General features: G+C 50.3%; 1 protein-coding gene, 1 long non-coding RNA gene and 1 pseudogene across 3 annotated transcripts; 2 read left to right on the forward strand and 1 right to left on the reverse strand.

Moving 5' to 3' along the window:
- The first annotated feature begins 31,775 nt into the window (after positions 1-31,775).
- Positions 31,776-38,108, forward strand: LOC146892800 (uncharacterized). The gene is made up of 4 exons (XR_015004302.2): positions 31,776-31,978; positions 32,358-32,475; positions 34,989-35,114; positions 37,072-38,108. It is a non-coding gene; the product is annotated as an uncharacterized LOC146892800 (long non-coding RNA).
- Slc52a3 (solute carrier family 52 member 3) lies at positions 33,058-44,276 on the reverse strand. 2 transcript variants are annotated; one of them, XM_048445611.3, is made up of 5 exons: positions 43,508-44,276; positions 38,203-38,840; positions 36,510-36,997; positions 34,446-34,569; positions 33,058-34,087 (listed from the first exon to the last, which is right to left on the reverse strand). In XM_048445611.3, the coding sequence occupies exons 2-5, from the start codon at positions 38,767-38,769 to the stop codon at positions 33,875-33,877; spliced, it is 1,392 nt and encodes a 463-aa protein (XP_048301568.1). In that variant the 5' UTR covers positions 38,770-38,840; positions 43,508-44,276; the 3' UTR covers positions 33,058-33,874. The 2 variants fall into 2 exon arrangements, with proteins under 2 accessions (XP_048301568.1, XP_048301569.1); XM_048445612.3 differs by lacking the exon at positions 43,508-44,276 and adding an exon at positions 43,115-43,392.
- Positions 44,277-56,967: 12,691 nt separating this feature from the next.
- LOC125407737 (large ribosomal subunit protein eL36 pseudogene) lies at positions 56,968-57,270 on the forward strand (annotated as a pseudogene).
- Positions 57,271-65,545: the final 8,275 nt, after the last annotated feature.

The following is a 65,545-nucleotide window of genomic DNA, read 5'->3' on the forward strand; positions in this document are numbered from 1 at the left end:
AAAGATCCTTCTTCAGTTTGTCTCCTTCAGCTCACAGCCAGGGAAACAGAGGCACAGAGAAGTCAAGGAATGGACCACGGTGAGTGCGCTGGTACAACCTAGGAGCCTGCTTTCCTCAGTGCAATTCAGAGGCAGAACTGGGAGAAAATCTAAGACCAGAAGCCTCCGCTTAAGGAACTGGGTGCATTGTGGCATCAAGTCATCAGCATGCAAATGAGATGCAAATCGATGCGAAACAGCATGTTTTATGCTAATTTGCAGAGTCAAGAGCGACGACATTTTTGGTAATAGGGCAGCAGTCCTGGTCCCTGGGCATTGCCGAACACGCGTCCTTTTTTCTTTTTTCTTTTCATTACTACGATCAGGCTCATAAATCTTGGTTTGGCTGTAACCCACCCCTTCTCGCCTGAAAGGCTGGCTCCTGTCACCTTCAAGGCCTCCCGGACTAGTCTCTCCTACTCTTGCCTTGGTTCAGGGTCAGACCTTGGGCATCTAGTCAGAGAACCAGGACTCAGGAGCCGCTAATCTGAGTCGAGGATGAGCTGACCAGTCTGGCCTGGGAGCTGCTTCTGAAGGGAGGTTACTGAGGCTTCCCTGCCATTGTCCGATGACCCTGCCAGGCATTGGAAGGAAGCTTGTGCTTTGGCTGGGCCTCAGGTTCTGGATGTGTCTGCACCTGGGGAGCCACAATATCCCTGGTGGCCAGCCCATGGTCTGAGAACCTCTGACTCGGAACCAAAGCAGGGCTCCGCTCCTTTCAGAGAAAACAGTAGAGTCAAAACTAACACGAGTCCAGCCCCTCACTGACAGGTGGGGTTGCTCCCAGGGCCCCTGCTGTGTGGAGGAGGGTGAAATGGTTTGTGCAGGCAGTTTCTTCTCTGGGGCAGAAGCTGTTGTTGTAGGACCGCAGTGCTCTCCCTGGGCACATGGGACAGCTTCCAGGCTTGCCGAACTCATAGGACAGTGATGGATAAACCCGTGCTCTAACACGTACCTTACCCTCTCCCCCCTCTTAACTAGCTGTGCCCTCCTCTCTGATTCCTATCAAGATGATCCCCTACACCCTTGCTTGCCTGCAAACTTTTCTCTCTTCCGTGAACCTTCGAAGGAGGCCAGACAAAGACAGTGCCACTACCCGTTCTTTGTCCTGTGGCCAATTCGCTGGGATTAAAACTGTGTGAGACTCCTGAAACGATTTAGACAAAAAGACAAACATCTCCCCTCCAGCTGACTGTTGGGGACCACCTTCCTTGTTTATAAGGCAAGCCCATATCTGAATCTCCACCTGTAAGGGTGCCTTCTTCAGTCAGGGCTTAAAGCAAATCGCCCTGTCAACGAGATCCGACCCGGGAACCTGCGGTGTTCCCCTCCCCTCTCAATAGCTTGAATACTATCGGCGTCCTGACTGTGGTGTGGATTTCCTCCTTGCCAGCTGCCACTTAAGGCTCTGAACCAGATAAGAGCTTGGTGAACTTGGACCTTCTCCAAGCATCTGACTGTCTTCGGTCCTCTGGTCCTCTACGAAGCGCATGCTCTAGGCTCTACCTCCTCACTTTGTCAAGGAAAGGGACCAAGCCAGGGAAATGCTGGACTACTTGGAGCAGGGATCTGGGGGCCAAGTGCACACACCAGAACGCCACCTTTGTGTGTTGGGGAGATGTGAGCGTGTGCTCAGCAAGGGTAAGGGCCAGAGGGCTGCCTGGGGACTCACTGCAGGCAGCAGCCGCCGCGGAGGGTAGGAGCGCAGGTTTGCAGACCTCGACCTTATCGCCGCGGGGAATCCCGGGTCCCCACAGCCCGCCTCGGGATGGCACCCTGGGCACCCTCCTTGCTGCCCCCTCCCGACGCCCGCCTTTGATTGCGGCGAGCTGCGCGTCGCGGAGCAAATTAACTTTTTGCACACTTCATTATGCGCCCGCCCGCATCCCCCAGGGCCGCCGGCCCGCCCCCGCCCACGCCGACAACTTGATTGGGCAATTAATCTTCGTGGCCCACGGGCCCCCGCCGGCCCCCACCGGCCTGGGCCTTTGTGCGGTGTGCGCGGGCCGCGGGCCCGGCCAGCCGCCCGGTCTGCTCGCACTGATAAGGGCACCCGCGCCGCCGCCTTTGTCATGCGGGGAGCCCGGCCGCGCTGTCTCGCACCCCGTCAGCGCGCCCCCGCCCCTTGGGCTCGGTCCATCTGTCGGAGCCGCGCGACGCCCCCCCCTGCCCCGCCGCCGGGCTGGGGGAGGGGTCCCGTGGGCGGGCATGGAGCCAGCACCCCCTCCACCCGGCGCCCCATGTGTCAGAAGCGTTCCCCCCTCCCAGAGACATCGGCGCACACGCGCGCGCACACACGCGGGGGCCGCCCAATTAAACAGCGTGGTAATGACGAAGGGGGGAGAAAGCCGCCGTTTGCGCTGCTGGGGAGGGGGAGAATCCCAGCAGGGGCCAAGAGTGGAGAATCGCTGCCCCCCCCCCCACGCCTCTTTGCACCCCAGGTGTGGCGCTTGGTTAGTGGCCCCAGTGGTTGGGGCTGAGGAGAGGGAGAGAGAAAGGGAGGTTCTCTGGGAATTTGCCCGACACTTCCGTCTGTTTGTGAGTTTTTTGGGGCTCGGCCAGAAGTTGACACCCCTCCATCACCCTCAGCCCCAACCCCAAGAAAGGCTACGGTGTGATTGATCAAAGAAGCAGGACAAATTCCAAACTATTTCAGGAACTAATAACAAGGCCTCTCTGTGCAGTGGCAGTGATGGGATCAGACACGTTGGCACAGTGCTAGGGAGACTGCAAATGTTCATGTGTTGGTTCCTGGAATCATCTATGGTTTTCCGTGAACCATGAAGGTGGAACTCCTTGAGTTTTCCAGGCACTTGTGCTGGTAGGGTGCAGGGAGATATTTGGCTCAAAGCCGCTGGTCAGTTTGGTGTGAGCTGCCCAGCCCAGCTCCTGAGTAACTGAGATGTGGGAGAACTCCAGTTTCCGCTAATTTGCGAATGTTGTGACTTCACGCGTGACCCTTCATGTTACAAAGCTAGGAAAAAAAAACACTCAGAGCAAAATAGGTTGGACAGCATTTTGCCATGAAGCATATATTACTGCCCCTAGGTGATGGGGACAGCTATAGGCAAAGTGGGTGCCATGGGCTTCCCTTGGAGTCAAGGGACACAAAGTAAAATCAGCTTGTGAGATGCAAGATACACAGTCCTGGGTGGTGCAAACTGTAGACAAAGAGGAGGGATGGCTGGAGTCCACCCTCGTGCCACTAGTGAGACCAAAGACCACTCTGACCTGGAGCATCTTCTTCACGCCTATCCCTAGGCCTGAGCTGCTAGCCAGCCAGTTCTGTAGCCAGAGGGCTGGGTCCTGGGATGCTGAGCCGGCCTCTCCCTGGGTCCCTGAGGAGGTGGTAGAGAGAATGGTTCCCTGTGATAATGACAGCCTCCAGCCTTGCATGACCACGATGTCTCATAAGCCTATAGTCCAGAAGGGGCCCAGTGAACAGGAGCTGAATTAAAATGGAAAAATACAGCCTCCTTCCCCCTCCTCCCCTCCTCCACCACAGCCCTCATTCTTCGCTTCTGGAGCCCTGTAGAGTCTCAGCCCTTCAGTCTTGCTCAGCTGAGTCTGAGTAAAGTTAGGGACACACTAGCTGGGCACGGGGGTGCACACCTTTAATCCCAGTACTTGAGGGGCAGAGATGCATGGATCTCTGTGAGTTCAAGGTCAGCCTGGTCTACACACTGAGTTCCAGAACAACCAGAGCTACGTAGTGAGACCCTGACTTGAAAAAACAAACGATCAGAAGAGCTCCCAAATTAGGGATGCCTAGGATGAGCAGATGGGGTACAAAAAACTACCATTTGGCTCTTTCTCCCCAGTCCTACTTAGCACACACCAGGCTTGGAGTCCTTATCAGCTCTTGTCCCCAGCTCTGATGTTCTACCGTCTCTAAACGATCCATAATCCTAACATTACAGGCTTCTAGTTTTCTAGAATCTTAATATCCTATGTATCTTCCACAGACATTCTAGAGCACAGTGATTTTGTCCTGTGTGTTCTAGCATTTGGAGGCTATAATGTGAGTGTAGCTGGGACTCCCTATTCAAATAGCATGGGAAAAGACAGGATCATGTGACATCGGTTTGAATAACAGTAACTGATATTATTTCAACCGTGTTTCCACTCAGTGAATGCTTTTGTTTTTTGCAAGTACACAGTTTTAAAAAAGTTTTTATTTTAAGTTATGTGTATGTGCGTGTGGTTGTGTGCATGTGAACAAAGTGCCTTGGAGGCCAGAAGAGGGCGTCAGATCCTCTGGAGCTGGAGTCACAGGGGGCTGTGAGCAGCCCTACGTGGGTGCTGGGAACTAACTCTGGTCTTTTCCCAGAGCATCAAGTGCTCTTAACCACTAAGCCACCCCTCCGGTCCCAAGAACTCCCTACCCCAGTGTTTTGTTTGTTTGATTTCCAGGTGTTGGTGGCAGTTACCTTTAACCCCAGCACCCTCCAGAAGCAGAGACAGGCAGGACAGCCTCATTGATACAGTAAAACGAGATTTCAACCAGTCAGAACGGCATATCGAGACCATGTCTTAAAAAGAAAAAAAATGTTTTTATTTATGGAGTTGGAGACATGGCTTAGTACTTGTTGCTCTTATAGAGTATGGATGTTTGCCTTTGTTTAGAATGTTGGTTATAAGTTGTTATGGATAATGGTCAGTAGAAAAGCTAAACAAAGGAGATTTGATTCAGAGTTCTTGTTTTTAAAAAGGCGGGGGGAGTGTTATGGGACAATAGTATGTACCCTGTCACTTGTATTTTAATTAAATGCTGATTGGCCAGTAGCCAGGCAGGAAGTAGAGACAGGGCAATGAGAATGCTGGGAAGAGGGAAGCGCAGACTGAAGTTGTGGCCCAGAAGCAGTGGAAGCAAAATGTGAGTGCATTGCAGAAAAAGGTACCAAATCACGTGGCTAACACAGACAAGAATTATGGGCTAATAGAAGTTATAAGAGTTAATAAGAAGCCTGAGACACTAGGCCAATCAGTTTATAATTAATGTAGACCTCTGTGTGTTTATTTGGCACCAAACAGCTGTGGTACCTGGTGGGACAGAAAACCTCTGTCAACAATAGAGGACCCAGTTTGAGTCCCAGGACCCACATAGTGGTTCACAATTGTTTCTAACTCCAGTGCCAGGTGATCTAATACCCTCTTCTGGTCTCCTCAGTTACCAGGCACTCTGTGTGGTGCAGGCAAAACATTTATACACATAAAAGGAAAATATTTATACACATAAAAGGAAAATAAATACATTTGCAAAAAAGGTCGTATTTTCATTTCTGTGTGTGTGTGTGTGTGTGTGTGTGAGCGCGCGCATGCGCACGTGTGTGTGCCATTGTGTGTGGATGCCCACAGAAGTCAGAGAGAATGTTGGAACCCCGGGAGCCAGAGTTACAGCTGGTTGTGAGAGGTCTAGCATGGGTACCAGGAACTGAATTCACATCTCTGGAAAAGCAGAAAGTACTCTTGACTGCTGAGTCATCTTTCCAACCCTGCAAGAGCACTTTTTAAATTTCTTTAGTTTTTCAAGACAGTCCTGTCTGTGCTGGAACTCACTCTGTAGACCAGGCTGGCCTCGATCTCTGCCTCTGGGCTGTTACAAGCATTCTACCACTCAGCTCCGTCACTGCCCCCTCTCCCCTTGACTGGGTTCCTCTGTGTAACAGCCCTGGCTGTCCTGGAACATACTCTGTAGACCAGGCTTGAACTCAGAGATACGCCTACCTCTGATTTCCAGAGTTCTGGGATTAAAGGCATGAGCCGCCCTCGCCTGTCTTCTAGCCCTTAATACTGTTTTCTTTGTCATAGGTTTTTGAGCAGTTTTATCATGATGGCTCACCCCCTCCCCCCACCCCAGTTTCCCATGCTTGAAGTTTGTTAAGCTTTCTTACTTTGTGAGTTTATACTTTACATCAGATTTGGATTTTTTTTTTTAGTATTTTTTTGCAAATCCTTTTTCTTCTTTGGGGACGTGGGTCACATGGTAGCAGGCTTCTTGAGCTATCCCTCAGTTCCTCATGTGCTTGTCTTTCAGATAAGTTTTCTCATGGTGATGAGTTTTGGACAATCTGTTCCGACTCGCTGTCTTCTCTTTTTCTGTATACTCGGCATATTTTAATTTCATTTTTCATGTATCTCTGTGCATCATATGCCTGCCTGGTGCCCTCAGGGGCCAGAGGAAGGCATCAGGTACCCTGGGAGGTACAGCCGGGTGCTGGGAACTGAACCCAGGTTCTCTGCAGAGAAGCAGGTGCTGAGTCATCACTCCAGCCCCTGCGTCTTAAAATAAACGTTTGTGTTGATGTGTGCTTTTGTTTGTATGACGACACACACAGCACACGTGTGGCAGTCCGAGGACAACCTGTAGGAGTCTCCACTCTCCTACAATGAGGGTTCCAGAGATCAAAGTCAAGGTGTCAAGCTTGGTGGCAAGTACATTTGCCCGCTGAGCCATCTCACTGTTCCCCTTCCTGTTTTTTAAATCTCTTTAGAAGCCTCTCCCCAGCCTGGATCAGTCTCATCAGCAAAAACCCTTCACAACCCTTCGCTCTTGGATGCCCGCATCCTGGAAACCATCTTCTCAAATATGCTGCCTGCCTTTGTGTGTCTGTCTCTAGCAGGAGGATAACTCCTGTCTGCTACTCCATTGTGGGTGGAAGCAGATGTCTGAAGATGACATTTGATCACCAAGCCGGAAGGAGGTGACAACATGGCCCACAGTATAGGAGCATCAGAATCCCAGGGGACATATACTGCAGTGACCTTGTGTGTGAGCAAAAAGAAAGCAGGATGGCTGGAGCAAAGAATTCTGGGGGAAAGTGGGGAGAGAGGCAAGGATATGACAGCTCTCAGATAAGGGAGGTGTGAGGGTCTGGTAAGAAAAGGGGCATCTTGTGACACATAGGACCAGGGTTTCTTGACTGAATGGAGTGGATGGGGCAAGAGGGGAAGTAGAGACCCTGCAGATCCACAGTGGTACCTAAATGTAGATCTTGTCCAGGGGTCCATAGCGGGGACGCAGCCAGATAGACTCATGGGAATTGTCAGCATTCTGTGTCTTGATCTGGGTGGGTAAACAGCTCCACCCACTCCAGGAAGACCCACTGGGCTATGTGTTCAATGCCAGAATTGTATTCTTGTCTACATGTGTGCAATTCTTTGGTCAAAGAATAGAAGGTAGGGAAATGGCTGAGTGCTTGTACATGTGCGAAGACCTGAGTTAGTCTCCAGCACCCAAGAAAAAAGCTGGCCAAGGTCTCAGGAGGGCCTGTAACCTCTGCCCTGGGAGCTAGAGGACAGACAGGTCCCTAGAATTCGATGGCCAGTCAGTCTACCTGAAACTTCAGGTTCAGAGAGAGACCCAGGCTTAATGATAGAGGAAGAAAACTGGCATCCTTCTCTGACCTCTGCACGGTGTGTATTGATGCACACACTTACATTCATATACCACATGTGTGCCCTACACACACATATAAACCCAAAATAAAATAAAACAGAGGGCTGGAGTGTAGCTCAATGGTAGGGTGTTTGCCTAGAATGTACAAGGCCCTGATTTTCACTCCACAATACTACAAAACAAAAACAGTAAAGTGGAGACACGGTGATGACTCGGAGCAGGCCATTTTATGATGTAATATGTATTTGGTCCAACTTCAAAGATCCCCATAATCTTAACAGTCTCAACACTGTCCCAAATCTTAAGTCTCTTCTGAGACTCAAGGCAATCTCTTAACTGTGAGCCTCTGTAAAATAAAAAGAAAACAAATTATATATTTCTAATATATAATGACACACAGTAAATAATCACATTCAAAAAGGGAGGACATACCAAGGGGCAAGACTGACACCTGGTAGGGTAAACACCAAACCTGCAGCTCTATATCCAGTGTCTGGGGCTTGTGATGAACTCACCTGGTCTCCAGCTGCCTTGGATGGCATTGCCTCTCCAGCTCTGCCACCTACAGTGCATGTGGCCTCTCTCTTGGCCTGCCTGCACTCAGGGCCTCCATCTTTCTTTGGTTGATAGCCCACTATTCTGGCATCTCCAATACTCCGAAGTCTCCACTGCAAACTGAGGTCTACTTTCCCAGCTCCATGCAATGCTCTTTCAGGATCTCCTTGCGGGGATTCCAACCTTATCACACATTGCTTCACCTCAGAGGCTCTTTGGAAGCTTGCTGTAAACCTCTATGACCCCCTCACTTTCATATCTTTTATGCCTGCAAAATATCATGTGGGTGACCCCCTAAATTCTGCTGCCAGCTCTTGGGCCATAGTCACAGCAGCCCTTCTGTGTTGTCAGAGCCGTCCTGAAGAAGGAGCTCTCTGAGTATCTATTTTGTGTCAGAGAATCCCTGTGGTGGCATTCTGAGTTTAGGTTCTCTCCTTTTGAATGAATTTATTTTTTCACAAGTTAGCATTTTTGATGGGTAGAGTCTCATCCTCAGTGGAACTTTTCCTTATTGTTCCATGGCGAAACCCAAGATTTCTCTTTCAGGGTGGGAATTTCTCAGACAATTAGAGTTGCCTTCACATCTGCCGTATCTGCAACTTCAGATTCACACGTATCCCTCTCCTTGCCAATCTGCATATTTTAAAATTATCCTCTATCTCTGCATCTTGCTCTCTCTTAGCGCATATCTGGATAAGAGCAGTGAGCAGTAACAATGGTATAAACCTGAATGTTATCCTGCTTTGAAATTTCCTCTGCCAAGCAAATTAGTCTTTGAATTTAGTGCCACTTAAGTTCTCAGGACATGGGCAAAATACAGGAGATTCTTTAAGAGGGTGCAGCATGCATAGCCTCTAGCTCATTTCCCAATGGACTCCCCTGTATTTCTCTGAAGATTTGTGAGTCAAACCTCCACTGTCCACATTTTACCCAGCACTCTGGTCTTTCAAACCCCCACCAGAATTGCCCACTAATCTCTTCTTATAGCACTCCAGGGTTTCTCTACCTCGCTTCAAACTTTTGCTTATTCCTTCCACAAATGAACACCAAAGGCCTAAGAACATGGAGAGGTTTGGCAAAGCCACGACCCCACTCCTGGTACCGTTTTTCTGAACCGGTTGTGTTTTTTATGTTGCTGTGGTTGACTACTTGGCAGTCAGCAGCCTGAGGAGGGAAGAACTTAATCTGACTTACAGTTTGAGGTAAGGGCAGCACGACATCAGGTGGCTCACGGTGGCAGAACTGCATAGCTGGGACTCCTTAGTTCCTTTACCCTTAGCGTAACAAACAGGACAGAGAACAAACAGGAATTAGGACTGGGCTATAAAAGTCTCAAGGCCTGCCTCCAGTGATTCACATTTTGCAATGAGGTACCATCTCCTAAAGGTTCCACTATCTTCCAAAACAGCACCCCCAGCCACCATGTCTCCAAGCACATGAGCCTATGAGGGACATTTCGTATTCAAGTCACACATGAAGTATTGGCCCAAAGGCTCGTGTGTTGAAGGGTTGCTCCCCATTTCTCAATAATTGGATTGTGAGGACTCTGACTTAGTCAGTGGGTTGCTTCACCAATGGGTTCATAATCTGATGACATTATTATAAAGTAGTGGAAACTAAGAGGCTGATCTCGATTAGAAGTAGGAATTGGGAATGTGCCCTGGAAGAGGTACATTAAACCCAGGGCATTATTCTGTTTTTTCTTTGCTTCCTGGCTTCTCTGAGGGGGCAGCCCTCTTATATAATACCCCCCTGCCAACTTAACTCAGGTCCACAGCAACGGAACCAGTGGAACTGGGACCAAATCCGAAAATGTCACCCAAAACAAACCCCTATTTCTTTAAGTCGTGTATGCCAGGTGTTTGGTTACAGAACTGAAGGCTAACATAGCTCCTGTATATCTGAGGAATCTAAAGTGTGCAGAGCGAGGGGGAGCCTCTGGGATTTGAACTCTGCTCCAATTCCTTTCCTATTTTCAAGGTGCTGTCCCTTGAACATTTCCAGGAGCACGTGACTGCTGAGATGTGGGGCTGGAAGAGGCCTCCAAGTACTTCAGGGTAGCGGACAATGAGGCCCAGGGAGGTACTCAGGCATGTCTCAGCGTTTCTCTGTGCTTGGAAGGGGATCCTGTGTGTGAAGGGAAAATGTTCGTCACTGATTCATTTGACATTAACCTGGGCACCTACTGTGAGTCCGCCCCCTAGTCAGGACTCTGTGGTACACACACAGGCAGAGCAGGGTCTGATTTGTGTAGCCACGGGGATACAGTCCGGGAGTGAAGTGCAGTGAGTCCATGCAGGGCACCTGGAGAGGTTTCCAGAGGAGGCGGCCAGAGAGCAGAGCTGAGGAGGCTGTTCCAGGGTGAGTGGAGAAGGGGAACACAGACATGGTTCCCCCTGCTTCAAAGATGCCAGTCAGGAACACTGAGATGGTGTCGGGGAGGTGTGGTCAGAAACAGCAAAGAGCATGGTAGATCATGTTCCAGACTCTTCTGTTCATGGCAGAGCTACGCTTTGCAGGAGACATGGTCTGAAGAGCTTTGAAGGAACGCTCCAGATTTTCCTACCAACATTCTAATGTCCGTGACCCCCATACCCTCGATAGGCCCCATTGCCCCTGGATGACTCCTAGTGCCTTTCTCAGAGGGCCCCTAGTGCCCTTGGATAACTCCCAGGGTCCTCAGATAATTCCCTGTGTCTCAGGTAGCTATTCTGTGCCCTTTGGTAGCCTTCAGTGTCCACAGATAACCTCAGTAACTTCAGATGCCGCCCCCACTGCTCTCAAATAATCTCAGACAACCCACGATGCCCCTCTGCAGTCCCCAGAGCCCTAAATAACGCACAGTTCTCTCATCTGCCCATCTCCTTCCCATACCCACGTCCTTTTCGAGTTCCAATAAAACTGGGAGTTTTAGTGGCTTTAACCAGTGGGGTTTTGTGGGGACAAGAGAGTTTGGCTTCTAAGGCATTGTGGCTTCTACCTCAGTCTCTGGGTTTGGTGGCTCTGGGATGGCTCTGCTATGAAGTCACTCAGGACCTGAGACCCCACTGTCAGACAGTACAGACCTGCAAGTCATATAAATGAGTCACCTTGCAAGCGGCTCCTCCAATCTGTGTATACCAGAACCGCATGGCCATGGCTATTTGGATTCTTCCCAGAGACATTGGGAGATATACTCAATTATGCTTGTTGGTGTAACTCACTACATTTGGGGTGACTTGTGATGCTGTGTCAGGTCTCAGTGGCCTCTCCATGCCCTTCATTGGCCTCTTCTGCTGTGCCTTTTCAATTCAACGAGTCTGCTACAAACCACAGGCCTACCTACGAAGCTCAGAAACACAAGGAAGCAAGTTAGGGTGTGGTTTCAAAGAAATCCCAGGCCGTTGAAGCTGAGCCCCCAGGTTCCAGATCCCACAAGGTCCCCATGGACACTGACTAAACTTCACTGAGGAGTGGCAGCTGCTTCTGCAGACAGCATACAGTAGAAGCTTCTGTAGGTCTTTAACTTGGCCAGGGCTGGTGGCACATGGCCTTGACCCCTTTCTCTTCTTTTCTGCACCCTTGCCAGGCTGTCCCGCAGAGAAAGCTAGCAGGTGGTTAGGCTGTAGCTGATGTGTGCTGTGCTGTGTGTGTGTGTGTGTGTGTGTGTGTGTTACTTTAAGAGGAATAGCATGAAAGCTCCAGTTTGTTTTGTTTATGGTTTTGGGTGGTTTTTTTTGTTTGTTTGTTTTGGTTTGTTTTTTGTTTTTCAAGACAGTGTTTCTCTGTGTAGTTTTGGATCCTGTCCTGGAACTTGCTTTGTAGACCAGGCTGGCCTCAAACTCACAGAGATCCACTTGTGTCCGACTCCAGAGTGCTGGGATTAAAGGCGTACACTACCACCGCCCAACAGAAGCTCCAGTTTGGATGAGCACAGGAGACTCACCCAATCAGGCTGCCCTTATGGCTATAGCTGATTTTTTTTTTGACCATTGCCTCCTTTTCTAGGAGGACGGTGTGTCAGCAATAGTTAAAGAGGCAGTCTCCAGCGCAAACTTTGGGCTCAAGTTCTACATCCAAGGCTCACCGAGGACTGACTTCATTCTCTGACTTGGGCTCCAGTTTGGAGCCCGTTATTCCCCTGTAAGGTGGAGGCATGGCTGCAAATAGGCCTCCAGGAGGTCAACACAAGCCCTGACGCAATGCCCCCTGGCCCCATACTGTGGGCCCTCCTCCTGCTGACCGGGACCACTGGTAGACCAGCAGACCCACCTGTGGAATCCCGTGTTTCCTTGATCCTCCCATGTGATGCTCAACCCTGCGGCCAGTGGCCAGCAGAGAAGCATGCGGATGGTGGGGCAGAGGGTAGTCCCACCCATTCATCACGGATGGGCATCCCCCTGGCCGGCACCTTCCCTTCTCCCTCCTCCTTCTCTGCTGCTGCCCTCTGCACCGCCTCTCTTTTCCCACCATCCTCTTGGGTTCTTTGGTTTCCTTCCTTTTCTTGCCCCTTCCCGTGTCCTTCTTGCCTCTTTTCTTCTTCCTGTGCCCTCCCTTTTCTGTCACTGTTAGGAGGATCCTTGACTCAAATGTTCGAGCTACAGTTCCAATCTCAGCTCTGTCACACTCAGACTTTGGGACTCTTGACAAGACTAACTTTACTGCCGATACTGCCAGGATGTCTTGTGACCCCCTAGTGGCCCTGCCTCAGGCTCTGCTCACAGTTTTTCTTTTTCTCCAGGCTTCCACTCCTGCCTCTCGAAGAGCTTCCCTGGGCCTGGGTTTTGCTTTCTGGCTGCTCTACACTCTCACATACCTACAAGGATAGAGCCAGGTGCCTGGAGCACCTCCTTGGCAGCACTCATGAGCCATGAGCTGCTCTATGCTCTCAGGGACAGTCTCTCTAGGTTTCTTCTTTGGCAGAAGCTGATTTTTTTTTTTCTTATCCATCCATGGAACCTGACCTGAAGGGTGTTTCCTGGATCCTGACTGAACCTTCAGCCACCCAGTTCCCCACAACACCCACATGGGAAGAGTTCAATCAAGGGCTGGGCAGGAACAGGCCTGAGAATCCTTGTAGTGTCCCGCACGCAGATTCTACCTATCACAGTGGTTCTGTGCCCCAGGGGACCCTATTGTATTTCATGGCAGAGACCAGCACACAGAGCCATGCAACCGTGAGGGCAATTGCCTAAGGTGGGATGAACATAGTATGTGATAGCTTAGCTCATGGCTCAGGCCCGTCCACATTCTGGAAGAGCATTGCTCCAGTTTCAGATGAGGAGCCTGAGGTCGGAAGAAGATAAACAGTATAGCCAGAGTCACCCGGACCGCAGTTGTTTCTCCAGAGTCCTGCTTCCATTCTTCCTCCACCTCAGCCGTGCATGGCAGGGAAAGGCCTGGAGGTGGGTACAGAAGGACACTAGGGCCTGAATCAACCCCTCCATCTGCTTCTGCTGTCAAGCCTAGATCAGGCACCCTAGGGGCTGGTCTCTTCTTGTCCTGAAAGGCCTTCTTGTCTTGGCAAGGAAAGATTTGCTATAAAGCCACATGCTACACACAATGAAGTGTGCAGCCCACACGCATCTCTGGCTTGTTTTCCCGTTGGTGCACCCTGTTGGCCATCACGCTGATGGAGTCACCTATCAGCACACACTATTCTGACTTTTATCTGTGTCTTAGTTAAGACTATGATGGCAGTGATGAAACACCAGAGTCAAAAGCAACTCGGAAGGAAAGGGTTCATTTGGCTTATATATCCCCAGTCACAATCCACTGAGGGAAGCCAAGGAAGGGACTCAGATAGAGCAGGAACCTGGAGACAGGAGCTGATGCAGAGGCCATGGAGGAGTGCTCCTTACTAGCTTACTCAGCCTGTTTTCTTATAGAACCCAGGACCACCTGGCCAGGGATGGCCCCACCCACGATGAGCTGGCTCCTCCTCTATCAATCACTAATTGAGAAAATGCCATACAGGCCTGCCTACAGCCTGGTCTTATTATGGAGGCTCTTTTGTTTTTTCAACTGAGGTTCTCTCCTCTCAGACGAGTCCAGCTTCTGTTAAGCTGGCATAAAACGAGCCAGCACAGTCAACATACGTAGAACTCATCCTTGAAGTTCCCAGAAGTCAGTTCTACTTCCTGAGCCCTCTTGACACACGAGACAAGAATAGACCAGAGAGGGAGGCTAGTGTGCTGGCAGCTCAGAACCCAGCACTGGTAGGTGCAGGAAAGGGGTGAGGCAGGGATTTGCCTCTTTCTCAGCCATTTCACGGAAGCCACGGAGGTTGCTTGTTGGAGGTCTACCATCTGGTGACCCAGCTAGCTAGAGTGTGAATTTCATGCACATGTCTATACCATGTACCAAAGTGGGGGGCTTGTTTTGGTGTTGGGAGTAGAACCCAGGGCCTCATGGCTTCTAAGCAAAGCTCTGCTACTGAGCCACATTCCCAGCTATCAGTTTCTCTGAGCTCCTTATAAAGGGGATTGACAGACAGACAGACAACTGTCAGAGGAGATTATGGCAGCCGTGAGTAAGATCAGAAGCAACAAGGACCGTACAGGTAAGAGAATCCTAAACTGCATTGTTCTTCCAGGAACAATGTCAAAAGTCAAAAGCATCACTCACAAGTTGGTGGTGGACATCCCCAGAGGCTCTGCAGATACAGTGCCATATCATGGTCCTATAAGTACACGCCGGCGCCATGTCGTTTTAAAACTTCCTGGCTATCACTATCCCGCTTCTCTCTGAGGAAAGACTACAGCTCATGAACCTCACAGGTCCTCTGTCTGCTCAACCAAGGCAACATGTGACCACAGACAAGGCAGGGTAGCAGGTACCCAGGATGGACGATCACGGGGCAGGGCTATAGGCCCCGGGCAGACAATTGGACCGCCAGCAGAGGTGACCTAGCTTGTTTGGCTCACCCAGCCATGAGGTATTCCCCGTGTACTTGTCATCTGAGGACAGAGCGCTGGATTCCTGTTCGGTGAGCACTCGCGGACACTTTCTCTGAGGCCGGCAGCGCGGACCGAGAAGAAAGCATTCTATGAAAACTCAGGCCTGTCGGCTGATCTCGGCGATTTTCAGTGCCACCATTAACCTGAAGTTTTGCAGACTTGGAGCGGTCCGCCTCCCTGTTGCCCGCAGCTGACGGGCGCGGCAGATGGGCCGGCGCGGGTCCCGGGTCCCATCCAGGTGGCTCGGGCGACTCTGGGCCAGCTGCGGGGACGGGGCGGGTGGGGACCGCGCTTTCCATGACAAAGCCGCCGCAGTGCCTACAAAGGCGCCGCCATCAACGTTTTATTGGTTCCAGTTAATTATCCGAGGCGGGAGGGGCGCGCGGTTCCAGGGCGTGTGGCTGTGGGAGGGACTGGCCCAGTCCTGCACAACTAGACTCCGCCTCGTCCTCGCCCCACCCCAGGCCCCGCCCACCCAGCTCGGCTGCGGAGCTCTAGCGCCCTCTAGCGGGCGCCTCCTCCACTCATTCCGTCTTGCAACCACCTGCGGGGCTGACTTAAAAGCGTTGGGGGGCTGGGTTCCGGGAGGGCGGATAATAAGCTGAGAACCCACAAATGGACCACATTTGACCCACCTGGCTGGATACCTGTTGGCTCCCATCTGCACTACGAAAAGCTCTGAGCCCAGAGCACCAAAAGACTTACAAATCGACACTCTGCAGTCAGGTGGATGCCAGAGAAAGCTAGCAGTGGGACCCGGGTGCCTAGAACAGGCTCTCAGTAAGGAAGGCACGGTGAAGAGCTCCCAAGAGGAGGCCCTGTCTGAGAGAAGACCAGGTCGGGGAGCAAAGGGAATGAAGGCATGCAGGAAGGAGTCTCAGCAGGAGAGCAAGACGCCCTCTGGAGAGTCCAGCTTGTTGGGAGGGGTTGGTATTCACTTCGTAAAGAGGTAGAGAGGATCCATGAAGTGGGTGCGTCTATCTGAAAATGTGTGCTGGTAGTGCGGTAAGAAGGGAAGGCCGGCCAAGTCGGGTTTAAACACAGATGAGACATCCGTCTTTCATGGCGCGGTAAGGTTGGCACATGTGCCACAGTTTAGGGGACTGGACTCCCGTCTTCTCCACTGCCCTCAGCGCATGGCCACAAATGACTCTGTGAAAACCCGCTGTCACACCTGCATCCTTAGATAGAACCAGTTATCAGGAAAGATAAAGGAACCAAGCTTGGTGACCCAGACCTGTAACCCTAGCTGCTTGAAGGAGGATCAAGGCCTCCTTAGTGAAATAGTGTCAAAAAACAAAACAAAACAAAACAAAACAAACCACCACAAAGCCAAAACCAGGCAGTAGTGATACATGCCTTTAAGCCAACAATCAGAGGCAGGTGGATCTCTGAGTTTGAGACCAGCCTGGTCTACAGAGTAAGTTCCAGGATAGCCATGGCTACACAGAGAAACTCTGGTTTTGTCTGTTTGGTTTTGGTTTTTCGAGACAGGTTTCTCTGTGAAACAGCCCTGGCTGTCCTAGAACTCACTCTGTAGACCAGGCTGGTCTTGAACTCACAGAGGTCTGCCCGGCTCTGCCTTCTGAGTGCTGGGATTAAAGATGGATTAAAACTACACCGGGTTACTATTTAAGAAAAAAAAATTATTTATTTATGATGTATGCAGTGTTCTGCTTGCATGCATGCCTGCAGTCCAGAAGAGGGCACCAGATCGCATTACAGATAATTGTGAACCACCATGTGGTTGCTGGGAATTGAACTAAGGACATCTGGAAGAACAGCCAGTGCTCTTACTGCTGAGCCATCTCCTGCTTCCAGGGTGGACAGTGTCTCCAGTCTCCTGGAACTCTAAAGCAGCACTCAGAGAAGGCTGGTCACAGGACAGTGGCATGTTGTTGCTGTGGGCATACCCACTTGCCATTGCCAGACTTTTCCTTGGCCACTGGCAGAGGAAACATGGCTCATCAAGGTCATGATGGCCCTGTAAGCAGGGCCAGCACTGACTCTGCCACCCAGGGACAGACCCCCAGGAGACGGGGGATGTAACCAAGTTAGTAGAATATGCCTAGCGTTCACGAAAACCCGCATTTGATTTCCCCCAGCTGCATAAAAATTTCCACAGGAGCTAGGGAAGTGGCTCAGTGGCTAAAGTATTTATCACATAGACACGAGGATGCATTCCAAGAACCAGTATAAATGCTGGGGAGGCAAAGTGGCACTCCTTCAGTTCCAGGGGATCCCAGGAACAAGCAGGCTAGCTGGACCATGCAGACCCGTGAACTCTGGGTTCCACTCAGAGTCCTGGCTTCAAAGAATAAGGAGAAGAGTGATGGAGGAAGCCATCAAATCTCGTCACACCTCATGCCTTTACACACCTGCACACACACTGAACTCACACGCATGCATAGACTCACATGTACTCTCCACACACACCACACATAAACACATACAACAAAACCACCACCTCACACCTGCAAACTGAAGCAAGCCAGAAGCCGGGATGAGGCAAAGGTAGACAGAGCAGGTGGCGGGGAGTGATGTGGTCAAGGAGGCCTCTAGGTGGAGGTGGCATGTCATGGGATGAACTTGAAAGCTCTCGGATGGAATTCTGATGACAGATGTCACACGACTGGAGTCTCGGGGCAGTCCCCAGGGACAAGTCTATAGTGTGGCTGTTGCAGGCAGTTGCTCGGTTGAAGCCGGCTGGCAGCCGACGACAGAGACGGCCCAGCAGCTGATATACTACTGCTCTGTGATTGTGATTAACTACTCCGTCCCCTCCCTGCTCCACTGAGGCCGCAGTGTGACAGCTGCAAGGTGGGGTGGAGAGGCCAGGAAGGGGTTAATGGGTTAGGCTTCCATCTGAGCCCTGTAGATGATGGGGGAAGGGCGGGCCTCTGTTGAGAGGTGTGCATCAGCTGGGCCCAGTGAAGAGAGGGGACAGCGGCCTTGTCCCTGGGGGCAGAAGAGCCCACACCCTGCTATCATTTTCCTCTACAGCATCGTCCTTTCCCCTCCCCCTCCAGGCTAGTGCATCCCAGATGTCCTGTGTCCAAGGTGGGCAGTGTTGCAGGCCTCTTGGTACTCTGGCAGGACTCAGGAGAGGCTAGCCACAAGATGGTGGCATGTCACTGCTGTGGGCCAACCCATTCACTGTTGTCAGACTTTCCCTTGGTCATTAGCAGAGGGAAGCCGTGGCCACCAAGGGCTTGCCGGTAATACTAGAAGCAGGGCCAGCCCTGGCTCTGCCGCTTCCCCATGGGAACCCTGGGAACAGGCCCACAGCATGACAAGGGTACAGTCTAGCCACAGTTCACACATGGAGTATGCCCATCACCCAGGAAAGTGCCCAGAGCCACCACACTCAGTGTCTCTTTGATTGTCTACTACAGGAGGGTGGATACTGGGCATCCAAAGAAGTCCAAAGTCCTGATGCCTGCATTCTGTTTCCTACTTGGGAAAGGGATCTTTGCAGATATAACTAAGTTAGGGATCACACACAAGGACTGTCTAAGGGGACCTTCGCTGCCATCACAAGTGCCCTGATAGAAGAGAGGCAAACACCCAGAGGGGGCAGTGCAACCACAAAGGCGATGTTGAAAGAAGCAAGGATGTGATTTCAAGCCAGGGAAAGCCAAGCGCCACCCCAAACTGTTGATGATCTCCTTTAGCATCTTGGGGCCACACTCTGGCATCCCTGCATCATGTGGTGAGATCTCCAGCAAGCAAAGAGCCAAAGACTCAAACTGGCCAGAGAATAACGCCCACCAAGATCCCCTGTGATGACAGAATGGTAGACACAGGAGAAAGCTGCTCACCCTGGATAAAGTAAGCACCTGCTCTGTGACCAGGTCACATGAGAAAAGTGAGTGAGGGTGGAGAACACTCAAAACTCCATGCTGGTCAGCGAGTGCATCCAGGGTTCCATGAGCATCCCAGGCCCACACTGGAGGCTTCCGAGAGGGATGAGAAAGGATGGGTTCCTGACTTGCTGTGTGACTCCCAGGAGATGCTCAGAATAAGACTGTGTAAGAGCAGAAGAATGCATTCAAACCCATGTGGAGGAGAGATGCCACAGCAACAAAGAAGGACACGCACACACCATGGGATATTATTTGGTCTGAAATGGGAGGGAATTCAAACACGCACTACATGTGGACAAACCCTGTAGATAAGCAAGCAAAAGACGCTAATGGCAGAAAGACGAACACTGCATAATTCTCTTGTGGGAGGTACCAACAGTGCAGTTCAACAGAGCAAGTAGAGTGGTGGCTGCCAGGGGCTGGCTGAGGTCCACTGTGGACTTAGTGCCTGGAGCTTTGGTTTAGAAAGACAGGAAAGTTTGGGAGATGGATGGTGACAGATGCAGAACAAGGTCAGTTTACTTAACTACACCGAAGGGGACTCTTAGAAACGGCTAAAGTGATACACTTTGTGTGGTACATTTTTTTTTTTACAATAGCAATAATAAATTGGAGCTAGGAAGATAACAATACTTGGAGATCAGAGGTAAAGAACATGCATTGCTCTTGCAGAAGACCCAAGTTTGGTTCCCAGCACCCTTGTTGGGCACCTTACAACTGCCTGTAGCAGCCTCAGGGACTCTGATGCCCTCTTCTGGCTTGCAAGGGCACTGCACTTACGTACATAAACCCACACATAATTTTTTAAAAATCTCAAGAAGGGGGCTGGAGTGATGACTCAGAGGTTAAGAGCACTAGCTGCTCTTCCAGAGGTCCTGAGTTCAATTCCCAGCAGCCACAAGGTGGCTCACAGCCATCTGTAATGAGATCTTGTGTCCTCTTCTGGCCTGCAGGCATACATGTAGGCAGAACACTGGATACATAATACATAAAATTTAAAAAAAAAAATCTCAAGAAGGAAGAAGAGGAGAAGGAGAAAACATTTTTTTTCTCCAAGGCAGTTAGTTTCATGGTGGCTCTCAAAATCCACACAAACTGGTTCAGGCCTGGAACTGTCTCCAAGAGCTAGGGCCACTTCTGAAATGGATGCGTTCACTTCTGAAGCCAATGAACAGTCATGGTCCTCTCTGTCAACTTCCGCTCTGGGGAAGCTGGCACCATGTTGCGGACACACCTAGAGCTGGTTTGGAGTAACTAGATGGCAAGAGGACCACATTCCTGAATGATGCAGAAAAGATCCTCCATCCTCCTCAAGACTTGGGGCAACAGCAGAAGCCTCATGAAAACCCCGAAGCCGCAAACACTGATCACAAGACATGGTTTCAGACATGAATGCTTGCCACTGTCTTAAATTGCTAGAGTTTAACATTTGACAATGGATGATGTGGGGTATCAGCACATTTGATTACATACATGACAACCTCTCACATCGCCACATGTCAGATTCCTGCAATCCTGTTATCTCCTTTACTGTGTAGTCACAGCCCACATCCCTCCCCTGTTCCTGAAAAGCCACCACCATGCTCCTTTGGTCCTTGCCTTGGCCTATTTTTTCTAAAAATTAGTTTCATTCATTACATTTTGTGTGTGAGTGTTTTTGCCTGCATGTGTACTGCATGCATGTTTGGTGCTCACAGAGATCAGAAGAGGGCATCAAACCTTCTGGGACTCGAGTTACAAACCAATATGAGGGTTCTAGGAGTGGAACCTGGCTCCTCTGCAAGAACAAGTATGGGGGGGCTGGAAAGATGGCTCAGTGGTTAAGAGCACAGACTGTTCTTCCAGAAGTCTTGAGTTCGATTCCCAGCAATCACATGGTGGTTCAAACCATCTGTAATGAGATCTGGTACCATCTTCTGGCCTGCAGGCACACATGCAGGCAGAACATGGTATACATAATAAATAAATACATCTTAAAAAGATTATTTATTAAAAAAAGAACAACAAGTGCCCTTAGCAGCTAAACCATCTCTCCAGCCCCTTATCTTAGCCTTGTGATGGTTTCACTCTTGCCTTCCATCACTCCAGCTTGTCCTGTTTCTGCCCCTGCCCTGGGTAGCTCTGTGGAAGTGTAGGGGAAGGGATTACTCATGGACCCTCCGGCTGCAAGGACAAGCAAGGTACCCGTGGGAAACCAAAGACCTTAGCAGGGTCCTTATAGGAGAGGCCTCCCCTGACCATCACCAGAGCTATGACTGCTGGGGTGGCCAGGGCAATAGTGATACAGGAGGAATCACTACTTCTGTTCCCATAGAAATGCCCAAGGGATCCTATAGTTTAGAGGGTGGCCCTCGGTGAGTGTGCGTGTGTTTCTGTGGGGGGTGTGCTGATGGGCTTTCCTTCATGCCTGCTCCAAGCAGCTGAGCATACCATAATCAGGGCAAGATTGCAGTTAAGCCGGGCGGTGGTGCACGCCTCCCAGCACTTGGGAGGCAGGCGGATCTCTGTGAGTTCGAGGCCAGCCTGGTCTACAAGAGCTAGTTCCAGGACAGGCTCCAAAGCTACAGAGAAATCACAACACTTGGCTTTGGCTGTGCGGCTTTAGGCAAGCAGATTAACCTCTCAGTGCCTTATTTCCACGGTAGTGAGAGATCAAAACTACCTTTACTGAGGGTGGGTGGAGGTGGGGGGAGTGGGTAAGGGGGTGGAGTCCTGAAAATTTCCTCAGATTCCCGATGTGTCCTGCACTTGTTCTGTAACTTAGTACATGCGGGCCCCTTCCTCACTATTGTGATTGTGTAGTTTATTTAAAAATGCAATGTATAATTAAAAATATAGGTTGTTAATGGATAATACTAGCTTGTAGTAATGTTAGTCTGATTTTCTAGAAGTGCATAGATATATTTCAGATAGACATTCATATCTTTCAAAGACTACAGAACATGGCATTTAGTGTTTTAATAACTTAGGACTTTTCATGACAATGAGACACGTCTGCTCCTGGCAGCACCAATCTACTTCAAGAGGAAGATGGGCATCAAAGAGGCTCCTTATGGAGTTGGTTAGCCATTTGGGCAAGAAACTGCTCTTGCCTGGACTGTTGTATAAACTGGACACAGAGAACCCGCAGAGAGAGGACTGCTAAACTTGCCTAAAGGTAAGATGATCTTTCGAGGTTCTTGATTCATGAAAGAGTCTGCGAGACATTCTGCAGGACACAACAGATAGTGACTGAACTGCCTTTGAAATTTCCTGCTTCATGGAAATGTCTCTGGATATTATGGGCCTGAAGGCCAAAAATGGATGCCCCAACGATACAGAGGAACTTTGGGTGACTGTCCAGGCAGCGAGATGTCTCTGTCATTTCTAGAGTTTTGGAAGTTGCTTACTTCTTGTTTACTTAGGTAATATATCCTTCTGGAGTCTTTAATGGAGTTAAAGAATAGATAGTCATAGTTATAGTTTTCCATTATTATGATAAAGATATAGTTATAAATATTGTGACTGTAATTCTTGCTTGATAACTGTTTTATTATGTGTAATTTTACTATGTTAAAATGAAAGCCTTTCTTTTTTGTTTAAACAGAAAAAGGGGAAATGATGGAGGAGGGTTATCTGTCTATTGTGTTATTTTCATTGGTCAATAAAGAGACTGCCTTGGCCCTTTGATAGGACAGAAAATTAGGTAGGCGGAGTAAACAGAATAGAATGCTGGGAAGAGGGCAATGAGCCAGATGCCATGGAGCCAGCCACCAGGTCAGACATGCTGAATCTTTCCCGGTAAGCCACACCTCGTGGTGTGATACAGATTAATAGAAATGGGTTAATATCAAGATATGAGAGTTAGTCAGTAACTAACTCTCTAGAGATAATGGGCCAGGCAGTGCTTAAATGAATACAATTTGTGTGTTGTTATTTCTGGGACTAAGCTAGCCGAGCAGGAGCCAGGCAGGATGAAAAGCAGGCCTGCCCGCAGCCCCTCACTACACCTCACCTCTAAAATGCGATTCTAATTGGAAATGCGGCGTAAGGCTGACCATGCTGTAAGGCCTCTCTGAGCCTCGAGGGTTCTGCCTGTGAAATATCGTCTTCCTTTGGGCTTGCAGCCCCCCCCCCACCCCGCGCCGCTTGTTTCCCTCCAGCGGCTTCTTGCCTACCTTTCCCTGCCTTTGGCGTGACAGCGACCCCCGATGACCATATTCCACATTGCATCCAGCGCCGCCCAACCTGAAGAGGTTGGCGAGGGAACAGCTTGCTGGAGGGCTATGTAACGCTCACATACAAGCGCCCACAGCCAGTGTTCCAAACAGCCTGACCCTTCACCATGGGGTCTCCCAGAGCCTGTGTGTAGCTGGAGCTGGACTCACCTCCCAGGCTGGCTTCCATTCCTGATGCTGCTGCACCAGGAGCCTCCAGGTGAGGTTCCCCGACCTTGGGAGAAGGTCCCTTCACCCTCCACAGTGATAAAGGACATTATCCAGCAGAGTAATGGACACAGGACTCCAGTCCCCAGGCTGGTCTCTAGCTTTGGTCTCCTCACCCCCAAGCCAGGAGGAAAGAGCCTTGGAAATTCTAGCCCATTTATTCTAATGCTTTGAGTGTTGCTGGAACTTTAGATTCTAATAAAAATAAATACAATTCAAGGGGTCACCTAAACCCCTTTAAGAGCCTTCTCTGTATGTAGGGGCAGTTTCTGTATGTAGCCCATTGTGGTAACTGTACACACGTTTACAGATGAGACAGAGTTTATGTGGAGGGGCTTTTTTTTTTTTTTTTTTTCCTTTTTCCAGACAGGGTTTCTCTGTAGCTTTGTGTGGAGAAGCTTTTTATGAGGGGAAAGGGAACGTAAAAAGAGGGAAGGGGAGGGGGGAAACTTGTCTCCAGGGACAGAAGCAGCAGAGGAGAAGAGAGAGGGGGAGGGGGAGAGAGAGAGAGAGAGAGAGAGAGAGAGAGAGAGAGAGAGAGAGGAGGTGCGCAGGGTTCTTTTATAAGGGAACGTAGTGAATGTGCACAGGAGGTGCTCCTAGTGGCTGCAGCTGAGGATGCATCCTGTCAGGACCCCAAGGGCAGCCATCCATTTGCCTGAATACTAACAGGCAGTTTATGGCAGGAGGTCTTCACCTGGGAACCTGTCATTTCAGATCCCACTCTCTCCCATGGCTGTGTGGGTTTCTGAGGAGAGGTCCCAGTCCCCACAAGCTCCTGAATAGGGGGTGCCTACCACATGGTATCTGAAAAGGGCGTCTCCACCCCGTAAACTCCCAAAGAGGGGTCCAGCCCTCTCTGGCTCATACCTGGTGGAATCGCACAGAGGGTCTCTGATTCTCCATGGCCTCTTTCTGGACCTGAAGATCATCTCAATCACAACAGAGCTCTCTCTACCACCCAGCCCCAGGATCCACCAGGCAGTCTTAGGTGGTCTTTTCTTGCATTTTCTCCTGTAACCCTCCTAATGTCACAGTGGGTAGCAGTGTTACATCAGCCCTTTATTGCTGAGTTGGACTGATGGGGCTAAGGCTGACTTCAATCCCCAGAATCCAGAAAGAGAGAACTGACCTCCCTGGAGCTGTCCTCTGACCTCCACGTATGCAAGTGGCATGCACATGTTTTGCATACATACACATACAGTAAATATAAAAGATGCAACATCAAACAGAAAGACAGCCAGCCTTTGAGGATCTAGTATAGCAGGGAAAGAGAAACATCTTGTTAGGGTAAAAGCACCAAGCCAGCGTGGTGTAGTGGCACAAGCCTTTAATTCCAGCACCCAGGGGCAGGTGGATCTCTGTGAGTTTGAGGCTATCCTAGTCTACATGGAGAATTCCAGGCTAGCCAGGGTTAGGAAGAGAGACCCTGTCTCAAAAAAAAAAAAAAGTGTCACTCCATCAGGAAGATAGATAAGTTGTAAATAGACATGCACCTAGCAGAGGTAAAGCAGAAATGGATGGGGAAAGAGGCAGCTGTTGAAGGATTTCCCTGGCTCTCAATGTAACCTACACAGCAGGGTATTGTCTCCAGAAGCTGTGGGGACTAATGAGTTGCTCAGCTATATGATATGCAAGAGAGTAGTGATCTTTCTTGTGGTGCTGAGAGCCAACCCAGGCCCTCGTGCATGCCGAGGGCTCTACTATTGAGCTACATCTCCAGCCCATGGTGTTTTTGAGACAGGGTCTTTCTATGTAGCTCAAGCTGATCTCACATTCACAAGGGAGACCAGACAGTCATTCATCTCATGCTCCACCCACCTCTGCCACCCAAGCACTGAGATTACAGGTGTGAGCTGAAAACTAATGACCTTTACACCAGTGGAGGGCTTCCCAGGCTTTCCCTGTAACACCAGGGCGACCGCTCATGGAGGTTCTGACTCCAGCATGCTGCCTTCCTGCTGAGCCTCAAGACCTGGCAAGGCTTCCCCCACATCTGACATTGGTGCTCCTTTCCAATGGTCTCACTAGCGACCTTGCCATACGTGTGCTCTTCCTTGAGTTCAGACAGGTCTTCTTAATTGAGGTCCAAAGTCCATGACCGCAGTTGCCAGGCCCGTTGGAGTCTTGGGGCTAGAAAACCCGCTGTATGGCTTTTCACAAGCTTTTGGACAGAGAAACTCATACGTCTCACTCAGAATCTGTTGGCGGAGAAACCGGCTGAGTTTGTCATGGCCGGAAGGGCTTGCAGAGGTGCCTACGCGGGCACCAGTGAAGGACAGGGGGAGTGTGCAGCGTCTCTCCTTCTCTTTAGCTGTGTGTTACTCTCAATCACTTCCCATTGTTCCAGGGTCTCCAAGGGGCCAGGGCAAGGCTTCGTTATGGAGAGCTAGCCAGAGGGTTCTGTACCTCCAAAAAGAAGCAGGGGCAGCTATCCAGGCATGGCCTCCATCATTCTTCAAAGAACACACCCACTAGTACCCAGTAACTGGAAGTGGTGGCTCATGCCAGCACTGAAGAAGCCATAAACTGGGAGGGGTATTAATTCTGAGGCCAAACTGGGTTACATAATGAGACCCTGTCTTTAGAAAGCCAAACCAGGCTGGCAAGATGGCTCAGAAGGTAAAGGCACTTCCTGTTAGGCCTGATAACCCAAGTTCAATCCCTGGGATCTACATGGTGGGAGAGAACTGACTTTCAAATCATTCTCTGGTCTCCACACTGTTGCATGTACACACACACACACACACACACACATATACACATGCACACACACATACACAATTTACATACACACACACACACATACACACATGCACACACACATACACAATTTACATACACACACACACACACACACACACACACACACACACACACACTGGTAAAAGCATTTTGTTTAAAAACCAACAAGCCAGGCAGTGGTGGCACATGCCCTTAATCCCAGCACTCGGAAGGTAGAACAGGCAGATGGATCTCTCTGAGTTTGAGGCCAGCCTGGCCTACAGAAAGAGTAACAGGACAGGCTCCAAAGTTATAGAGAAACCCTATCTCAAAAAAACCAACCCCCACCAAAAAAAAAAAAAAAAAAGAAAGAAAGAAAGAAAAAAGAAAAAAGAAAAAAAAACCAACGAAATCAGAACAGAACAGAACAGAACAGAAGGAGGAAGCAAATGAAAGTACCTGGCATACAGTGTGAGCACGTGACAGTCATGCAGTGTGAGCACGTGATGGACTTATTCTCATCTTGCCCACATGGATTCTGGCCTCCTGTTTCTTAACTATTTTTAAACGATGAGACAGGAATCCTAAGAGGTACAGCATGCTCCCTGAGGGCTACACTGCAACTGAGAAGGAAGCACGACTAGAAGCCAGGTTGCGCAAGCCCAGTGGCCTGCCACGTGCCCGGAGAGCTGGGGAACGATCTCATCCACAACCGTGCTGTCCCCATAGCTTCCAGTCAGAGCGGGCACCTGAAGCAAAGCCTAGCCCGCCAGTCCAGGGAGGAAAGAGGTCAGTCTGCACAGAGGCATGGAGCCCTGTCCAGAGACAGCTTCTGAAACAAAGAAAGTCCATAGTTCACAGGAAACACAGCCAACTACTGGGGGAGAAAAATCACTACATCAGGTGCAGGTGACTTTGGGAGCCCAGCGGAAGCGGCTGAAGGTGGATTAAACAATAGGGGCTACTTATAGCCTTCTCCCTTTCTTTTTGTTTTATTGAATTTTGGAAGAATACATAGTCAAAGAAAAATTCAAAGTACAGAAAAATGTCCAAAAAAAATTGCCTGCAACCCTTTGACTCCTCCAGTCACCTAGTGAACAGTGGGCTCCTATTTCTCCAGCTTGCTCTGGGTGAGCACACACGTGTGTTTTATCTCAATCTGTGGGTCCAAGTCCTGTGTCGGCAGCTCACTCCTCATCATGTCCCTTTTGCCCTAAGGACGTCAGGTGACTGTTATCTCTGCTCTGGGCTATGGAGCATCCATGAGAAGTCAGGAAGCTATGCTTGGGCTGCTGTTAGGTAGGTTAGCTCTGAGAGGGACTGACCAACATGTGAATAACAACACAGGACCGGATGACTCAGTGGGTAAGCGAGCTTGCCACCAGCCTGAGAGCCTGAGTTGAGCCTCAGGACCAGGCAAGCATCTTACACATCTACTTATGCATTCTGGGTAAAAAGGGCTCCGAGAGCATGCCTCTTTCCTGGCGACACCTAGGTTGAGGGAAGCGTGGAGGCAGGATCTGGCTGCTGCAGCTGGACTTAGCCCCCTCTTTTTCTAAAGACTGTGTTCTTGCTCCTTGGTGCTGTAGTTTTCTCTTACAAAATTAACTTCTGTGTGGTGAGGATGTACGCACCACAGTATGTGTGCAGAGGTCAAAGAACAATTTGTAGGAGTCCTTTCTCTTTCCTCTCCTTCTACCGGGTGAGTTCTGGGGGTCAAACTCCAGTCGTCAGGCTTGATGGCAAGCCTCTTTGCTGCTGAACCATTTTGCCTGCCTGCTGTCCTGCTGTGTTGTCTGAACTTTTTCCTTCGGGAGCTTAAGAACCAAGACTGGCGCTGAGGTCCAGGCAAAGTGTTTAAGTCCTCTGAGCTTCGGGTTGCTCGCTCGTTTGTTGCTTCCTTCCTTCCTCCTTTATTCCTTTTTTATTTGTAGGTTTTGTTTTTGTTTATTTTGGTTTGTGAAATGATCTCATTATGTATCCCTTGGCTGCCCTGGAACTCACTCTGTAGACCAGGCTGGCCTTGATCTCACAGAGATCCACCTGTCTCTGCCTCCTGAGTGCTGGGATTGAAATCATGCACCATGTCACTAGGCTGGGCTTCAGTTCCTTTCCCCACAAACCTGGAATGAACAGAGGAGGCCGTTCAGAGGGCATCTGTAAGAACGGAATGAAGACAGCTGAGGGCCAAGTCCACTCCTGGGAAGGATCTATCACAGAAGGTGGCAGGAGTGGCCTCTGGTCTCCACCCCCCATGGAGCTAAGCAGGCAGGGTGACAGGGAGGGCCTGTAAAGCCATGATGCTAAAAACCACAGTCACTTTGAATTTCAGTTGTGGATGTATTTTACATCCAACATTTACATCATGGTTGCCAGAGCAGACCTTTAAGGAGATGGGCAGGTGGGATGTGTGGCAGTTTCAGGGAGGACAGACCCTCAAGGGAATGTATGAGCCTGATTCAGATGACTGTGTTCTTGTCTTCAAAGCCATCCTGGTCTAGTTTTCTGTTTCCATCTTCTTGGACTACCTTTCCTCTGGACAAATCTAAGGTGTTAACCTCGGCATTTACTCCTCAGCTTGCTAAGAAGAACTAACTAGCACCATCTGTCTGTCAGTAGATGCCATGTGAATGCATCCAAGGACACCAGAAGAGAGCATCTTGGAATCAGTTTCAGGGATCTGTGAGCTGCTCAGTGTGTGCCAGGACCTGAACCCTGGTCCTCTGGAGGAGCATTAAGTACTCTTAACCTCTGAACCATCTCTTCAGCTCCCTACCAATCGTTCCGTATCCTGAATTTGTAGCACCTTTGCTAGGGAACTCTAGCTGCTGGTCCTTCTCTCATCTGGACCTGAGTGTCCACATGTACAGCCTGGGATGCTCTGTGGCCATCAGGATACACAAGGACACATTTTCCAAGAGCAAGGGGCTGTGGGACTTCAAGAGGGAATACCATCCACCATTTTTCTACTGATGCTGTGAGAAACGACCACGTAGCAGCAGTTATGAAAGCGTGGGTGTGGAAGTACACGTGCTTGATCCTGAGTCTCAGGAGGATGAAGAGCTTGAGGCCTGCCTGAGTTACAATACACGGTGAGACTCCTGCAAAATACATCTACAATTGAAATTCAAAGTGACTGTGGTTTTTGGGTTAGAGTCAGCCAAGGTCTCCCAGCCAGAATATGAGGATATTTGCTGGCTGGACCCCTCGTGGAGGCTCTAGGAAAGAGAACCTCCTTCAAACTCTCTAGGGCTATAGTCAGAAACCAATGTGTACATTTGCAAGATAATAGTCTGGTCCCCTCCTGCAGCATCTCTGTATGGGTTCCACTTCTGACCCCAGACTTTCATGCCTTTCCTTTGGCATCTCTGGTGATGCTCTGCACTCTGAGGCTGACGTGGATTAATGGAACCCACTCAGGCAATCCCACAGAATCCTCAACTTTCGAGTCTGTCACCTCCATCGATTTCAAAGTCCTCTGTGTCCTGCGCATTCCCTAGTTCCAGGAATTAAGGTGTGCGTTGTCCTCAGTGATCCTTCTCAGGGCGAGGCAGGGTGGAGTGCGGGTGAACAGTTCAGCCTCGGGTTGTTTCTGTACCAGGCTAGGACACACACACACACACACACACACACACACACACACACACACGTCTGTCTTTAAAAGTGTAAGGCCACACCCAACGGGAGTGTTTCACCCTATAAGGGCTTGGGTTGCCCTGGGCCAGGAAGGAAGGACCAGCTGGGCAGGAACTGGGTGGAGATCCAAGATTCCTGGGCAGGGACAGGATTTGCCCAAACCAAAGAAAGGTAGGACTGGCTGGTCCAGGCTTTCCAGGGAGCCAATGCATGGGCTGGTGTCTGGCCATGGTTTCCTCTGGGCCATTCTGAAAATCTCCCTGGGGCCACCATCACCAACGAAACAGCAAAAGAGACTGCCTCCAGGAGACCCCCCCACACACACTTTGAGGAGTTGCAGAGTCTCTCATTGGGGTTCCTGGGACCTTACCCTGACTCTGGCTCCCCTCTCCCCTTACTTCCCACATCTGCTAGGCTAGCTGTTCTGTTCTCTCCCTGAGTCCCTTTGTTCCAGGGGTCACCAGGTCTGAAAGGCATTCCTACGGGAACAGAAGGAAGGACAAAGTCTGCATGTCTGTGCTGTGCTGGCCCTTGCCCAACTTACCCAGCCAAGGCCCTCTGCCAGGGTGGCGTTTTCTCCCTAGTGGCTTCTTAGTTACCTTGCATCTTTTGTGACCCTTTCAAGGTCACCCCAGAAAATGCACCCAGGGCAGCACACTGCACTGCTCTGACCGCTCAAGGAGGCTCTGCCGTGGATGCCTTCCCGGCTTCAGCCACATTGCACCTGCCTGCATGGGGGCAGCATCTTTAGCCAAGACCCATGCTAATCCCAGGCAGAGGCCAGAATCTCGATCTCTTTCTTTTCTTTAGTAGAAAAAGACAGGGCCTTGTCATATTTCCCCACTTACCCTTAAGCTCCTGGGCTCATGTGACCCTCCTGCCTTGGCCTCCCCAGCAGCTAGGACCATAGCTAGGCCCTTGTGCTGGCACTCATACTGTTGGTTGGCCATCCAGTGGGCAATGGCGACATCCCACATCTTGGGTCAAACTCAAGACTGGAGTCACAGGGCTCGGTAGGTGACTCTATCAGTAAAGTACTTGCCTTGCAAGAGTGGGAACCTGAGTTCAATCCCCATAACCCACAGTTTTAAAAAAACCCAGCATGGTGGTGATTCATGCTTGTGATCCCAGTGCCAAGGAGGCAGAGACAGAGGATCCGTGGAGTGCACTGGCCATACAGACTTACCTTGGGGTGGTGGAGTGGGCAGAGGTATAGCTCAGGGGCATCACGGGTCTGTGGTTGGCAGGGCACCCACAGTTTGTGGAGGTATCACTGAACACTCTGTATACACTGCTCAGTGTCACCCCTCACAATCCCGGGGGGTGCTGCTCTTCTCAGCTGCATGTGGCGAAGCTGAGTCATGCTGACTGGGGCCAATTCACAGACCGGAGGCTCCCAAGATGGGGTGACAGACAAACCAGCCAAGTCCCCTGGTGGAGGCAACCTTCCCAACCGCCAGCACACCCTGGCTTATCCTCCACAGAGCCTGTGAGCCAGGGTGGCACTCTGCTGTAAGGCAAAGGACACACACAGAGTGTGCTCTGACTGGGGGGTGTGGCAGCTCGGGAACAGAGCTTGCCTCGCCTGTACAAGACCCTAGCTTCCACCCTCCGGCACTGAAAACAAATTAATCTTCCCTGGTATACAGAGGGGAGACAGTCTTCATTTTCTTCAGGATCTTTGTAGAGAAAACGTCTGAATTTTGTCTCTTTTAAGCCATGGGTCTATTTGAACGCTGAAGAAGACTGTCCTGGTTAGTTTTGATCAACTTTTTTTTTTCTCCCCCAGAGACAGGGTTTCTGTGTAGCTTTGGAGTCTGTCCTGGAACCATCTCTTGTAGACCGGGCTGGCCTCGAACTCACAGAGTTGATCACCAACTTAACACAACCAAGAGTCACCTGGAAAGGTGTTTTAATGGAGGAAGCTTTCCCAGATCAGGTTGGCCTGTAACCATGCCCGTGGGAATTGTCTTGATTATTGATATGGGGGTGACCCAGTCCACTGCAAGTTGGTACCACCCCTAGCAGGTGGCCCTGAGTTGTATAAGAAAGCTAGGTGAATCTAGGGCAGCGAGAGGGGCCAATAAAAACAGTTCCTCTTTGGTTTGGGCTTCAGGTTCCTGCCTTGGCTTCTCCCAGTGACAGACTGCTACCTGGAAGTGTAAATCAAATAAACCCATTCCTCCCCAGGTCGTTTTCGGTCCTGGTGTTGCCGACAACAGAAAGCCGACTGGAGGGAAACCTCTCCGCTGCCTGACAACCCAGGGCTGCTTTGCTAAGGACCCAGGGGCTTTTCCAAGGAAATCCGCATCTGGTCACCCAGCCCCCTGGGGGTGGGTATGTGTGCAGAAGCCTACCTTAGGGTACTACGCTGACCTCAGAACACCTGTCATAAAGGTATGAACTTGGATGAAGACAGTCAGCTGACTGTTAACCAGGCCACTCTGGTTGACGGGGAATCCCAGGATGTGCTGTGTGACCAATGGCCTTGTGCAGTCCTCTTCCTTGAGGATTCGTGATCAGTGTGTGTGTGAAGGGTCATTCCCACCTGGCTGTGTGAAGAGAGGAACTTTCTGTTTACAATTTCTGGATACATGATTTTTGTTTTTTGTGGTGCTGGGGGTGGATTCTTGGCACGCATCATGTGAGCAATAGGCCACTGAGGTCCATTGTGTTTATATCTTTGTGGGAGATTGATTTTGATGCCCACAGCTGCCAGGTTTAATGTGCATTCATTTGTTAACAATGCTGCTTTCTTTCCTTCTTGCCTGTGCAGAGATTTACCAGATTTTAGCCTTCTTCAAATATGGATGACTAACTCGGCACCCACAGTGGAGTGCTAACCAACCCAGGATAAAGAGTGAGCAGGTCCTGTTTTCACGGAACCAAAAAGTGTAAGATGCATAATGGTTGCATAATGGTTTGTGATGCTGTATCTTGAGGTCCAAGAGGGAAGCCTCTGTATTTCCTGCCACTTTGGAAGACAGAGCAGGAAGTAACGCAAGTGTTTGGTTTTGTGTGTGCACATGTTGTTTTGTTCTGTTGAGACAATCTCACTATTCAGCCCATCCTGACTGGCCTAGAACTCACTATGCAGACTAGGGCAACCTTGAAGCCACAGAGACCTGGGGCCTCCATCTCCCAAGTGCTGAGATTAAAGGCGGTGTCTCCAGGCCTGTGCCACCCGCCGGGTCCCGCCTATGCGTGAGCACACAGCCAGAGCGAAGGATAAGCACCATTTAAATGGCCGACTTTCGTGGTGGGACTCAGTCTTATGGGCCAAGCCATCTCTCCAACCCTACTTTAAGAGTAATGGAAGTGCAGGGTGGCGCCAGGCACCCCAACAACAGTCCGGGAGAGGGGGCTGGCAGCCGGCCTCCCTCTGCTGGCCCTTCTGAGGTTCTCAGCCTTGACTGAAAACCAGTTACAGCCAGACTGACACAGTGTCGCTTTCATAGGATTCGTGTGGACACCGCCCCAGTGCAAAAGCATGGAAAGCTTTACTTTTTATAAAAAGGAATATAAAAACGGAATAATAATTACAGACAAAACCTCTCCTGCCTGAGACTTCCCTCTATGATGATCCTAACTGTCCACTCTGATCCTGGTGGGGTTCACTCACACAGGCAGGGCTTCCCTCAACTTATCTTAGGGTCTCACCATCCTGGGGGACAGGGAAGGCAGAGAACTGTACTGGGACCCAGGGCAGAGATCCTGGGGTTTCTGTAGACAGCATCCTGCAGAGGTACTTTCCTTGGGACACAGAAAAGGGATGGAGGCAGGGGTCCTCCTAAGCCCTTTGACCACTTCCAGGCTGGGTTGAGAAGGAGGTCCACACAGGAGAGCGTTCAGGGGAGCCTGCTAGATGCCTAAGCCTACAAGCTAAAGGCTACTTACTATCACCCTCCTTTAAGTAGAAAAAAAGAGGCCTAGACAGTCAAGAGACTTCCCTGGTTTCCACCCCAAACAAGGGGCAGCTTAATCTCCCGGGGTTCTCCCCCTAACATCCTTGGGCTACCAGTTGAATGCGACAAACCAGAGCTCTTAGAAGTCAAAGACTGAAGTCTGCAACTAGGGCACAGTGTTGGGGGAGGGCTGTGCTTTGCAACTCCAGGTCGGGGGGAGGGCTTCTGTGTTTGTTAAAAAGCTCAGACCCAGATCTATGACCACACGGAGAAGGGGGTGGGGTTGTTAGTCTTCAACAGAACTAACAGTTGTTAGTCTTTTCCTCTCTGGGTTCTGGTTTTCCACCTCAGCAATGGTGTCCTGGTGTCCTTTGGTGGCTGAGCGAGGCTAGACAGAACAGTCCAGGCTGCAGTAGTCGGCAGAGGAGAAGAGTCTCAGCACATTAACCAGGGGGAACATGAGCAGGGCACCGATTAGCGAGCCCAGCTGCACCGCTGCCCCACACCACAAGAGGGCACTGCGGCTCCGGTCACGCAAGATCAAACCCAGCATCACCTTGACGTAGCTGAGACAGGCTGCAAACAGCACCCAGGAGAGCACCTGCCGGGGACAAGGACACCAGGGGAGATGCAGAAGGAAGACAACTCTAGGGCATGCCCTCATGGGCTAAGGAAGGGAGATGAAATGGCTCCCGACTACAAGGAGGTCCTACAGAGGTGACCCTGAAGGGCTAAGGGAACCATGGGAGCTATCCCTCCAGAGTAAAAGGAAACCCACGTGTCTCTCCCTCCCCCAAATGATCAAGTCAGGGCACATACGGGAGAGGTAGCATTATGGCAACTTCACCTCCCTAAGTCCCCACTTTTATGAGAACCATTCAGAGGACTTAGGCTAAGAGAAAGGGCTGTCCCTGGGGTCTGCCCAGCCTTGAGAATTGAGAATCAGAGGGGATACTTACGATGAGGACTTCTCCACCCCAGTGACCCTGCAGGATGGGGCAGGGACTCATGGCAGCCATGGCCATGTTGTAGGCCCCAAAGCCGGTTCCCAACAGTGTGAGCAACCCCAGGAACAACAGTGACCTGTGGCGGAGTGGAGAAGGGCAATGAGAGGAGTTGAGAAGCCTGACCTCTGTTCCCTTCACCCAGACCTCAAGGAGTAGCCTCCAGGGTTAGACCTTTATGGAAAACAATCCTAGGCTACTTAGGTTAAGGGGGACACCAAGAGCCAAGTACCTCATGTTCATACCAGATCACAGCTCAACCACCCAAGCCTTGAGCCTGGTCCTTGGCCCATCTCTGACCTATTCTTGCCTGCACAATGGGAATGTGGTGGGCAGAGGTGCCCTGGGGGAGGGATGGAGCACGGGCACTGGGCGGCTTCCCCGGCGTGGGTGTTGTGTTGACTGACATTTCCCTCATGGTACCAGCTCCTTGCCAGGAAGCCACCAGGGGGGCTTTGATCTCTGCAGGGCCTTCAGGGTGTGATGTGTTTTCTCCAGGACCCTTCACCCCTTCTCTCAGGGAGGCCGGCCATCTGCCTGGGAGGTCAGCCAATGCGTCCTGGAGGAGACTTTTCAGAATTCCATCAGAATCTGGCTGGCAGCTGAGGACACCACTTTCCTTGGGTGAGGCTCAGAAAAATGGCAACGCCTTCCCTGGTTCGTGAATGAGTGTTTAGGAGCGTTTGACCAGTATCTGTGGAAACTGTTGCCACCAGCTTTTACTTCCTGTCTTGACTGGTTCTGCCTACCAACTTGACACAGCTAGAGTCATCAGAGAGGGAGGGGCTTCGGTTGAGGAAACAGTTAAATGAAAGACCCAGCTGTAAGTAAGGCATTTTCTCAATTAGTAGTCAATGGGGGAGGGCCCAGCCCAAGGTAGGTGGTCCCATCCCTGGGCAGATGGTCCTGGGTTCTATAAGAAAGCAGACCTAGGGCTAGAGAGATGACTCAGAGGTCAATAACGCTGACTGCTCTTCCAGAGGTCCTGAGTTCAATTCCCAGCAACCACATGGTGGCTCACAACCATCTACAATAAAATCTGGTGTCCTCTTCTGGCCTGCAGGCATCCATGGAGGCAGAACACTGCGTACATAATAAATAAAATAAAATAAATAAAAATAAAAATAATAAAAAAAGAAAGCAGGCCTAGGAAGCCAAGTGAGGCAAGCAAGCCAGTGAGCATTCCCCCTCCCTTCTGTGGCCTCTGCATCAGTTCCTGCCTCCAGGTTCCAGCCCTGCTTGAGTTCCTGTTCTGACTTCCTCCAATGATGGACTATGATCTGGAAGTGTAGGCCACCCCCCACCCTTTCCTCCCCAACTTACTTTTTGGTCATGGTGTTTCATCCCAGCGATAGAACCCTAACCAAGACACTTCCCCTCTGACTGTAACCTGAGACATGCACCTACAGAGACCTACCCTGACTCCTCCTTGCAATGCCAAAGAAACACGAGAGCTGGGTGGTATAGCAGGTGCTCTCCCTCGGAGTGAGCACGACCCACCTTATCTCAGCTGTTCTGTGCATATACCTGTCATTTCTTCATTGCCATGGCCCCAGCCAGGTTTCCAGGATGAAGATGATACTCTTGAGCCAGGGCCCAGCCCGCTCTGGTAGTCTACGTTACATCTTTGCCTTGCTATCCTAGAAGTGCATCTTGATGGGGACAGCTGGACCAGAGGCAGGAGCGCCAAGGCTAAACAAGCCCAGCTCCATCCCTTTCTCTAGGTCTTAGGATTCTACATGTCCACTTCAGTAGCCGACTGTCACTTAGATGAACTGGTGGCCCTGCTGCTGAGACACTGGAGTGCCAGGCACTGGTAGAGAACAACCTATACCACATTCCTGGCCATCACAGGAGGAAGTATCATCACTCCAGCCCTTCAGATAGGTACCCTGGAGGCACAGAGTCCAAGCATGCTATCCCGTGCCTCTGCGAGCTCATACACTAAACCACCTCATACATGGGGTTCCGGAATGGAGTGAGCCGCACTCTCAGAGTTCCCTGGGTCAGGTGGGGTACCTGTTAGGCAGGAAGATTGGGAGGAAGCAGGCGAGAGGGCTGGCCACAGCGCTGAGGGCGGCGGACAGGTGGTAGGCGACAGGTCCGTACGGCAGGCAGGAGTAGGTCTGCACGGAGGGTAGCACCCCGTTGGTGAGCGCGTTGACAAAGGCCACCGTGGAGTAGATGAAGGCCAGCTGGGCTGGGTGGAGTTGGGCGACACTGACTTCCACAGACCCCTTGCCCGGGCTGCTTATAGGGGCACCCAGCGAGCCGGTGTCCTCTGTGTCTCGAGGCCTGATGGAGTGTAGGGTAACCTCGGAGTGGAGAAGGTCCTCTATGGAGCCTTGCCGTCCCCAGGGCTGCCGCTGCAGGAGGAAAAAGGCCACCAGGCAGCAGCCCATTAGGAAGGAGAGCAGGAGGAAGAACAGCAGTGGTGAGAAGCGTGGGGCCAGGTAGCGGCTTTCCAAGTGCCAGGCGAGGGGCGGCAGGGAAGGGCTGTAGGTTGTCTGTGGAGGAGAAAAGCTGCAGTTAGCCGCGTCACCGAGGGAGGCTGAGATGACAGAAACATCTGTTATGTCAGATTTCCAGATAAAAATCCGGGGAGGTCTCAATGACAACTTTGTAAAGCTCATTTCCTGGTACGACAATGAATTCGGCTACAGCAACAGAGTGGTGGACCTCATGGCCTACATGGACTTCAAAGAGTAAGAAGCCCACCCTGGACCACCCACCCCTGCAAGGACACAGCAAGAGAGAGCCCTTGGCTGCTGAGCAGCCCCTGTCCTAACTCAACCCTTGACACTGAGCGTCTCCCTCACAGTTTCCATCCCAGACCCCCAGAGAGCAGGAGGGGCTTAGGGAGCCCTACTCTCTTGAATACCATCAATAAAGTTCACTGCAATCCCCTCAAAAAAAATCTGGGGAGGTTAGAGACATCTTGACCTTAGATTCTCATTTCCCTGGTCTTCATGGTTTTATCTGGAGGCTCGGGATAAACTCCCCCCGCCACATCTAACTAAAAGACCAGACTATGTCACCCTAGACTTCTTTAGTGCAGATTACTCTAAACTGGTTGAGTCGAGCCAGACAGAGTCGTAGCTCCCCAAGGTCTACTGGAAAGGGATGTAGACATTTTTCTGGACTGAGATATGCAATCTTTGTCATTTGTCAGAGCCCGGCTGAGTTTAGGACAGGTCACCTTTGCTCATCAGTCGTCTCTTCTCCCCGCCCAGAGTACATCTCCATACTCGGATGAGCTCCAAGCCCCTGTCCCTTTGTGGTTTGGGGAAGGCTTAAACCCCTATCACCTGGCCGGCCTTTGCTTCTCACACCTCTGTGAACCTCTAACACACATACACTTAAAATGGTCTTTCCACTGCTCGCCCTCCTCACACTCTAACGTGCAGCTCTTAGCTGACAAGACGGCTCAGCAGGTGAAGGCACTTGCTATGCAAGGCTGACAACCCGCACTCCAGCCCTAGAACCCTCGTCAAGGTGGGAAGAGGGAACTGACCCCACAAAGTTGTCCTCTGACCTCTACACTTGTACAGTGGCCTGTGGCCCTATGCACACGTGCCGGAATATACACACTGATAAAATAAATAAAATAATGTGTGGTCCCGTGGACGAAACTATAAAAATAAAGGAAACGAATTTTCCCTTCCCCACACTGGGGACCAGAGCAACAATGGCTCTGGGTCACACTTGGTACCTGGGTGATGTGGGTCTCCACTGTGGTCACAGGGTTCAAGGCGGTGCCCGGTGTCTCTGTGGCATTGATACAGGTGGTGATACCTGAGCCTTGGGCGAGAGCCACCAGTGCGGGCAGGAGGCCGCTGAGCCCTTCTCCTATAAAGAAGGTGGTGAGGTAGTACGTGGGCAGCTGACTCATGAAGGGCAAGAAAGTGACAGAGGAGGTGCAGTCCACCAGGGCCAGGAAGAAGGTGAGGACGATGAAGGCTACGCTGTGCTGTCTGCCCTGGATCCAGGAGGTCACGTTCCACAGGAAGGCCAAGAGGATGCAGGCAGCCGTGCCTGTGCACAGGATGAGGAAGATGACGGGCACCTCAGACAGGCAGCCGGGTTGGAAGCGATGCAGCAGGGTGACTAGGAGGGGGCCTATGTTGGCCAGTTGGATGACCACAGTGAGGTAGGAGGGCAGGTCCCAGCCCTCAGGCAGTTCAGTCACCAGCAGGGGCAGCTCCACCCAGAGCCCGTTGATAGCCACCCAGGAGCCCATGCCAAAGACGCAGACCAGCAAGTGTGTCAGCAGGGCCATTGTGGGCAGCCCGAGCCAGACGCTGTCCTGTCCTCCAGGTCAGGCTGTACAAGGGCCGGTGGAGAAGGCACCTGGTGAGACAGTTCAATTTTATCATCAACAAGATGGTTTTTTTTTTTTTATCAGCAGAAAACATAGAAAACCTTCAACTGGGCAAGGGTTTCCTCAGCAGCACACAGAAATTCTGGCACCATGAACGAAGAGTTTGATATACTCAACTTTAGACACGTTAAAACACGCAAATGCAATAAACACAAACAGGTAAACAACATACTTTTGCAAAAAAAAAAAATTCCAACAGCAAGGTCAAAAGACAGTGGGACAACCTGGGGGAGGCAAAACAGACGAAAGGCTTGCTTCCTTAATGCATAAAGAGTTTTTCTAAACCAAGAACTGATAATTCCAGAGAGAAGTCCGTAAAAGATAGAAACAGTTATAGACTTAGAGACTGAGTTTTGGGAAGATGACTCTGGGTGCCATTTCCATAGTTAATTTCCTGTGAGCTGGAAAAGTCAGCAGATAGGATATTTTTAGTCACAGCCAAGGAAGGTCACCCATGCCACACTAGTGTCCTCGAGGAGCAGGTGAGGAAGAGGTCTAGAAGGGCAGAGCCCAAGGCCACCCAGCCAGCAAGTGAGAGCTGGATCAGCCTAGCCAGTTCCTCTCCCTACCCCCACCACATGCCCTTGAACTGGTCTCACGCCAGCACCCATCCAGTCGGGTAGCCACAAGCAGACTCCAAGTCTTTGTCCTTTTTTCTGTTTTGGTTTTGAGACAAAAATCTGACTGTTAAACCCAGGCTAGCCTAGAACTCTAGATCTTCCTGCTTTTGTCTCAGGGGTCTGTGTTGCCACAATCGTGAATCCTCTATTGTTCTTGTAGTTCTAGAGCTTTCTTGTGGCCAAGCCTCACCCAGGAATCTTGGATGCTCTGGCAGCCCCTTTTCCTGATTCTGACACAGGAAACTGACCTAGCAACAGGAGACGATTTGAATGATGGGAGAAGCGGAGACAACGAGACCTGGGACTTCACTATATATAAAAAATGTTGTCCTGAAGATGGGTGTGGAGGCACATGCAGCTAATCCCAGCTCTGGGGAGGTAGAAGCAGGTGAATCTCTGTGGGTTCAAGGCCAGCCTGGTCTACAGAGGGAGTTCCAGAACAGCCAGAGCTACACAGAGAAAGCCTGTCTCAAAAAACAAAACAAAACGACATCGTCCTGTTCTTACCCAGGGCACAGAGGACCTGGAGACAGCTTGGAAGCTACACTTGCTCTCCTGCCCTGCCTTTAAAGTGCTGTCCTGGCCTGTCCCTTCTCCACCCAGATTCCTGCAAGATCCTGCCTAGGAAGCCCTTGCAGGGCTGGTGCTCCAGGGGGCGCAGGAGGACCTGAACCCTACTCTGCTGACTCTTCCTGACTCAGCAAAGGATAAAGAGAACAGAGGGAGCCAGCAGTAATTAAAGGAGGCAATCTCCCCTCCAGGGCTATCATGTGGGAGCTCTTGCCTGGTGTGTGTGTGTGTGGAGGAGGGTAGATACAGAGATCAGTGGGGCTACATCAGGGTCTGTACCCCGGTTCTCCACTTCTGTCCTGCCCAGCTCTTTAGGTCTGGAGATCCTGTGAGAAGCCACCAGCATTGATGGCTAACAGGGAGGGGGACGTCCCAGGCGGAGGGAACAACATACCCGAAAGTCAGACTGTTTGTCTCAGAGCAGTGAATGTTCCGAGTGTGGTGGGGAGGTGGGGACGTGTTTAAAAGATGAACATTAGGGGACTGGAGAAATGGCTCAGCGGTTGAGAGCACTGACTGCTCTTCCAGAGGACCTGGGTTCAATTCCTAGCACCCACATGGCAGCTCACAACTGTCTGAAAATCCAGTTCCAGGGAACCTGACACCTTCACACCAATGCACATAAAATAAAAGATAAATAAATCATAAAAATTAAAAAAAAAGATGAACATTAGAGCCGGGCGGTGGTAGTGCGCACCTTTAATCCCAGCCCTCAGGAGACAGAGGCAGGCGGATTTCTGTGAGGCTGAGGCCAGTCTGGTCTATGGAGGGAATGCCAGGACAGCCTCCAAAGCTATAGAGAAACCCTGTCTTGAAAAACCAAACCAAACCAATCAAACAAAAAAGATAAACATAAGATGGGGTGTACCTCAGGGATAACCTCCCTCCCCGTCCTGGGTATTGAACCCACGTACACATATATGCCAGGCAAGAGGTCTATCGCCAAGCTACACACAGCCCTCTTGCCTTTACTTCTGAGGCAGGGTCTGAGCTATCCAGGCTGGCTGTGATTTCATTTCGTAGCCCAGACAGATCTTAACCTTGGGATGGCCCTGCCTCAGCTTCCCTAGAAGCTGAAACTGTAGGCCTGGGCCATGAGGCCTGGCTCAGTATCTGTACTTTTGCCCTGTTTTCAGTGGTCTTGTGGCTCTTGTTTATGCGTGTGCGTAACCTGCCTTTATTGGGTGCCTACACCCAGCTGAACAATTGTCCTTTGCTCCCAGGAATGTGAATAAATCTGTCAGCAAGAAAGCCAGAAAATCCAAATACAGAGCAGTCCAGGTAGCATTGTGTACCACAGAGCTACAGAGCCAAGAAGAACCGGGAGGTAGGAATACGAGCCTGAGAGGAGTCTGGGAAAGAGGGAAAGTGGAGCTGTCAGCCAGTACAAGGTCCCCTCCATGTTCAAAGAACAGCTTTGGGACCAGTGTGGCTGAGGCTCTAAGATTAAGGGAAGCAGAAAGGCCTTCAAGGACAGTGTTGATGTATCCTCAGTGGCCGACAAACCCATCCCCCCTCGCCGAGGTGGAGGAAGACTGGTTACGGTGAGGTGAACAATGGGGAGCCACGAAGGAAGCAGGGCACAGCCATTGCATGTCAGGGTGCTGACAGACTTTGAGCCGCCATGGCTACCTTGTTATCCACATGGACTGAACCCCTCACCAGCTCTGTAGCCTCTCAGCAGTACCGGGTTCACTCTATTTCACAGAGGCTCAGAAAGGAAAAAGAAGTGTTTAGAGTCACATAGCTGGTCAGGGTGTATGGGACTGTGAAACAGGCCCCAGTAAGGAGCAAGAAGAGTGATATTTCGGACCCTGGGACCAGGAAGAAGAGAGCAAGGAAGGGCTGAGGAGACCAGAGACACAGGCCCTAAGATAGAGCTGCTTCCTGGGTGCTAGAGCCCCCTGGCAGAAGGCCAGAGATGAGACCAAGTCTCTGATGGAGACGAAGTCCAGAAACAAGTAGGTGACTAGAGACCTCAGAGGGTGACCTTACGCCAGGGCCTTTTGATTCTCTCTCTCTCTCTCTCTCTCTCTCTCTCTCTCTCTCTCTCTCTCTCTCTCGTGTGGTGTGTGTGTGTGTGTGTGTGTGTGTGTGTGTGTGTGTGTGTTTTGCAGGGGTGAACCAGGGTCTTGTGCATGTTAGGCAAACACATACCACCCTCTTTGTTACTTGTACATCAAACACTGAATGTCAGCGGTCCCACACCCCCATTGTGTGGTACTGGGCTACCTCCTCCCCCACATGGCCTGACCTTGTTCCTGGACTGTAACAGTTTCCTGGCTTCTGCGCAAAGCCTCCCACCTCGGGATCCTCAGAAAGCGGCCAGTCATGGAGCCTACTGGGGCCTATCAGCTGGCACAGAGTGCTCCCACGGGAACAGGGGTGTATGTGGGGAGGTATTCTCGCCTATGTGGAGGCAGCATCTGGCTTGCGGGACACTGGGCCACCCTACACCCTGGCGCCATGGTTGGATGCTCACACTACATAGAGAGGCTGGCTGTTGGTAGGCACTGAGCCGATGGGCCAGACTGGAGGGAGCTGGTACTGGCTTGCTGGTGGCCCTGGGGACTGGGTAGGACCTGCCTGGCTTTGGGTAGCCAGAGCAGGGGATCAGAAAGTCAACCTAGGGAAGGGAGTGGGGTGCTGAACAGGGTGTGAGGAGTTATCGATGGTGGACGGGGCACTGGGGACAAGAGAACCAACAGTTAAAGATGCAGAAATAGTCAAGAGAAGCTGAGACAGAGGAAGAGGCCAAGAGGAGGCCTTAGTTCAGGGGCATCTGCTGGGTGGCTAGGAACCTTAGTCCTCTCACACCTAAGTGGGACAGGAATTTTCACCTATAGCTTCCAACTTATGTGATTCAAGTTCCCCCTTGTGAAGGCTTGGCTGGGCAACCACACACCCAGCAAGCAGCTGGTGGCAGTAGCATCCTGCTCACCCTGATCCACCCTGACCTCAGAGAGAGTCGTCTGTCATTCAGGTCTGTGCTCCCTGGCAGTATGACCTTGGGTCATTTGCTCACTTTCTTTGAGCCTCCTGGGAGGTCCCACCTGTGAAAGGACGTGGGTACGTCATGACTTGTTGGCCTAGGTTTCAGGGAGGGAGGAGGTCTCACGGTTCCCTTCCTTCCTCTCCTCCCTGCGCCTGCGGGCCAGGAAGGGCGTCCAGCCTCCCATGTCAGCCGAACTTTCGAGGGGAGCGATCCCCAAATCTTGTGCGCCCGGGCCAGGCTGTTGAGGCTCAGTTGGTGGATACAGGTCTTGCGCGGCAGCATCGCGGCAGAGGAAGCCGGGACTGGGAACTTGTGGACGGCTCAGAGTCCGCAGCTGCTACGCCTGTCCCTGCCGCCCTCCTGGCGGGAACTAGGGGAAAGGTCACAGGCCACCCGCTGTCCCCAGACGACCCACCCCAACCCCACCCGCCCGCGCTCTACCGCCACTCACCGAGCGTCACGGAGGGTCTGCTTGCGCCGCGGCTCCTGGCGTCTGTGGCGACACCTGTTTGTCTCCGCCCCGCTGGCTGGAAGGTGGGCGGGACCGGGGGGTTGGCCCTGCGACTGCATTCGGTAGCACCTACCAGCAGCCCAGTGGTACTAGAGCCTTCTGCATCCCGCCCTTCTCCTCCGGGATGTTCCCTCAGGGAACAACCCAAGGTGGGGTAGGGGCTCTTGCGGCTAGACTTAACTTTTTCAAACTCACAGAGATACTCTGCCTCCCGAATGCTAGGATTAAAGGCGTGGGTCACCACCGCCCGGTGCCGCTAGACATAAACTAGTCATTGCTCCTCGCTTCTGCCTTGGAGCCTACTACAGAAGCTCCTCTGTACAGATGAGCAAACTGAAGCCCAGAGAAGTGGGGTCTTGAGTGGAGCTACACAGCTCTGGGTGACCCTCAAGCCTCTGGTGGCTGACCAACAGTAATTTAAGCCTGCAGGCCAGAGGATGCGTACCTGCCGGATTTCACAGATGGGAAAACAGACTCAGTGAAGGATTATTTGCTCTTTTCAGGGAAGATGTAACAGGAAGCCCCCGCTAGGACTGGAGCAGAATCACAGGGGTGATCCACACACTGGGAAAATATGTCAAATAGGTCCAGGAACTCATTCACCTTTTGGGTGGCCTTCAGTGAGTATCTCAGCTTCTTCGGAACTGCCTTCCACTGTTGTGGAGACCCGAGGATTCCATCCTCACTCAGCTGGCAGTGTATTGTGAGGCTCAGGAAACACTACCCAAACTGTACTTAGAAGATGGCAACATGTCTCCCGTCCCTGCCCCCATCCCACCCCATTCCACCCCACCCCACCCCACCCCAAGCAAACATACTTAGATCTATGGTAAAGTTTGAGCTGGTCCTTCTCAGGCCTACAGGGGTGGCCTGGGGCACTGGTATTTGGTCATAGAATCCCACCTACCTGTGAAGGCAGGTCCAAGGGAGTCACAGTGTGTCTAGGCGACTCTACAGACAGCTCTTGTTCTCAGGGCTCTTTATCTCCATGACAACAGTCTTTACTCACGTGCACTGCCCCCTCTTCCTCAAAACTTGGGTACCACTATCACTCCCAAGCCCCTCTGTCATGAAGGATACTGGACTTGCTCCCATTCCTGACCCTTTTTCAAGCCTTAGATTTTATGGCACTTCGGGCTGGAATTTCTCCTGTCTGTGTGTCTCCTGCCCATACAATCACCAATGCACATGAAGAACTTGGAAGGTGGAGGCAGGACACATCCTTCCTTCTGAACCAAGGCAGACCATGCTGGCCCCGAGGACACAGGCTTGACTTTGAAAAGGTAGCCTCCCTAGCAGAGATGTTAGTTCTATGCCTGTGCCCTGAATGCTACCTACCCGGGGCCAACAGAGTTCCCTCCATCCCAGCTCCCCTCTTTGCTGTGGTCTAGCCTATGGCCAGCCTCTCACAGGTGCTCCACATGGCATTGCTATTTTAATAGACTGGTTATCGGGCTGGAGAGATGGCTCAGTGGCTAAGAGCACTGACTGCTCTTTCAGAGGTCCTGAGTTCAATTCCCAGCAACCACATGGTGGCTCACAGCCATCTATAATGAGATCTGGTGCCCTCTTCTGGCATGCGGGCATACATAGAGGCAGAATGTTGTATACATAATAAATAAATACATCTAAAAAAAATTAGACTGGTTATCAACCCTTGGAGACTCTCTGCTGCTCACCCCATCCTCACAAGAAAATCCTTTCCCAACGGGGACCAACATGCTTCAACATCTTATTGCTCTCTCAACTTATTGCTCTCCCCAGTTTCAGAAGTGTATATGGTGCCTCTGAGCTACCGTAGTCCTTCCAGCTCTTCAGTGGAATACCCTTTCTGCCCACTACTTCCTGATGAGATCCTATCTTATTTCCAAGCATGAATATCAAATGCCACCTCCACCGAAGAACTCTGTCTTCTCTGTAACAAGTCACCTGCATGGGCTGTGTGAGTGTAGCTCACTGTTCACTGCACACATGGATGGACCCCAGCCTGTGCCTCCTCCCTGACTCGTGTGATCTGTAGAAAGTCTTTGGCTTCTGTTGTTTAAGATCCTTTAGTTTTGAATAGTCATTCCCGCCCCCCCTCCACTGCTGCATTTTTAGTGATGGGGATGAACCCAGGGTTTAGGCAGGGACTTTTCTACTAAGCTCCCCCCCCCTTCTTTTGAGAAATTTAAAGTTTATTTGTACAGGTCGGGGTGGGGATCCGGGACGGCAATTCACACAGTTTGTTTAATTCCATTGTTTGTTTGCTTTGAAAGCAGACACTTAGTTACCCTAGGTTGGCCTCAAACTCCTTATCTACCCAAAAGGGGGCTTTAAACTTCTGATCCTCCTGCCTCTACCTCCCAAAGGCTAGGATTACAACGCCCGGTCAGCCACTCCTGGTTTTATGCAGTGTTGGGGGTCCAACTTGGGGCTTTGTGTATGTTAAGCAAATGCTTTAACCAATTGGGCTGCATCCCCAGCACATTCTAAATACTGAAGTTGCTGTTTACGCTTAATGTCAGAGACCTCTCAGGCTGGGCGGTGGTGGCACACGCCTTTAATCCCAGCACTCAGGAGGCAGAGACCGGCGGATCTCTGAGTATGAGGACAGCCAGAGCTACATAGAAAAAAAAAAAAAAAACCTGTCAGACCTTTCTAATCACTACATTTGGCGCTTTCTTTCTGGGACTTCATTATCAACTCTAGTTAATCCAGCAACCCCAGTAGCCGTAAGCCTGGCACCTGGGAAGGGCTTCGGATGTCCAAGTGAACAGGGTACAAAGTTCTGGCCGTTGGCAAACCAACCTTCTAATAGAGATGAATGCACCAACAGCTTACTCCGCACCTTAGAATGGGGCCGTCAGGGGCGAGGCGGGTGGGCGGGGCGCCCGAGGGGATGGGCAGGGCGTCCCCTGGATAGTGGCTGGCGAGACTCCGGCTTGCCAGGGTGGGAAAGGGCTCCTGTCTGCATTTCCTCTCGCTCCGGATTCCTTTTCGCCGGGGCAGTTTTGCTTTGCTCTTTGCGGGTGCTCATTATATGACAAGATCATTACAGCAAAGTTGGAGCTGCCACACCGGTGGGACGGTGATCTCAGCTGTCGCGGGAAGTCGAAACAGAATCGCGAGTTAAAGGCCAGCGTGGACTGCAGAGCAAAACCCTTCCATTACTGTCTGAAAACAAAGCTAAAGAGTCGTCGAGATGGCTCATCAGGTAAAGGCGCTTGCACCCAAGCTTACTGACCTGAGTTCGATCACCGGGACCCGTGTGATGGAAGGAGAAACCGATTCCCGCAAATTGTCCTCTGACCACACACAGTGTTTCTTGTCTCCCCCAGCTCCCCACAAATAAACGTAATAGGAAAAAAAAAACCTGGTTCATTAAGAAATACAAAAGGACAGCGCAACCATAACTGGTACCTGCAAATGCGAAAAGCCTCGGGAAACTCAAGGTGGCGCTCACGTTCCTTGAGGGGTGGCAGAGATCAGCCTGTCCTCCTTTGCCCAGGACGCACGAGAGGGTTCCCGTCGCGACACGGGCGCAGCTTCCTGACCGCACCCTCGGGTAGGAAGGTCGGACGCGAAGACGCCGCTGCAGTTCACCCGAGAAGCCGCCAGGGGGCGAAGGAGCCTGCTTCCTGCACTAGGGCCTTAGCATTTCACAGCTAAGGCTCCCCCAATCCCACACAGCACTCCGGGGTATTGCGGGTGAGACCTTAAAGCTACTGTGAGGAGGACACGTGAGGCTGACGGCAAAAAGCGAGTGGCCAAAGTTCCGTGAGAGAACAGGCTTAGAGAAGGACTCTAGAGAGACCTCTAGACCTGCCAAGGACCCTTAGTTCCTTTTGCGGGGCCTCAGCACCCCGCAGTCCTTATCAAAATCATCCAACACCCAAGAATACAGCTCAAGAGCCCAGAACATCACGGAGAAAAAATTAATACACACCGCACACCTTCATTCCTTTGAAAACCATTCCCAGGAATAAGTCCCACAAATTCTTTAGGGATATATGTGAGTAATTTAGCACAGAAGCCCCAGAAGGAATAATTTAGAAGCGCTGACAGTGGAGTGGGGTGTGTGTGTGTGGGGGGGGTGTAGAAGGGGGGAAGGAAGAGGAATCAATAGCTGATTATTCTAGCCATCTGTGAACCGGTAAGATTGTTTAATCTAAAATTATAACATGCCCCCCCCCCATCCAATATAGGGTTTCTCTGTTGTAGCCCTGACTGTCCTGGAACTCTCTGTAGACCAGGCTGGCCTCGAACGCACAGAGATCCACCTGCTTCTGCCTCCCCAGTGCTGAAATTAAAGGCGTGTGCCATCAGCTCCTGGCTATAACACACTTTTAAAAAGGAAAAAAAAAGGACTACTAAGTAACAAAAATATCGGGTGCTCACACTTGCTTTGAGGCCCCACCTACAGCACCCTGAAGTGGTGGGAGGAGCCCTAAACTGTGAAATTCAAGGGAAGTTACAGCTCCCTCAGGTTCTGTGTGAGAACCTTGCACCCTCCCAGCCCCTCAGGCTAAATGTCGTAGAGGATAGCTACCAACGGGGTCCAACACAAAATTGTAAATTTTATGAGAGTTTAATATTTTTGCTAACTATTAAGCGGTTTGCTAGCATGAACTTTGTAGATGACAGTATCCTGTCTCCACGTCAAAAAGTTGGACACGCCTGGTTCAGGCATGCCAGGAGTTGGAGATAGAGGGAATCCCGCGCGTCCAGATCGTAGATAAGGGGCTACACACTCTTCAACCAAGCCTGAGGAACGAGGTGGGGCAGAGAGCAGCCTCCCGGAGTGCAGGCAGGAATGGATACCTGTGCACACCTCTGCCGCGCAATGAAAGGCTGGAGGCTGAGTGAAGGACTGTGGAAATACCCTTCCCTCATGCTGAGTGAAATAGTCACCACTCACAGGGTAGGGCTGATGTGGGGTAATGCATGGCGGGGAGCACTAGGTAGTATCCGGGGTGGATGCTACGCATCACGGGAGGGTGTGAGCAGGTCAAACGGGGGCGGTGAGAGCAAGAGCAAACCTCACCCAGCTTGCGCAGAAATTTGAGGACTTGCAGTTCCAAGAAGTCGCCACCAGGAGGCGCCGTCTGGAGAGCATGAAAGGACGTGGAGCTGGGAGAGGAGACCTGAGGTGGGCGCTGTCTTCCTCTGAATTTCACTGTGTTCCAGGCAGGGAAAGTCAACAGGGAACAGGACTCCCAAGTGGACCTATGATCTTTCCTACGGTGCCCTATAGGCACCATTCACAGCCTCTTTCGTGGCCTGCCTGAACTGTTGCAATCTCTCCTTTCAATGTCCTGCCCTCCTCCACCTTCTCTCTTCAGCCCTAGCGAGGCTGTTTGCTTGTCTCTCTGCCCAACACCTCACCTCCCTGTTGGTAGGACTCACCTGTCCTCAGAAAGCTGAGTGACTTTGCTTCCTTCCTTGCATCAGGCCCCAATCCAACTCCTAATGGTCTCTTTGCAGTCTGCACCCAGTGACAACCTTATTTCCTGCCTCGGGACCTTTGCTTTCTCTATTCCCTTCCCACTGATCCTTTCCCCAAGGCAGCTGCATGGCTCCTTCCTCAGTGCATTCAGGTTTCTGAGTACTCTTTTTTGTTTGTTTATTTTTTGGGGGCCAAGGGAGTCCTGTCTATCCTGGAACTCACTCTGTAAACCAGGCCGGCCTTAAACTCAAAGATCCACCTGGTTCTGCCTCCAGAGTGCTGGGATTAAAGGTGTTTGGCACCACCGCCCAGTTTCTCTGCTCACTCTTGGCTCCAAAGTGACTGCTTCGCTAAAATGCCGACCTGATCGGGATGCTCTGGAATTTTGCACAGTGTCCTTTATGGTGTATTTTATGTTCATTTATGCCTCTTGTTTGGGGTCTGGGTCCCTACTGTTGTCGGGGAGACAGTTAGGGACTGTGTTTGTTCTGCTCATGGCTGAAGTCCTAGTACCCAGTCTGACAAACAGTGCCAAGTGTGGTAGAATAAGGCTTGCCATCCTAGTACCTGGGAGGTGAAGGCAAGAGGATGAGGAAACGTGGGTTAGGCGTGTAACTCAGTGGTAGAGCTCCCGACTCGAATGGGTTTGGCTCCAGGTTGTATCTGAGGAACAAGGAGACACCACAGACCAATGCAGCGGAAGAAATTGCAATGTAACGGATGTTTAATGACTGGATTTGGGGGTAAAGGAGAGGGAAGAGGTGAGGAGGATTGGGGTTCCTGCCTGAGCAGGGCATGCATGTCTGGAGTGGCAGGGCAGAGGGACACAGCTAAGGAGAAGCCTAGCGTGCTGGTACCGTAGCCACCCATGGCATTGGACTGTCCCTCACCCCTGCGTGTGCCCTTCCTTGCTACTTTTCTGTGTCCTGGCCATCTTCAATCTGACCTGTGTGAGAGCGTAGAGTGGGCCAGTCAGGGAGGAGAGGGGAGGGGAGCCTCGGAGACAGCCTGGATCTCAGAGTCTCTGTCAGTCAAAGGAGGAGACAGAAGTGTCAGCCTGGCCCTGATCCAAAAGGGTGGAGTAGGCGGCGTGAGGAAGGAAAAGAGTGCCCTGCAGCTCTTCCCCTGCTCACAGGGACAGGGCTGAGCGAGGCCCCTTTTCTTGCTCAGTCTCATGTGTGGGGAGGGATGGTTTGGAGCGAGGGTCTTGAGAGCCACTCAGAGCACCAGATACCTCTGCCAGGGTAGAGAATCGGGAGTCCCAGGAGAAGGAGCAACAGGCAGGGAGGAACACCCAGGGCTGGGACATCGTGGAGGCAGGGCTGGTGTGTATGTGTAGACAGTTTGGTCAGTCTCCTGTTCCCGAGCCCCATCAACACACTTGGGGTGAGTTAGAACCCCCTCAGGTCCGCAGGACACTAGGAACATTAAGAACCACACGTCCATCACCCTGGCTTCCATCAGTACCAGCTGTGCTGTCTCTCTCTGTCAAAGTTCTTTCTGCAAGTTAGAGGGATTGGGACTTTTCTTCACCAGACACCTTAGTCTGCAACTTTGAAACCATTGCCTCAAACAGCAACAGAGATAACCCATCTCCTGTTGTCCCTCAAGGGCGAGTTCGAGTTGACAAGGGATTTCCTGTAACAGTGTACATGACACAGTGCACCCCGGGGATGGAGTCTGCTCTGATGCTCACAGGCAGATGAGGTCAGCTGGAAAGCTTAAGCTCTGTAGGAAGGATGCCTTCAAACCCACATCACAGGATCTGAAAGAGCCCCAAGGAGGCCCTTGCTCTGAGGCGAGGAGGTGGCCCCTGCCCTAGGGAAAGATGTGACTATGGCCTCTGAGAATCTACCTGGGAATGCCCTGCAGTCCCCCTGGAGGCCATGGTTGTCTGGAGGGGGTAGGCCTTTCCATAGTCTGGTTTTGTTCAGAAAAGGGAGAAATCGGGGAGAAGCCATGTAGCCCCACCAGAGACAGATGCTGGAACTTTATCTGGTAAGTCACAGCCACATGGCGATACACAGATTACTAGAAATGGGTTAAATTAAGATATAAGAGTTAGCCAATAAGAAGCTAGTGCTAATGGGCCAAGCAGTTATTTAAAGAAAAAAAAAAGAAAAAAGAAAAGAAAATCATAGCTCAGGACAGGTTCCTACTCTGACCGCCCCCCCCCCACTCCTTCCTTAGGCTCCTCAGCACTCCTGCCTCCTCCAGACCCAAGGCTTTCTCTGCTCACTGTGTCCTCCTGGCCCAGTCAAGCCTTCCTGCCTTGGGTGTGGACATAGCCATTCGGGGCAGGACAACCAAGGGTGACAAGAGCAGTTAATCCTGGCACAATAGCAGCGCACACATTTGGTGAAGGGGCAAATGATGGTGTCTGTATCTTGTCTTTTCTGTGGACCCATCTGCTTCTCCAGCATTTGGGATGGGCATTTGACCTTTGCCTCCTCCGGAACCTGTTACTTCCCTTATGGATATTTGTGGAATAACCACTGTGCGCTGGCCTGTATTACAGGCAGGGAGGGGTAAGCCAGACTCCTACCAGAGGCGCTTGCATGGGGTACAAGAGCTGGGACACCTATGAAGACAGGAAGATAAGGGACTACGGTATTATCCGTGGCATGAGGAGGTGCTGGGCTCCGAAGAGTGAGAGGGATTTCATGGCCAACTGTTTAAGTGGAAGTGGAGGAGAGGCAGAGAGAGCCACAGAAATCAGTGGTTTGGAGTCGGGAGCAGATGGTGGACAAGAGTCTGCCTGTGCTGGAGGCTAAGAGGAGAGGGCTGAAGTCAGGCCCTGAGTGGCAGTGTACAGGCAGGATACAGAAGGGGAGTCTGCCAGGAGACTGAGGTGTCAGCAGGCCTCTGGACCCTGTGGACTGCCTGCCCGAGGCAGGATGCCAGCCAGGCTCACTGGGGTCTCATTAGCATGTGTCATGAAGGGGTGGTTCAAGTTGAAAGGCCTGAGCTCTGTCTGGGATACGGGTGTCAGACTTCTACAAAGGTTCTGTCTCTGGGCCGTGAACTTCTGGTGGGGAAGGGCGGCCATCCCCATTGTTTCTTTCTCCCTCCTGACCCTGCCATCTGGGGTTAGGGAGGAGCCTAAGGGAAAAGGTCCTCTTCCTTTGCAAAATCCCAACTGTCGGGGGCAGCCCCTGACCCCCAACTTCTCCCCCGGTGTGGGCAGAGGATGGGGGAGGGAAGAGCCTTCCCCCCTACAACCCTAGGGGAGACACAGCCTCTCCTTCTAGCTCAGGCCATCTGTCCCCTCCCGCTTTGGCCACCTGCTCTATGTGTCTAGGCAGGGCCACCTCCCTCTCTGAGCCTTGGTTTCCCCATGTGTTGAGCCTGGCTTTCAGATGCGTGTGGCTTGTGATCACCATGCCCATGATCCGCCAGTTTCGTGGTGAACGACAGCTTCCCAGTTGAGATTTGCTCTGCGTTAACTGAGGCAGGTTTACTTTAAAAAATTATGGAAACCTTAAAAATGCAAATTTGAATATTATCTGCCCCAATTGAAAAACACAGGAATGGACTGGAGAAGCAGGCCAGGTGGCAGAGCTGTCCTAACCTGTCCGGGGTTCTAACCCCAGCACCACATAAAACTAGGTACGCTGGACAGTTTTATGTCAACTGGACATAAGCTAAGGACTTCTGGGAGGAGGGAGCCCCAGTTGAGAAAATGCCTCCAAAAGACTGGGTTCTAGGCGAGCCTGTAGAGCATTTGCTTAATTAGTGATCAGTGGAGAGGGCCCAGTCCTTGGTGGCTGTTGCCCTCCCTGCCTGGGCTGGCGTGCTGGATTCCATAACAAAGCAGACTGAGCAGCTATGGAGAGCAAGCCAGTATGCAGCACCGCTCCATGGCCTCTGCATCAGCTCCGGCCTCCAGGAGCTTGAATTCCCGCCATGACTTCCTTCAGTAATGACGACGGAGTGTAAGTGTGAGCCAAATAAACCCTTTGCTCCTCAAGTCCCTTTGGCCATGGCGTTTTATCACAGCGATAGTGACCCTGACTAACACAGGTGGTGATAGATTTGGGCATTCTCCAAGACTCATCCAGGAACACCGAAAACCTGGGGGGTTTTACTGCATCTACAATTGACCTTAAAAATACATTAAAAAAACAAACAAACAAACAAACAAAAAAAAACGAGGCCATGTTCAACCAACAGTGACATCTAAAACCCAGCTCTTCCCTGCCACTAGTCTCAAAGTTCAGTCTCAAGAACCAACCAAGTCAGTGACTGCCGTGTGACAGATACTATCTTCCATCCTCACAGAATGTTCTGGGGAGTGAGCACTCCACGGGCTTTGTCTGATGCTTAGAGCTGAAGAAGGTGCAGCTTCCCTCACCTGCCTTAGATACTCACTGGATCTGATTAAGATCCCTCTGCTCACGTCTTCGTCTCTTCCTCCTCTCACCTTCCTCTGTGTGACTGGTGACAGCAGCAGCATTTGAGTTATCTGTGTGCCTAGGACTTGGGCAGGGCAGGGGAGGTCTCAGGTGCAAGGTGCGTCCCCTCAAGAAACCTCCTGAAGAACCAAACAGAGACCAGAAGAAAGAGGAAGGACAGCAGGGCTGCAGGAAGGCAAGGAGGGCAGCTGGGAGGGTCTGAGGTGCTGGGTGGGGGGTCTCCAGAGTCAGAACAAGATAAGTTTAAGGATTCCATACTTTCTGTATTGAAAACTCCTGGGCTTGGGCTGGGGAGAAGCTAGATGTTAAGAGCACTTGGTGCTCTTCCAGAGGACCCGGATTCAGGGAACACACAACTGCCTGTAACCCTGGTCCAAGGGATGCAATGTTCCCTTTGGGCTCCCCAGGTACCCACACACAGCGTACACACATACAGATATAGTCACATAAATAAAAAAAAATTCAACGTTTATTTTCATTTTATGTGTATGGGTGTTTTGCCTGCACATATATCTGTTCATGATTCGTGTGGCTGATGCCTCAGAGGTCAGAAGGCGTTGTATCCTCTGAAACTGGAGTTACATGTGGGTGCTAGGAGTTGAATCTGGGTGTGGTGTCATTTCATTTGTATTTTAATAAATAAAGCTTGCCTGAAGATCAGAAAAGTAAAACAGTTACACTGACCAACCTTACAGACCAGGAAGAAATGACACACACCCTTGATCCCTGTAGCCACAATGACACACACCTTTAATCCCAGTAGCCACACTAGTTGCCATAGAAACCGGGCAGTGCATGCCTTTAACCCCAACCCTAGAGAGGATTAAAAAACAGGAAGAGACAACTTTCATTCTGAGATTCCTGGAGGCAAGTTCACCATTTTCTGACTGAGGTCGAAGTAAGAGCCAGTGACTGGCTGTGTTGCTTTTCTTCCTTCCTTCCTTCCTTCCTTCCTTCCTTCCTTCCTTCCTTTCTTTCTTTCTTTCTTTCTTTCTTCTTTTTTCTTTTTTTGGTTTTTCGAGACAAGGTTTCTTTGTGGCTTTGGAGCCTGTCCTGGAACTAGCTCTTGTAGACCAGGCTGGCCTTGAACTCACAGAGATCCGCCTATCTCTGTCTCCTGAGTGCTGGGACTAAAGGCGTGCCCCACCACCGCCTGGCTCTGGGTTTTTATTAATCGTGTTTCACCTGGGTCCTCTGCAAGAGCAGCAAGTGCTCTTAGCTGCTGTGCCATCTCTCCAGCTCAACAGAAATAAATCTTAGGGGCTGGAGAGATGTTCCAGTGGTTAAGAGTATGTACTGCTCTTCCAGAGGACCCGAGATCAATTCCCAGCACCCATGTCAGGTGGCTCACAACCACCTGTAACTCCACTTTCAGGGAATCTGAGGCCTCTGGCTTCCTTAAACACTTACACCCATGTGCATATTCCCCAGACACACGTATACATACATGTAATAAAAAAGTAAATAAATATTTAAGAAGAGAAATAAAACACAAATAAATGAATAAATAAATAAATAAGTAAAACCCTTGGATTTGCAGATTCCAACCTCTTTTCTGCCTTTGCAGCGTGTGAAGTTCCCAGGGGTAGGGAGCTGATGGGACCAGCTCCTCATGGGACCAGCTCCCTTTGGAAGCTCAGACATGTTTGTTCCTCCGTTCCCCGCACCCGTCTGCTGCCAGTCTGCCCCTCGTCTCCCTGAGGACTGCTTGCTGGGAGACGTGGGTCATTCTGCTTTGGCATCTGGCTCACCCGGCCTTGCCCAAACATGCGTGTCCTCAGCTAGGTTTGAGGAGAATCAGACAGGCTTCCAAGTAGCTGCTTTGCATAATACTTGTAAGGACTGGCTGTTCATATCCCCCTAGGTTCTCATGGCGAGGCTCTAACTGCCCAGTGTGATGTCACTTGGAGATAGGTCCTACAGGAGACATTTAGAATTAATGAGTTCATGAGGATGGGGCCTGCATGGTGGGATTATGAGCAGAAAAGCAAGAGAGGCTCCCTAGCTCCTGCACCCATATGGTCACACACTGTGCTTTCTGGCTACCTGGGTATCAGTGCCATAACCATGTCAGTGTTAGTGACCATTGTCCAGCCTCCAGATTTGACCTTGGGAAGTGGTACTGAGAGTTCTGTTGCCCCAGTCACCAGCCCCATTGTCATGTGGCCAGGGAATTGACTTGTGGTCACGTTAGTAGACATCAGGAGAATCACTTGGTGTTTGGGCAGGGCAGGGGAGGTCTCAGGTGCAGGGCACATTCCCTTGAAAACTTCCAGACAAAGAACCAAACAGAGACCAGAAGAAAGGGTAAGGGGCCTTTGATGAAGGCAGAGTTCAGGGAAAAGGTAGGGCTGCAGGAAGGCAAGGAGAGCAACTGGGAGAGGGTGGGCATGACCTGGGGGCTGAATCTGCTGGAACTCCGCCTCCTCAGGCCACAGAAGAAGAAACAACTACATTCTAATATTGTGGGTTTAACTCATTTAATATTGTGGGTCAGTCAAAGGATGTTTAGTGTGACCCCTAACTCAGGGCGGGTGTTTAAGATATCTGTCTGCATTCATCACCATGGATTTACCTTTTAGCCACTGTCAGTTTGGGGCCAGGAAGACACCCAGTTAGTTGTTTATTGTTTACCCTTTAGCGGTCTGGCCGGTTCAGGACCACGGGCTTCTCTCCTGTTTTCTAATTTTAACTCAGCTGTGACTAGCCGCTGGCGGAATGCTCCCTGAACTGTTGGCGTTTGAGGGCTGGTGAGGCAGCTCAGCTGATAGAGCTCTTTAGAGCAGGCTTGACAACCTGGGTCCGATGCTAAGCACCCTCCTAAAAAACGTGGGTGGAGCTGGAGGATCAACAGAGGTTGATCTCTGGAACTTTCTTATTTCATTTTGTTTTTTCATAAAAACATTCTGGAAAATAATGTCTGTATTTGTGCATCTATAATCAGATAATACATTTTAAAGGCACAGTGTTCAATCTTCACAGTTGACTTGAATGAACGTAGACTCACTGCGGGATGATTGGCAATACAGAGCAGCTCGGTTTGAAATGAGCATATATTTTGATTTTAGGAGTTGCTGACCCTGTAGGAATTTGGATTTCTGCCAAGCAGCTTCTTTATTTTTTTTTTTAAATAGAATTTTGTCTTATTTAAGAGATAGCGATTTTGTTTGCTTTTCCTACGATCTCTTCCTTGTTTACATTTTTATTCTCCCCTTCCGATTCAGCGAGCGTTGCCTAGCTTTCCAGGGCTGAATTACTCACCGGTAACATATTATTCTGATGCAGGAACCTTGCCGAAGACAGCTGTTTTCAGTTATCCTTTGGATTAAGCCTCACATGCACAGGGTCACACAACACCCAGCTGCAATCAAGGGAGGCGAGAATTGAAGGCTTTACCCTTTTCCAAACCCTCATTCCACAAGATTAGAAACAGCGACATTTACCTCTGAGGTTTTCCTTAGCTGAGATTAGATGTACCCTGAAGTGCCTTTGTAATCCTGCCATCAGAAGCTGAATCTTTAAGAATGAAAGCACTCCTGTTGTGGCCGCCATTGAAGAGCAGCAGCCATGACCCTGCGCTACCACTACCCCGTGGCCGTGGGCCTCAACAAGGGCCACAAAGTGACGAAGAACGTGGGTCAGTCAGGGTACAGCAGGCGGCGCAGGCGACTCACAAAGCACACCAAGTTTGTGCGGGACTGATCCGGGAGGTGTGCGGAGTGCTCAAGGTGTCCAAGGACAAGGGCGCGCTCAAGTTCCTCAAGAAGAGGGTGGGCGCGCGCCAAAGGAAGCTGTAGGAACTGAGCAGCGTGCTGGCCGTGCTGGCCTCCTTGATGAATGCAGCGGCCAAGAAGGACTGATCCCCCTCCCCCAATAAACGTTGCTGTGGCACAGAAAAAAAAAGGAAAAAAAAAAAAGAATGAAAGCACAATACTGACCCCTATCATCACATAGACACCTCCCTTTTCTGCTAACTTCCTGACCAAGGCCAGCCTGTTTTCCCATGCCATTCTATGGGTGGCATCCAAACAGTCGTTTTATACCCTTGATAAAGTCCCTAGGATAGTTTACAAATCCTTGTTGGTTGTAGTACATGTAAGTACATCCATAGATTTTTTTTTTCAGTCTATAATTTTAATTTATGATCGCTCTCAGAGTAGCACTGACTCAAGCCCTGCTATTTGGTTCCTAGCCTTAAACTCATCAGAGCTCCTCTTGGCCCTCTAATGGGGTATCAAATGGCCACTCCGGAGTCAGAGGCACCCCTTTCCAATGAGAAGATACGCAATAGTAAAGGGGATAGCCGATTGGACCAAAGCACAGGGCCCACTCCTATTGGCTGGACAGATTTCCACTACTGGTTTTATAGACTACCATCACGCCTGGCAACACAGACTAGCCCATGTCACATCCTCAGAGGAACAGAGGCCCTTACATTCTGGCACATTTTTCAAGATTCCGGTTTCTCCCCTTACCTCTGGAGGCAGCAGGTATCCTGGTTCCTAATAGAGGAGGTCAGATAATCTACAGGCCCCTGCCTGAGTCCCCAGGAACAGAGAGAACTAACAAGACAGATTCCCCCAGGCCAGCTTTTTCTGAAGAGGAGGACCATGCATCCTGTCCGTAGGGTCAGTGAAGTCCATTTGAGTGGAATAGAACCACCCAAGTTGCTGGCCCCCTTGCTAGGCAGGTGTAACACTTCCTCTTATTTAATGCATGGACAGGATATTCAACTCATCCCAAGCCTTCATTCCCTGTTCTCCTCAACCCATTTCTATTCTCTATCATCTGCTCTAAACCTCCAATTTCCATTACTCGTGCCCTTTTGTCTCTAGGAATCTCTGGCTTTCTGGGTTCTACAGGGTGTGACTAGCCGTGCCCCAGACTGACCAGTTAGTGGAAAAAGTTCTTTTACTTACATCGATCACTAGGTTTCCTGTGATCTTTCCCCATAATAAAAAGGCTAGAGTAGTTCTTTCTTAGTTTTAATTTCTAAAAACTTCCTTGAGGTAGGATCCACCGATTTCTCTGGGCACTGTGGTCAGAAGCCTCCTTTACTCAGGGGTAATATGTCCAACTTCCTTCAGTCGATCCAGACTGCAGTTTCCCTGGCTGATGTCACCTGAGAGAACCCCTTCCAGGCCAGTTCCATTTGGTTCTCTTTCTAGATTTTTATCATTGTCAGGTCTGCAGGCTGGAAAGGAAGGCCTGGATGTTTGCGTGGTGGGGTCAGGATAAGAAGATCTTGTCGTCTAAGAGAAAGCAAAGAGGAGAAGGGACTGTTTTCAGTTTCTCCGTGGGAAGGTGTTTCCCAGGAGTGGCGATCCACACAGCGTAAGGGACGGTCTGAGGTCCTTCTGAGGGCTGTGTGGATTCTAAGCAAAAGCTATAGGCAAACTCTTATCCCAAGGCAATGAGACTCTGAAATTAACTTAATAATTTGTCATTTAAGGATCTGATTCATTCTTTCAGCTTGACCCGAGGAGGAAGGGTGCCAAGGAACATGGCTGTCCCAATTAACGCCCAGCCAGGTGTATTAATGGTGGCAGTGAATTGCCCGCTGTCATCTGAATGGTATTTTCTGTGGGTTTTAGGAGTATCTTCACTATATGGTTAGCTGTACCACCCGGAGGAGGGGAGGCTTCCACCTAATCAGCTAAGTGGTTTACAATAACCAATAAATCTTTCAGTTGGCCCACTTTGGACATCTCCCTGGATACCCCGAGTCTCAGATTGTCAGGAGGCCATATGAGACATAGGGTTGCTTTTCTCTTTTTCTTACCTGGGTTTTGGCAAGTCATACATGCCCTACACGTATGTTCAGCGATGGTGTAGATTATACGACTATAACTTCGATGTTTCCCCACACGTAGCCTGGGGTCTCCAGTGACTCCCTTCCTATAAGCTGTGTGTTGTTTGGAGTCCAGTCTCTGGAGGCTTTGTGGCCTTTTTGATCAAGAGGTTAAATGACTTATTGGTGGGGGGTCCCATTATGCCCTGGATCTTGACTAACTTTGGAGGACAAGAGGCTGTCCACTTCTCTTCTCATTGGTGTAGGCTTTCCGGGAACTGGCTGTTAAGGTCCTAAAGGATGAGTTTCCTCGTCATAAAATTCTGCTTCTGTGTAACATTAAGGTAAGTCTTAGACAAAACATCCTGGACAGTTTTAAATGACTCCTGATTTTTTTTATGACTCCATTTCCCTCAGTTGTTAAATCCTAGCAAAGTTAGCAAAAATGTAATTATCCCCATCAGACATCCATGCTTGTTCTTGTAAACATTGCCATGCGTAGATCTTGGTAGTCATAGAGATTTTAGCAACTAATAACCTTGAATCATCAACCATGTATCATCCTAAGTCCTGTCCCTCATCGGCCTTGTACAACTGTGTCTTGGCTTTACACGTCCACTTTTTAAATTTTTATTATATTTATATTATTATTATTGTTATTTTTCATTCTTTTTAAAAATTTATTTATTTATTTATTTAAATTATTAAAAATTTCACCTCCTCCCCTCCTCCCACTTCCTCCCCCTCCCCTCCTCCCACTCCTCCTCCCCCTCCTTCTCCAAGCCAAAGAGCAGTCAGGGTTCCCTATCCTATGGGAAGTCCAAGGTCCTCCCCGTTCCCCCCAGGTCCAGGAAGGTGAGCATCTAAACAGACAAGGCTCCCACAAAGCCCGTCCATGCAGTAGAATCAAAGCCCAGCGCCGTTGTCCTTGGCTTCTCAGTCAGCCTCCACCATCAGCCACAGTCAGAGAGTCTGGTTTGATCACATGCTCCACCAGTCCCATTCCAGCTGGCCTTGATGATCTCCCATTAGATCTGTCCCACCGTCTCAGTAGGAGAACACACCCCTCGCGGTCCTGACTTCCTTGTCATGTTCCCCCTCCTTCTGCTCCCCATTAGGACCTTGGGAGCTCAGTTGTTATTTTTCATTCTTCGGAGAAAGCTGCTTTATCATACAAAATCCACCCTTATCTAAAGTTATTCTCTATTCTTGATAACCCTTGTTACCAAAAATATAATCTCAAATTTACAATCTTCTTCACAATTCTCTCTCATAACTTGCTTCTTATTTCATTTCCCTCATCAAGAATTGAGTCCAAATTATATGTAGCACACTGTAGTGAATTAGGATTATCTGTACACATACTTTTAGATGCCAAGTTTCTTTCCCCTATTGTGAAAACTCTTTGCTGCATGGATTTTTATAGCCTTTCCTTCTCCTCTGGTCTGGCACAGCCTGAGAGTTATAAAAAGTTTCCATTTCTGATGGTGTCTTGGAGATACCAGTGACCTTGAAGTGAAAGCCTCTTGGTAAACAAGAAAAGGCAGGAGAAAAGGCGCACACAGAGCCCCTTAGTTACATGGTATTCTGTAAGTGCAGCTTTAGAGGGCAGAAGACATCTCCTTGGTCTAGATAGAACAGAGGGCTTGCAGCCCCCGGAGAACAGCCAGAAAAACCATTTCCTCTCCCGTGGTCCCTCCTGTAGATCTATGGGGCATCCCCACTGGAACCTGCTAAAAAAGAATCCCTGATTTTCCCAATTCTCATCAAAGGTCACAAGAAGTGGGGGGGGATTACTTCCTGTTCTTTTTTAAGACTGGGCATGTCCCTCGAAATGTCCCTTTCATCCCACATTTATAACATTTTTTTTCTCTTTTCTGGAATTTTCTTCTGCTTCAGCCCTACTGGAGGTTACAATAGTGTTTTCTGATTTATTTATTTATTTATTGTTGGTTTTGGCCAACTTGACACAAACTAGAGTCATCTGGGAAGAGGGAATCTCAGTCGAGAAAATGTCTCCATCAGGTTGACTGCCTGGGAGGCAGTTTTTGGATTAATGGTTGACGTGGGAGTGCACAGCCCACTGTGAGTGGTCCCGCCCCTGGGTTGAATAGGAAAGCAAACAGAGAGTCATGAAAAGGAAGCCAATAAGCAGCATCCTTCCACCATCTCTGCTTCAGTTCCTTCCCTGGCTTCCGTCAGCGATGGACTGTGACCCACAAATCAGACACCGTTCCCCCACATAGATGTTGGTTAGTGTTTTATCACAGCAGTGGAGATGTAACCTAAGACAGAAGCCCTCGACTGCCTGACTTAGACCTCAAGTGTCTGGGTCCCGCTTTGCTGCTTGTTTTATAAAAGACGACACCATTTTTGTCTTTGCTTCTGTTTTTCTTCATCCTTTCTTCCATACACCTTTTGGGTTTCCCTCAATAACTCAAGCTTCTGACCTTTCACCCCTCAACCCAGCGTTCTGTAACTCTCCTGCTATGTCTAGCAGATGTTAGTTACCAAATGTAATTTTAGCATCCCTTGTCCCAAGGGCTCTTCTGTGTTTAATCCCGAGCACTTTCCCATCTGCTCCTTCAGCCTTTCTGGGAACTCCTCGTGACCCTTCTCCTTCCCCTGCCGCATATTAAAGGCTTTTTTTTTTCATATTCTAGGACCAGGAGGGCACTGATTTTCTCATCCCTCTTAGGGCTGTGTGGCCTTGATGGACCACATTGTTATTATACCGTGTGGGTTGCTGGTTGGGGAGTTTTTCAGCTGCCGCAATGGCATCTGTGTGGGATGATGTTTATTTCTCAAGAGGCCCTTCTTCTCATCCCTCTTTTCACTAGAGAAGAGAACACTCAATACTAAAATCAACTCAGGCTGGGTATAGAGTGAGGGCACAAAGAATTGGTCCAGTTGATCAGTCATCCCATATGGTTGTCTATCAGAGTTCTCAGCTTCACTTTGTGCAGGGACTATCTCCCCACTACTGGATCTTGTGCCTCAGAGGACTGTTTGGGAGAATCTTATTCTTTTAAAAAAATGTATATGTGTTGCTGGACAGCAGTGGTGTACACCTTTAATCCCAGGATTCAGGAGGCAGAGTTAGGTGGATCTCTGTGAATTTGAGGTCTGCCTAGTCTACAGAGCTAGTTCCAAGGATAGCCAAGGCTACTCAGAGAAACCCCGTCTCAAAAAACAATCCCTTGTAAACAAACAAACAATAAATAAGTAAAAAATATATGGGTGCTTTGCTTGCATGTATGTCTGTATACTGTGAGGTCCGAAGAAGATATCAGATCTCCTGGAGCTGGAGTTACACAGTCTGAGCATCTGGGTGGCTTCTGGCAATTGAACCTGGGTCCCTCTAGAAGAGCAGGTAGTGCTTGTACCCACGTAGCCATCTCTTCAGCTCCAGAAATCTTATTCATATTGGCCCCAGATCTTTTCTCTTTCCCCTTGTTTCTGGAGTTGTATTCCCAGAACCTCAACATTGACCCTAATGGGCTATGGGGGATGTCAGGGAGAATTCTCATCTCTCACTACTCTGGTTCTGCATAGACTTAGTCAGCACCCCTGCACTGGAGTGTTCCTATTCTCGTTGTGACCTAGGACTGTCTGACTATCACCCTAGCCACATTCTTGCCATCCAAACCTCCAACCACCAAGGTGGTACTTTACAGTCCAAGCTTCCTGCCTTGGTACGTACATGAAGTCGCCTGGTTTGCTTATTGCCAAACTGCTGATCTACTTTTGATTTTTAGGTTTTTGTTAGTTTTGGAGCCAGAGAGTGTCTCTACACCCAGTGCCACTGCAAAGACGCAGCAGGATGTGGTTCCCAGTATGGGAGTCAGTCTGCAAGACTCTTGGCTGTGGAGAGAGAGAGCCCTCATGCTGGGATCCATGTTGCAAGAAATGGATCTGGGATCTCAAGAAAATGAGCACCCAATCCAAGGGATTCAGCAAGGCAGAGAGTTTTACTTCTGGGCAATGGTGCAGAGATGCCGTGGGCCTCCCATCCACTGTGCCTCCCCAGGGGAATAGTGCAGAGGTGCCGTGGCTTCCCATCCACTGTGGCTCCCCTGGGGAATGGTGCAGAGGTGCTGTGGCCTCCCATCCACTGTGGCTCCCCTGGGCTTTTATTGCTAACAAAGAGGGGTTTTGTGCCTCTCTCAGTGGTCAGAGCTTGGCCGCATGTCCTTTTGTGATTTACTCATATAGAACAGCACAGTTTCTAGACAGAAATGAAACTTGAACATCTATTTTGACTTCAAGAAGTGCTGACTTTGGAGGAATTTGAATTTCTGTCAAGTGGCTTCTTTACACTTTTTAAAATGGAGTTTTGTCTAATTTTACCTTAGGTGAAAGAGACAGTGCAGTTTGTTCACATTCCCATAAGAAGTTTAAAGCTCCAGATCCATCTTTGTACCACACGGCATCCCCTGACCTTTCTCTCATCTGAGTATTAACCAGGCCTGACCTTGGTTAGCTTCCAAGACCAGATGAAACTGGCCTGTTGAGTGTTAATGTAGCTGTAGACTCCCCTGTGCCATGCTGACAGAAGTCTCTTCTGAATTGCTTGATGTGTTGTTAACTCTTCCTCTGCCTGTCCTGGGCCTCTTCATGGCAAGTGCTCTGTCAGTGACTCAATGACAACAGCTGGGATGGAGCCGAGGCCAGCGGCAAATAGAGCCACGCAGATGTAAACACTAGCGGGGGAACTACAGTCAACTCAAGCTAAGTTATTCCAGCACCTTAAAGAAATTGTTCTTGAGCTGGGGCGGTCCCTCAGCAGACAAGGGTACTTACTGTGCGACCATGAATAGCTGATTTCAAATCACCAGAGCTCACATAAGCCACATGGGACTAGATACCTGTGTCCCTAGGCTGTGGCAGGGCAGAGACAGGAGACTCAAAGGCCCTTGCTGGCCGGCAGCTGAGTCCCAGGTTCAATAAGAAGTCTTGTCTCCATAGAGCAAGATGGAGATGCCAGTGAGAGGACCAGACTGAGCTCGGAGCTTGATAACCAGACTTCGAGCCCTGGAGCCTACAAGGTGGAAGAGAACTGACTTTCACTAGTTTCTTCTGCTCTCCATGCACGGGTGCACTCGCGCACGTAAACAAATGTAGAACATTAACTAAAATTAAAAGAGAATTAGGCAAGAGGCAGAGGTTGGAGTTTAGAGCTAACTTTGAGTTTGAGGCTAGTCTGGTCTACATAGCGAGCTCCAGGACAGTCAGGACTACATAGAAAGACTGTGTTTCAGAGAAAGAGAGAGAGAGAGAGGTAGGGCAGGAAACCCAAATTCCTCTTCTGGTCTCTGTGTACACACACGTGTGTGTGCACTAAATACACATGTATGAATACACCACACGCACAAACAGAAGTTTAGAAAATTTCCTCAGTGTAGTGATATTTCATTTGCATTTTAATAAATAAATAAAGCTTGCCTGAAATTCAGAGAGTCAAACAGCCGCACTGATCAGCCTTACACACCAGGTAGTATTGCATGCCTTTAATCCCAGTCCTAGAGAGGATTATAAAATGGGAGGAGACAGCTCTCAGTCTCAGTCTCATCTGAGATGCCTGGAGGCAGGATCGCCATTTCAGACTAAGATGGAGGTAAGAGCCAGTGGCAGGCTGTTCTGCTCTTCTGATTCACGTTGAACCCCAATATCTGTCTCTGGGTCTTTATTAATTATGCTACACCTCTGATAGTTCAAGAGTTAGAAATCTGCAAAATTCACAAAAGCATGAATAAGAAATTAAGTACTACTAAGATGCGTCCTTCCTGTAGGCTAGCTTTCATAGCACCAGAAGATGCAGTATGGGCTGCTGGGAGAGAAAAGACATCAGTAGTCTGACCCAGATATGAATCCTCTGAGCTACAGTAGTGACCGACCGGCTTGGCATGGGTACTGTAGTGGCACAAATGTTGTGGACCAGCCAACAGCTTTCTGGTTGGATTCAGGGCGTGTTCCCCAGGAGCATATGTATGCCTGGTATGGCAAATTGGACCAAGAACCTGTGGCCAGTGAGCACTCCAGCTCCAGGGCGAGCCTACTGCTATTATTTTGCTAAATGAACACAATATCAAACTGCCCTCTAAATTCGTATCTCTATATCCGTAAAATTAGCGCAGCTGTCAGACCTCGTCAGAGAAGCTTCTTTGTGTAGCGAATGGCAGCAGAGATTCACAGCTGGTTAAAGGGCGGAGCATAGGTGTCTGTGGTGTGTTCAACCACAGACGTGAAATCTGTATCAGATCAGGAAAGAGGGGGCAGTAAGACGGTGAGAGCTGGAGGTCGGAAAGGATTCTTCTGGACACTACAGGACCACTGCGCTTTGC

This window comes from Myodes glareolus, chromosome 10 (assembly GCF_982192425.1).
Source record: "Myodes glareolus chromosome 10, mMyoGla1.1, whole genome shotgun sequence".
Lineage (NCBI taxonomy): Eukaryota > Metazoa > Chordata > Mammalia > Rodentia > Cricetidae > Myodes > Myodes glareolus.

Bases quoted from the DNA above. Each gene is read 5' to 3' on its own strand.
- Slc52a3 (XM_048445611.3), bottom strand. From the start codon at position 38,769: ATGGCCCTGCTGACACACTTGCTGGTCTGCGTCTTTGGCATGGGCTCC. The intron at 36,998-38,202 runs GTACCAAGTGTG...TCTCCTCCACAG, and splicing joins TGGAGACCCACATCACCCAG to ACAACCTACAGCCCTTCCCT. The intron at 34,088-34,445 runs GTAAGTATCCCC...TGTCCCCGGCAG, and splicing joins GGGGTGGAGAAGTCCTCATC to GTGCTCTCCTGGGTGCTGTT.